The 71,701-nt window shown below is 38.6% G+C and overlaps 1 protein-coding gene, 2 non-coding genes and 2 pseudogenes across 3 annotated transcripts; 1 reads left to right on the top strand and 4 right to left on the bottom strand.

Annotated features, from left to right (window-relative positions):
* Positions 1-867: 867 nt before the first annotated feature.
* Positions 868-1,087, bottom strand: LOC149028699 (small nucleolar RNA U3). The gene has a single exon (XR_016171389.1). It is a non-coding gene; the product is annotated as a small nucleolar RNA U3 (small nucleolar RNA).
* Positions 1,088-15,556: 14,469 nt separating this feature from the next.
* Positions 15,557-20,896, bottom strand: LOC149028697 (putative aspartic proteinase GIP2 pseudogene; annotated as a pseudogene).
* TRNAM-CAU (transfer RNA methionine (anticodon CAU)) lies at positions 18,296-18,380 on the bottom strand. Its single transcript is given in 2 exon segments — positions 18,296-18,331; positions 18,343-18,380. It is a non-coding gene; the product is annotated as a tRNA-Met (tRNA).
* A 7,743-nt stretch (positions 20,897-28,639) lies between the features above and the next one.
* On the bottom strand, positions 28,640-30,177 carry LOC149028696 (putative aspartic proteinase GIP2 pseudogene; annotated as a pseudogene).
* Positions 30,178-62,766: 32,589 nt separating this feature from the next.
* On the top strand, positions 62,767-64,922 carry MUTE (basic helix-loop-helix (bHLH) DNA-binding superfamily protein). The gene is made up of 3 exons (XM_089149031.1): positions 62,767-62,890; positions 62,996-63,394; positions 64,643-64,922. Exons 1-3 carry the CDS (start codon positions 62,795-62,797, stop codon positions 64,727-64,729), a joined length of 582 nt encoding a protein of 193 aa, XP_089005157.1. The 5' UTR covers positions 62,767-62,794; the 3' UTR covers positions 64,730-64,922.
* Positions 64,923-71,701: the final 6,779 nt, after the last annotated feature.

Genomic DNA, 71,701 nt, shown 5'->3' with positions numbered 1-71,701 from the left:
AGTTAGTTTCCATTAGAAATGACTTTTTCAAAAATTTCCCTTAACCGCGTTTATAGAAGGAGAATAAATAGGAAAAAAAGATGTGAGAGAGAAGAGAGGGGAGAATAAATAGGGATTGATGATTTATTTTTTAAATAGATATGATATTTATCCCCATTATTTTACCTTTAAAATTTGTTTTCAAATTTGGAGGGCCAAATAGTGATATTTCACATTTGAGAAGAGAAAAAAGCTGAAAAAAATGAAGGAAATTAATATAAAAAATGAAAAAGCTAAAGAAATAGTAAAAAAAATTTAAAAATCCGGAGGGGGGGGGGGCGGTGGGCGGGGGGGGCACACCCCTTGCTTGGCTACTTCACATAGGCGAATTCGTTGATGTTTAGTGGGCGCGTTTGATAACGTTCTTAAAAAACGTTTTTGTCGTTCTGTTATTTGGGAACGGAAGAACGAGTTAGAGGCGTTTGATAAAACAATTCGTTCTTTTGTTCTTTAAGAACGGACCGTGCAAAGAAAGTATTCTAAAGAACAGAAATGGAAGTAATAAAATTTGTTCAAATTGAACATCAAAAAGATGTTTTTACCAAAGAACATAAACGGAAGTGATAAAATTTGTTCAAATTGAAGCCTTAGGACGAGTTTATCAAACGCCAACTTATTTTTCAAAAAAAAAACACCAACTTATTCTATTAGTGTTCTTGATGTCTTATTGCTTCAATTTTCCTGCTGAAAGAGAGGCTTTAAGCATTCTTAAAGGTCGACTAGTCTTAACAGCAGAGGGCGTGGACCATATCATTGTTGAAAGTGATTGTAAAGATGTGATACACAGATCCAAGTCCCATTGAGTTTGAAAAAAGAATTTTTGGGTAGAGTTTGTCAGACAACCGTGCGACCACCCCAAGGTTGAAGCCAACCGTGGGAACGATCCTCTACGGTTTGATGGGATTCCGAGTGGAACCCAGCAAAGCTGTTAATCACGCTCTGATCACACGGCTATGTCTCATCAACCAGACTTGGGTTCCTGTCTCCTTAGAACTCAAGGATACAGAGGTACGAGCCTATAGAACAGATCCTGTTCAAGTAAGGTCGTGACCATTATTCTCAGATGTGCATATAAAAAGAGTATTTTTCTCATTGTTTTCCTCGGTGTGGGATTAAAGTTTCCAACAAATCTAATCCCTAAGTCCAAAGAAATAATTAAAAATTAAAAGTGACAAAATGGCAGCCGAATATAAAAGTTTTGTGGGATTGGGAACTCCATTATTGGAAAGGTTAGGGTAATGGTGTTTGCTAAAACTGTTTGAGAGTTGGCTTTCAACCTGGTTTAGAAAAACAGAAAATTGTGAGTTATTGGCGCACCATGCTGGCATTGTAGAGGATATCAGCCATCCCACCTCCTATTTTATATCCTGTAATTTTTCTTTTATTTCCAGAGAGTGTACTACTAGCTAGTCTCTACCTCTTGGTTATTGATCTATGTAAATCTGATACCTCACAACCTTCCTCCGCTTTTAAATGAGCTTTGATTACTCTAATAAAGGGAAAATTTTTAGTGTCATCCTTTGAGTTAAACCCTAAAATTAATGTCACTCCTAAGTTATCAATTTATTTGTAAGGTGAAAATATATTAATGAAACTCCTTGCTATAGGATATCGCAATAAAATATTGATATAAGCAAGTTAAACTTTAAAAAAAATACAAGATAACGTTTAAACTTAAATGAAAATCATATACTTGACTTGTTTCTTCATCTTCCTCTACTATTTGTGATTTTTTCCTCTCCTAATTGTAAATCATTATAAAGTTTGGTAGATAGGGTTCATGGGTAGTGTTTTTAAAGTTGTGGGGACAATATTGAAATAGATAAAAGAAATTAACTACCAAAAAGACTGGTGTTAATAATTAGGAGTCCACTTATAAATTGGATAACTTAGGGGGTAGCATTAATATTGAGGGATAGTTCATGAGATGGGAGAAAATTTTCCCAAATAAGAAAAGCAATGCTTTGATGAAAAAAATGTGTTTTGTGGTTTAAAAACACATTGAGCCACTTAGGGGTGTCAATGGTTCAGTTTGGAGTGGTTTCGGTTTGTGCTTAACCTTTTTGTCTATACACCAAGCTCAAATGCAAATCATTTACAAAATAAGGGTTTTAGTTCAGTTTAAGTTTGGTATTGTTTGGATTCGGGTTGACTAATGGTCTAAGTTAATGATTTGGCCTTAGGTTGGGGCGGTTTTGAGACCATTACTAACCCGTTATCAAACTGTTATAGCCCATTTCAAATTAAAATTCATATGGGACTTGGTTCTTATCTCTTTGGCCTAATGTCCAAACAAAGACTTTTTAATTTTTATTTTTTTATTTATATAAGAACAAAAATTAGCATTAATAAAAGTGGGTAATACCCTGATCCATTTTCCATATAAGTTGTACTAGCATATCTCACTCAGTTAAAGGTTGAGTTACTTTTGCAAGAAGTGTATGCCTAAATTGCATAAAAACACTAGAAGCACATGTTGAACTATAGAGATAGAACTAGACAATTCAATCATGGTTTACTACTCATTTCTTTTAATCATGTTTATTATTTTTTAATTAGTTTAGTGAGCAAATATGATAATGGATAACAAGCTTGAGTAGATAAACCCTCTAACATACATAGGAATGAAAGCTTTTGTTTATCTCTTTTTTCTATAAATTTATAATGGGTTGAGAAATTACTACAGTTCAGGCTAATGGGCCATAAACTGATTAGCCTGAACCAGCCCAAATTGTTCGGCTTTTGACCCCTTAGCCCGTAGCCCGCCTATTAAGTTTTGGTTTGGTTTGGTTCAGACAATAATAGTTCTGTTTATTTTGATCGGTCCAGTCTACATATTGACACCCCCAAAGCCATTGAAACAAAAGCCGTTTGAGATCTATCAAATTAAATGATTACTAGAGTTATGTTTTCGAGATTCAATCTTTGGAATCAATATATAATCTTCAGGTCTAATGGATGCATTCCAAATCTAGGATAAGAAAAAGCTCATGATAATATTTTTGAATGACCGACTTTTATTGGCAATCACATTGCAATGTATCAAATTGATTACATATATAAGTGATGTGTATTGAATCTTCCTCAATCAGCAAAGGCCTGCAAAACAAGGTTAGATACGGGCTGACTACAAGAATCGGGAAGCCTCTTCAAACATTCAAGTTAGTACGTGCACCACTCAAAGAACTCTGCTAAGCCACAGAGTTTGAATCAGGAATTACTGAAATGCTCATAATAAGAAAGTTGTGTGACCTAGCTCAATGGTGGGTTTATATAGTTTTTACATGGCCATGTTAGTCGTCCGATCTCAATCGAGTGCCCCTCATGTGAATTGCTAGATCTCAGTGTTTGACTTTACCTGGAACTTTGATTTCCCGAAAGAAACCTAACTCCTTCTCCTGGCAACTCCTTACGTATTCAAATGCCTTTGGCCAGGGGCGGACCCATGATGCAATATTCAGGTTGGGGGGGGGGGAATGAAAGTCAGATAACCTTCCCATTGAAGAAGCACTAATGTTTTTTGGCCCCTTATAAGAGCCATTAGGGTCACACCTCTAAACTATTTTCTTATGTTAAAGAATAAACCCACATATATTTTGTGGGGCCCACACCTTTTTTAAAAAAAAGAAATAAATTATTGATAATGCTATTTTTTTGGACAAAATATAGGTAAAATTAAAGCAACAATATAAAAAAAATATACATATGACTTAAACACTAAAAAATTAGATGCAAGCCAAAATTTTCTTTGGTAAAAGATATAAACAATTTTTTTTTTAGGTAAGAGGTGCAAACCAATGGTAGTTAGTACCTACTAACTATGAACATTTTATTCCCAATACAAAATCAAATAACAAAAATTACAGAAGAAATAAAGGAACATAGTATATAAAAATATAAAAATAAAAAGAGAAAAAGAGAAACGATAAATAAATTGAGAAAGAGAATAAGTACCTATTTGTGGTTTTGTTTTTTTTGTTTTGTACTGGTGCTTTTTTTTAATACTAAAAATGTAACACGGTCCTCAAGGGTCTTACCCAAAAACTCTCCACTGAGAAGCATGAGTTCTTACCATTGAACCAACCTTGGCAATTTTTTATTTTTTTATAGAAATGGAAGAGAATAAATAGGAAGAAAGAAAGAGAAGAGAATAAATAGGAAGAAAAGAGGAGAGATGAGATAGAAGAGAATAAATAGGAATTGAAGAGTTAGTTTCTAATTAGGAATGACATTTTGATTTTTGAATACCTTATAAGATTTTTTTTCAAAAATTTTCTTTAACCCACGTTTATTATAAAAAGAGAAGAGAATAAATAGGAAGAAAAGATGAGAGAGAAGAGGGGAGAATAAATAGGAATTGAAGAATTAGTTTTTAATTAGGAATGACATTTATACCCATCATTTTACCTTTAAAAATTGTCTCACTATTTTTTTTTGGAGGGGGCAAATAGTGACATTTCACATTTGGGAAGAGAAGAGAAAAAACTGGAAAAATTAACGAAATTAAGGGAATTTGTAGAAAATTTTTAAAAATCAGGGCCCCCCGGCCCCTTCATAGGTCTGCCCTGCCTTTGGCTATAGGATGGTGTTTGATCGATTCTCTCAAACCCCTATTCTTTTGTTCTTTCCCCTAGGGGTGCAAGTTCAGCCCTGACCCACCCTGAGCCTGCCCTGAGCCCGAATAGAGCTTGGGCTAAAGATTTTGGCCCTAAGGGCGACCCAACCCATCCCGGCCGGCCCTGATTTTGGCTCTGATCTTGGCCCTGATCTTGGCCCTGATTTTGGCCCTAATTTTGGCCCTAATCTTGGCCCTGATCTTGGCCCTGATTCTGGCCCTAATTTTGGCCCTGATCTTGGCCCTAATTTTGGCCCTGATTCTGACCCTGATCTTGGCCCTGATTTTGACCATAAGCTTGGCCCTGATCCTGACCCTGATCTTGGCCCTGATATTGACCCTAACCTTGGCCTTGATCTAAGCCCATGATTTTGGCGCTGGTTTGAGTCTGGACCCTCCACCCATATGGAGAGGAATTAATTATAATCCACATGGGTGAATATTTGACACGTGTCAAATTTTAAAAATATGATCAAGTTTTGTAAAAAATTAATAAAAATAAATTATATCTTCATTACCAATGTAGTAAGCATCCACCTGATTTTGGCCCGATCTTGACTCTAATTTTGGCTTTAGTCTTAATGTTAATTTGACCCTGATCATGTATTAGATTTTTACCCTAATCTTCACATTAACATTGATATAACTATAAGTCTCGACTTTTACCTTCGGTCATTTTGATCATATTAGACTATGAGTTCACTTTTTTATATTATTTTTAAGATAATTTTTATTTTTCGAACTAAGTCATTTTAAGTTCCAAAAAATCATTGATTTTATTTTTGGGCTAAGGTAAGATTAACATAAGTATATAGAGAATTAATATCTAACAAATCTGCACCTCAACTTCTCATCATGAATATTGACATATTTCTTTTGCCTCCAATGTGATATTTTAGGGAAAAAAAAAATTAAAAACTTATTAAGGATAAATAGCTATGTTTGTAACTAAAATATAATTTTCTTTAACTACGAAAAAAATATCAATACTAAATTATCGTTGATTTACTTGTTAACAAAGTTTTGAATATGATTTTTTTTTTTTTTTGAATAAGGATATCAATGGTAGGGGTTTTCAATTTCCATCACCGAAGTAATATGAGAGGTTTTCAATTTCCATCATTAAAGCAATGAGAGAATTTCAGAGATCAATATAAAATTATGGAGTATGAATTTATTTATGTTTAAAGAAACACTATCAACTTATTGACTATTTTATCATTTTGTATGAGCTTGAATCATCTTATATTTCTTTAAATTTTATTTACTTATGATACTATTATTATTATTATTATTATTATTATTATTATTATTATTATTATTATTATTATTATTATTATTATTATTATTAGGGTAAATATCACTTACCTCCCCTCTTAGCTGAACAAATAGCACTTACACCCCCTCTTAGTTGGATAATATCACTTACCTCCCCTCTTACCTAGCAAATATATCAAATACCTCCCCTCTGTTAACTTTCTTAGTTAAATTTAACTTTTACTGTTAAATATTTTTTTAAAACCCCAAATTACCCTTAACTAAAAATATTTTTTTTATTTTAAATCATAAATTATCGTAATCGCCCTAACACTTAAACTACTAAATTACCCTCAATTAAAATAATTATTAAAACCAAAACACCATAGTTAAATTCCAGATTATATTAAATTACTAAAAGCCCAACATACCCTTTTTTTTTTTTAATTTTTTATATCAAACAATTAAAAAAAACCCAGAATAGTAGTACTTGTTTAATTTTATCAACATACCCTTTTTTTTAAATTGCATTTTTAATTCTACTTGATAGTAGTACGTGTTTTTTTAATTGTTTGATAATTTTTATTTAAAAAAAAAAGGGTATGTTGGGCTTTTAATAATTAAAGATTTAGGTTTTAACTATGGTATTTTGGTTTTTAATAATTATTTTAATTGAGGGTAATTTAGTAGTTTAACTGTTAGAGTGATTACGATAATTTAGGATTTAAAATAAAAAATATATTTTTAGCCAAGGGTAGTTTGGGATTTTAAAAAAATATTTAACGGTAAAAGTTAAATTTAACCGAGAAAGTTAACAGAGGGGAGGTGTTTGATATATTTGCTAGGTAAGAGGGGAGGTAAGCGATATTATCCAACTAAGAGGGGGTGTAAGTGCTATTTGTCAAGCTAAGAGGGGAGGTAAGTGATATTTACCCTTATTATTATTATTATTATTATTATTATTATTATTATTATCATTATTATTATTGTCACGACCCCAGTTGTCACAGGCTTGGTGGGGCCCTCATTATGGACATTTAACTAGGGCACGTGACAGTTCATTCCTTAAAATAAACCTGTTTTTAACTACTAAAACCAGACTAAACATTCTTTAGAACAAACAAACAACCTGTCTGATAATTTGACTCATACACGTATGTACACAGTCTAAAGTCCTGTTATACTTACATTTGACCTTACAACAGTGTTTAGTAAAGTACATACAGTCTCAAAGAAATATATACATTCACAGTTCATTCAAACTAACATTAGTTGCAACAAAAAGAAAATGTTCCCATCTTCAACTTTAAAGGTACTGTCAAGTAGCAACACCCTTGCCCTTATCGCGTGTCCGAGGACCTCATCAACATTTTCAATAATGAGCTTTGCGGCCCAAGTAAGCAATATAGACAACCATGTAAGTAAGTCAGGCAGTTCATCATGCATCAATAATCATATAACATCATACATTCCAATTTTTTCCTTTCGTTTTCCTTTTCCATTATCCTTTTCCTGCTCATTTTTCCTTTTCTTTTTTTTTTTTCCTTTTTCCTTTTTCTTTTACTTGCATTTCAGTTATCTGACATTATAGTCTTGAACCTAGGCAAATCCAGAGGATGCACATATCTCTTCACCACCGAAGTGGTTTTGTCTCTTCACCACCGAAGTGGCTCTGTCTCTTCACCACCGAGTGGCTCCCCCGGTGGCCGTCTCTTCACCACCGAGTGGCTTCGTCTCTTCACCACCGAAGTGGCCTGTCTCTTCACCACCGAGTGGCTTCGTCTCTTCACCACCGAAGTGGCTTCTAGGCACAAGGCCTTGTACACCTCGTGGATTGCCATCGGCACAGACTCAATCTTTTCACTTTTCAGTCTTGCTTCATGCCTTCCCATTTGGGTACATAAGCACCAGGACTTACAGAAGCCATTACATTTTATTCCTTTTTCTTTTACTCTTTTCATCTGCAATTCCAGTATTGCATTACCATACTCTGCCAATTTCAATATACATTTTTCATTTCAATCATCATTCAATCTCATATGAATAAAGCTGGACACAATTCCATACAATTCAATTATTTAAACATGAGAGCATGATATCATTCAATCTCATCTGAACACAGTTCATGTAGTTCCATCATTTAAATATGAGAGCATGATAATTTACATTTAACATGCATAATCATTCTTTCAAATGCATAATTAACAGTTCAAGAATGCTATCAACATTCCATTTCAAGCGATTCAATCAAGTCACCGAGTCATGTCATCCAATCCATGCATTTTCGCACAATACACATAAACATATATCATGCACTTTCCATAAATTGCATCAATGAATACATAAAATAGCTTTTATGTTATCATGTGCATGCTACATATCTATTAAAGGAAAACACCCACTTATCATACATAGGTTGGTCAATATTACTTCCCTGTCCTGGTTCCATGTGTGTGTGATTTGACCCTGATTCTGATAAAACCGCTTTCCCTTCGGTATTCCGAACAATTACTGGCTATTTCGAAAGCGTAGGAACCAACGGTAGATTTTCCCCTTTTATTTTATTTTATTTTCTCTCTCCTCCCCATGGTTTTCCTCTCTTCTTTCTTGTCTTCCTCTTCTCTCCCCACTCCTTCTCTCTCCTCTAGGCTTTCTCCTCTTTCCTTTTCTCTCTCTCTCTCTCTTCTCCACGTTCTCCCCTGTTCCTCAACTTCACCTCACACACAACTCACCTCTCCCAACTCTACCCTCTCTCTCCTTTAATGACCTCACCCACTTTCTCTTTCTCTTTCTTATGCTAGCTCTCTCTCTCACCTTAACTCCTCTTCCACAAGTTTCTGAAATCTAAATCTTCTCTTCTGAATCTTCTTTAATGGCTTCTTCTTCTGTTTCCCTTACTTCTCCACTCTTTCTCTCTCCTTTCTTACTCTTCTTCTCTTGCTTCTCCCCTACGCAACAATCAATCTTTTCCTTTAAGTTTCCTAAGTCGGTCCTCTTAAGTCGGTTAATCTATAATACATATAATATATATAATACATATAGTATACATTTAATTATATGACTAATGGGCTTTGTTATGGGCTTGTGGGCCCGCTGTAATATCTTATGCAGGGCCCACACTGAGGTGCTAATATTAGTACCTCTAGGTTCAGAAGATCATGCCGATCATTTCCTCGTTTTCAGTTTAGTCTAATTCCACTGTTGTGGGATCCACGAGCGATGTCTGACCTCGACCCAATATCAATTGGATCTAGCCTCATTTAAACTATCATTTAACTATACTCAAATCATTTAATTAAACCGTCAAATCAATTATCGAATCCGTTAATAATCTTAAAGACTGACACATTCACACACGATAATAACATAATAATATAAAAAGACACGGGGCATCACAATTATTATTATTATTATTTTTGAATTACATTTTATATTTTAGGTCCAAGGATTGGACCAATTAAGGCTAGGGTCAAGATAGGGCCAGGGACAGGGCCAATCAGGGCTAATCAGGGTCAAGGCCAATCAGGGCTAATCAGAGTCAGGGCTTCGGCCAATTAGGGCCAATCAGGGCCAACCCATCCCAACCCGGCTCAATTAGGGCCAATTAGGGCGGGAATGGGCTTGGCTTGGCCCTGTAGGGCTTAGGGCCAAGGACAATAATCCTTGGCCCTGAACTAGGGTCAGGTCGGGAATGGGCTTAGATTAGAACATATAGGGTTGGGCTTGGGATTGCAAAAGCTCGGCTCAGTTGCAGCCCTACTTTCCCCGACCATATCCGGTTTGCCTCACTGGCTCATCACACATGGTCCAACCGTATTACCTCGTTACTTATCAACAAGTAAAGCCAAACGATGATCACGACTGTATTCATTTTTGTTTATATCAATCATGTGTGGATATTTAATCCATTTCCTTAACATAAACAACATTATAAATTGGGTTGAACAAATTAGTAGCTTAAGTAGTGGAAGTGAAGTTTTTTTTTTGGATAGAAGTGGAAGTGAAGTTGAAGTTGGAGAAAATGGTTTGATAGCCGAGTAGAGAATTAAGGGGTTGTATGGTAATGATTTTGTGTCAAATTTCCCAATTCAGCACATAATCCATTTTTCATGCTTCAGTGCCGAATTAGACAAATTTGGCACAGAATCTCTACCGAAATCTCATATGGTTGGACACAAATGGACACGTTTCTTTGGCAAAATTGACACAAAATATTGTATGGTATGTACAAAATTAGGGTACAAAATGGGCACGCTTTTTTTTTTTTAAATAAAATAATTAAAAAAGGTAACTACACATCAGTTGACAAAATATCCATGTTGCACATAGATATGAAAATTGAACTTGAATTTGTTGTCATACTGGTGTTTTCTTGTAGTGTACTGTGATTATTTTTGCAACAAAACATATGAAAATTGAACGTTACATTGAACTTGAATTTGTGGTCATATCTAGTCTAATCCAAGGTTTTCAAAAATAGATTTAGGTCTGATGAATCAAAGATGAACCCACTTCAATCCACTTCAAATCAGCCTCCATATAGCTTCACAAGGTTCTGCCATATTCTGGGTTTTATAAGAATATCATTTTCCGGCAGTGTGGTCCACTAAACTTGAGCAATCTAAAGTTCAAGGATCATTCAAGTGACCAACCAAAAGACCTAGGTGGAGAAGAACAAGAAAATGGAAAACACAAATCCAAAATGTCAACTTCACAGATTATTTGAACTCTATCGAAGTATATATATGAAAGTGTTCCATCTTTTCACTCATTGAGGCACGTCAATCTCTCTCCTTGATCCTTTGTCTTAACTACAACATTTGTGTCACGGCTTGCATCTGCCTCTATAGGTATACAACATAAAATTAATGAACAAAAAACAGTTTAGAGTGGTGTCCTTTTCTAACTTGCAAAAGTGTTTGGAAACATATATTAAAGTGAATAATGTTTGATAGAGCATACCAACTTCTTTATGTTGACAGCAGGTGACGGTGGGGAGAAAAGAGTAACACAATGAAGCTATTCCATTCCTCATTTTCATACACATTGGTTTGTAATACAGATTTTAAAAAACTTGACTTACAATTATATATAGTTAGGTGAACTTTTACATTTGTTAAACTATCTAGAGCCTAAAGTCAATGTGAAACAGAAATATTAAGTGTTGAATTTGGCAAGAAAGTTGAGGACTCGAATATTTTTCCAGAAAGTTCACAATAGAACATAATTTCCGTTGTACCCTTTCTCCATCTCCAACACCTTCCTCATTAGTCTCTCACCCATCTCCACATTCAATTCCCATGGAAGCTACAAGCACCCAAAAGAGTCCTCCAAAGAGTCACATTAACAATCTCTTTGGGTATCTGCATCACCATTTTCTCTGCATCCTCTAACCATTTTACTGAAAAACTCAAGTCATTCATCAACCAAACCTCCATGGCTACAAACATTCACAAGACCTAAGAAAGTCACCTCGTTAGGACTCAGGTCATTTATCTTCAAAATTTTGTGAAAAAAATAAAAATAAAAATTCAGGTTCTAATCCACAACCATCAACTTAAAGTTAACAAGCATTATGAACTATAAACTTTTAGGGACAGCCATGAAGTACATAAATATTATTCATTAACCTCCAGGTAACTGGGAAACCTCAGAATTGATATTAGAAGAAAATTAACAATAGAATTCACAGAAATAAAGAAAAAAGTTAAAAAGAACAATGGCCCCCAAAGCCTACCATAAAGAACAATAGGAGGGTCCATACCCTATTTAAAAGCATATAATATCATCATGGAATCTCATTCAAGCGACAAGAATTGCATAGAAAGCATGAAAACTACTGATCCCTTCTCACCCAAGTACCTCATTACTCTCTCTCTCAGGAAATTTCAATGTTTGTGATCCCTACATATAACCTGAAGCTTCAGACGGTTTACTAGTTGATATTATATACCTGCACGTTGTACGTAGTACCCATCCATAGATGTCCCTTGCCTTTTGTGGTAATGTTGCAACTTAAACTTCAAAAGTTTATGGATTATAAAGCTAGTTTAAACTAGGACTCAGGTGTTAGCAAAACCAACTTGTTTATATAGTCTTTTGTCATAAACAAGTAAGATTAAATGTATATAAAGGAACCATAATTTATATAGTCAAAAGACAGCTCCAACATAGACAAAATTCTAATAACCAAGGCACGAAACTTAAATATCTTGGCAACTGAAACACAATGATCCAATTATCAATCTGGTAAAATTGGTCCAGATATTAGCTAACTAGTGAAAAATAGTTGTCCCCCCACACTGGAACATATGGATGACTCAGGAAAGTAATGCAGAACAAGAATACATGGGAAAGAACTCAATTCTTGGTCATGGACCACTCAAAAATTGGTGACAACACATGAAAAACCCTTCAACTGGTGGAGATACAAAGCAAGTTAGTAGTTAAAATGAAAATTATATTCTATGCACCAACACCATCAAGCTTTCAATACTAAATCAATATGTTTATCTATGCATATTGGAAGATTCAGATATCCCCAAGGAAAGCATTCTTAGAATTAATATCATCATCCAGGATAAGGACAATTTTAAGACAGCATAGGAAATCAGGAGAACCAAGAATCAGTTACACCCCAGTCCTAACACACTCGTGAACAGTCAATGCTTCCATGGACTCAAAACAGATAATCAATCGAAACCCATAAACCAGCATGAACAAAAAGTTGCCTTTCTCCTTACACCACTCCTAACACACCCATGACCAACCAAGACACAAACTATCGTGATGACCCAGATACAAATAACATTGAGTGCCACAAACTAAACGAAACTGCAAATTTCCTTTATAAAACTTCAAATCCAGAATGATAAACCGAAAATGAAAAGTGATATAGGAAGATATCATCAAATCTAAAAATAAATTGATACCGGTGGTGATGCAGAAAGCCTTGAGCCAAATTTTTCATCAGATCTAAAATGAAATTTTGGCTAAGATGAAGAAGATGGAGAAGAGGAAACAATCAGGTGGAAAATACCTCCACTCGCAGTTGAACGAAGTTGAAGAAGTGGGTTGCAGTCTTCCAGACACATAGCTTCGGTTGAAGAGAGATCCGTTGTAGAGACAGGGCTTCGCTTGCACAAGAGGGCTTTAGCTTCAGTTAGAGAGATTGGTTGCAGAGATGCTTCCAAACAAAGAGATCGATTGCAAAGAGCTGGCTGCCTCGACCTCTTACGTTTGCTTAGGCTTTAAATAGATGAGAGACACGACAAAGACGATAGAGATTAGAGAGATGAGAGAGATTCAAGAGACTAGAGAGAGTTGAGAAAGACTAGGGAGAGATGAGAGAGACTAGAGAGACCAGAGAGACATGAGAGAGATGAAACACGAGAGAGAGTGCAGAGAGAAAGACGAGAGAGAGAGTGCAGAGAGATGCGAGATCTTCGATGTGAAATTACTTTGATGTCCCTGATCACAGTCAACTCCTGTGTCGTGCCCGCGCGTTTTCACCAGAAGCAATTCTATGTCAGAGAAGCTTCTTGTTGGCACATAATTTATGTGCGAAACACTCGATTCAGCACACTTTTGCTGAACCAACACACAAAAGTCGAACCAGTTTACCATACAAACTTCTACTGACTTCTGTGCTTAGGTAGGCAAATTGCACATAATAAGTGTGCCAGAATCGTTACCATACAACCCCTTATTGAAGCCAAGCTTGGAGGTGGCGAGATCAAACTATAGCAAGCTATCCTCAAACTAACATCCACCTATCAATCTAGATGTCCTTGGATTTGAGCTCCATCTAAGAACCAAGACTAATTACATTGTTACCTGAACCATGGATTAGCCCCATATATCCTTCATGAAACAATACCATATCTTTCTTTTCTTTTTATTTTTTTGGGGGTGGGGGTGGGGGTTGGGGGCGGGGAGGGGAAGAAGCCATGGAAGTTGTAAATTCCAAGGCTGCACAATGTACCTCAATATTAAAAGACCTCCTTTTTTGGCTAACAATCATTAGAAGAATTTGATGTAAGATTAAATCTAGCCAAGATCTATCGATTGATCACAAATACCTTAGAATAATAACAATACAAGATGATGAAACATACATTCTTTGGGATCCATTGGAGCCGGATATTAGCGGAATCTCTTTTTACAATCTCCCACCAAGAACGAACCTGTAGTTGATTCTATGATCAACTTGACACTAAAGATCTTCTCCTTTGGATTCCTCCCTATTCACTGGCTCGATGGAACAACCTCTATGAACTAACACTTTATGTGCAGAGAATAATGTGATTCATTAGGGTTTAGAGGACGGACCTGTCATTTCTTTATATAGAGAAACTCATTAGATCATCCATCAAGATCTAACGGTCCCTATTAACCCATACCAACTAGTCTATATTAGAGTTCTGGTAACCGTATATCTTCCCATATTATACTAAATAAAGAAACCAAATCAATATCAAATACAATCAATAAAGCCCACATTATGTGAAATACATATTAATATTCTAACATTATCCCACTTGGGCTGTATTGATTGTAACTAGAGTCGAGTAAAACAAAACTCTCTTTATTTTTAAGAAAATAGTTGAAAAACATGTTAAAAACATTTTGACCTTTATGTACACAACTTTATATTGGTCTGGAGATAATACTAAAACTCAATCCCTTCACATAGAGCCTTAAGTACCAAATCATGACAGTAATTACATCTTTTAAGCGGACCATCCATGATCACAAATACTCTTAAGTTTACTAAAAATGGATGCAATATGGTAGTGTGATAACTAGTGATACTTCATAGAAATCCTTATGTGTCATTCCGTTGTCGGTCCCAATTTCTCACTTTTTTATGTGACTCAATGCCATGAGAGAATATACTTTATCGTTCCCACAAACTTATATGTTATCTTTATCACTTGAGTTTAACTATATGTGTTACATGACATACCTTAAGGCTAATACATAAATGTCTCAACCTTTGCTTAAGGTTGACAAATATCTTAAGAGTTATATAATATGCAATATGATAATAATGTGAACAACCATGCGTCACAAAAGAACTTTATTGGATTCAAACAATATATTATCAGTGCATATACAAATAAAATGTCAATAGACAAGTATAGAAGGAAAACCTTATTATACAATAGAGCAAAATACACAAACTCTCACTAAGCAACCACATCTAAGGATACCCCTAAGCCCATAGTTACTAAATGTCTTTCAAAGACATTAGGGCAAAGAACCTTAGTTTAGGGATCCATAACCATATCATCTATACCAATATGCTCTATTGCGGTGTCACCTTATTTAGCGTTTTCCTTAATAGTCAAATGTTAGACCTTTATGTGTTTAGACCTTGTGATACTCTTATTATTGCTAATAAATAATACAGTATAATTATTATCACAATACAACTTGATGGGTCTATCCACAATGTTAAATAAAAAAGCAAATTGCATTGGCACCCCAAAATGGAGACCTTAAAGCACTGACACCCACTTTATGTTTAAAAAGCACTGAGACCCCAAAATTGAATTTTCATTTGATATATTAATCCAATTGGGTTGAAATCCATTTTTTTAATGTAAACAACATTATTTATTGGGTGAACAAATTAGTAGGTCAAGCTGTGGAAGTGAAGTTGAAGTTGGAACAAGCGGTTTGATAGTTGAGTAGAGAATTATTGAATCCAAGCTTGGAGGTGGCAAGATCGAACTGTAGCAGATTATCCTCAAGCTGATGTCCACCTATCACTATGGATGTCCTTGGATTGGAGCCTCCATCCAAGAACTTTAGACAGATTACATCTTCACTCACCTGAACCATGGAGTTTTTCCCATATATCCTCCAAGAAACCCTGTCGCTCTCCATCACCAACTGGATTGTTTATACCGAAGCTCCTAGTCGGGTACCATGGACGTTCTTGAGGCTGAAACACACCCCAAAAGGTGACACAGCCTCTACCCTGGTGATGTTCTTGGACGCCGCCGCGATGATGAATGCTTCGGTTACGACTTTGTATATGGAAGTCTCCATCACGGTGTAGGGGTTGACGATACTGATCTTGGTGCCACCGTAGCCGGTGCTGCTGTGGATGGACAGCAAAGATGTATTCAACGACACTGCTTTGTCGTCGACTTTGATGGACTTGACTCCAATGCAATATTCCACCGAAGCATCACCTGATGTGTAAGCCGATGCACCACTGGCGGGGTTGATGAAGAGCTTTGTGTAGACAAGACTGGTGGAGACATCAAAACCCGGGAGGAATTTGTAGTGACCGGTGTCGTCAAAGAACAAAGCACCCTTGGCCTTGTTAGAGGTGGAAGTGGAAGACGAAAGACAGATTGCGAATTTCTTGTGGAAGCTAAACGCTGCTGAGAATTGAGAGGGCAATGAGATGCGGGTTCGACCCAGTTCGGCCATTCCCTTGGAGCCACTAGCGAGACCTTTTAAGATGAAGGTAGGGGTACAAACGTAGAGGAAGTGAGATACGGTGACGGGTCGACCAGGGTTGGATCCATCGGTGCATGGATTGGACCGATACCACATCATCACCGAGGTCTCCGGCAGTGGCGGTGCGAGTGACCGCATTGTCTATGGGAAAAAATCGTTTGCTGTGCACATCTCTCTGCTGTGCGCAGCAGTGCACCACTAAATTGTGACATGTGTAAAATGCCAGTTTAATGGCTGAGATTAAAATAGTAATTTTTAAGTGTAAAACCCCTAAAAAAAATTCCATTTAACCTGCACCCGCTACATATGAAAAAACCCGAATGATTAACAACTCTGAAAACCCCAACTTCCCCTTCGTTTCTTAGCGATCATCTTCTTCCTCCTCAATGCTACTCACTCTCAAATCTCAAAACTCCAAGTTGTTCTGTTTCTAACTTCTTTCTTACTTCGTGATCTGAAGAGTCAAGAGACAACAATGAAGAATAGAAGAAGATGGGAGACTCTGAGACAGAGAGAGGATGAGGTGAGACTGAAACTGAAATTGAGAGAGCCCACAGTACCAGTGGACAGTATGATCCATTAACAGAAAACCCAAACCAGAAATTGAGGGGAAAAATTCGTGATGACTTCTTCTCTCTCACTCATCCTTTTACCCATTCATCTCAACAGCATTTCAAGGTTTCTACACTAGATTTTGCAGAGAAAATGATGAGAGACAAAGAAAAAGAAATCAGTTAAATGCAGGGAGTTGTAAAAGCCAAGGGTGGAAAAAGGAAGAAGACAACTTCAGAGATGGGATTTTAAGAGTTTTTAATCATCCGGATTTTCCTTCTTTATTTTTATTAAGCATTCATCTCTCTTAACAAAATCCCCTTCTTTTTTTAATCATAATCGATTCAATTTCTCGTCACCTTCTCCACCATCCGATCTCAACAGATTTATCTTCTCAAACAACAAAAAAAACCCTTCTCTGCAACTTCAGTAAATTACTCACTTGGACCTGATCGCCACCACTGCTGCCCCTGAGGATTCAGATTTTCCCATATTTGGGTGGCAGAAGGATAAAGAAGAGCAAAAGATTAAGGCTTGGTTTTAGCTTTGGGATCTAGATGGTAAACATGAGGTAACCCATGGATGGAAACGATGCTTTCCACTTCATCTCGAAGGATCTCTGCCAGGAAACGGGGCGGGTGAGAGATCTCAACCTGAAAACGAATGAAACAAAAAACACCCAAACGTTAGTAACCATTGGATTTTAAAATGCTACGTGGCACAATATGGCTTATGCACTGTTGTGTACTGCCAGATCCTTGTACGGCAGACGATTTTTTTCCATTGTCGACGATGACATCGCCGTGTTGTTGTAGCAACCAGGTCCAGAAGTAGAGTAGCATCCGGTGCAGGAGGTTGAGTTAGCGAGGGAGCACTGGGAGGAGTAGCAACTTCCGTCTGAGGTGTTGTTGTAGCAACTTTCCTTTTATAGTTTCGTGGCTCTGAAGACGTTGTTTTCAGATTCTTCTGTGCATCAGGATAGCTGCAACTACTGCGTGGCTAGTAACATCTCTTTCTATAATGCTCTTCAGCATCATCACATGAAGAATAAAGACTTCTTTCTCACTGCCTTCCAGCTGTGCTAGAGAATACAATATTGACTTTGAGTATTGGTGATCTAAAGGACACGTGTACACTTACTGAATAATTCTTTTCTTTTGTTTTCTTTTTTGGGCTTTATAAATGGCTGTTAAACTATCAGTGCTGAGATAAGAATTTTCTTTGGGTGTTAAGTTTTAAAAGAACTCAATCAAGAGTGCAAAGTTATAATTCAACCCTGAAAGGCTCTTTCCAGTTTTTACAGGTGAATCCGTGAATGGGACAGAGACAGGACTCAGCACAAAATATAAAACATGGGGTGAGAGAGGCTCGAACTCTCGACCTCAGGATTACTCTACAGCTATGAGACCTACGCGCTAGCCAACTGCGCCACCACCCCATCTTGCATCTAAATTTTTCAACAAATTACACATACCTAGTAGAGATGCCTTCTCGACCCAAATATTTTCATCTCCATCATGGATTGGCTATCATCGTTCACCGAACGTTTTGAAGGGGTACAATAAAGGGGCCTGTGCTATTTCACAGGGATAAAGGAGAAGCTTTAAGTGTCTATGAAGGATTACTATTAGCCTAGAGGGCGTGGACTATATCATTGTTGAAAGTGATTTGTCAAGATGTGATACATAGATCCAAGTCCCATTTAGTATTTTTTTTTTAGTCCAAAAGAAAATTCATATTAGACTCTACAAGAAACGACCTTGGAGGCAACAAAGTTATGGTCCAACAACAAGGGTGGACAATTCCACCAAACCCTAAATAAGTTTACGTTTTTGCCCCACGGGCTATATAGCCTGTATAAATATTACAATCTCTACTAACAAAGCTAAAAAAGACTGAATTAAAGGAGTTCTTAAGTCTTAGAATTTCATTTACCAAGCAATAACATGCCCAGTCCAAAGACTAACAAGTAGCAAGGCATCTCGAACTGCTTCCAACTCCACCATTGCAATTGAGTGGCCCAAATCGTGACATGATTTTGCTGCAAAAAAGTCCCATGGAAATCCCAAATAATACAACCTCGTCATCCCTTTCTACTAGGCTTATCCCGAGCTCCATCTACATAAACCTGAAAATAAAATTCAGTAGGGGAGGGGGTTGCATTAAGTATCTCTCCAGGAGGGTTGGAAGTATATAAAGCCATATCATTATAGAGAGCCAAAAAAAATTCTTAGGGAGCCTTCCAAAGAAGGCAGCTTCCCTTCAAACAGAAAGTCATTCTGAGCTCTCCAAACACTCTAGCAAAGAGTACTCCATATCATGTCAATAGATGATGAATCATCTGTATTTTTATATTTGGCATGTAAGAAAGCTATCCAGTCATGAAGAGATGACGCAGTAAATTCTAAATTGTTAAGTCTATGTTGGGAAGCCTGCCAACAATATTGTGCAAAATCACAGAAAACAAGAGCATGCAATATAGATTCACTAGCTTGACCACACAAAAGACAAAAGGAGAGAGACAATTTTGTCTATGAAATACATTTTCACTAGTGGGAATGGCCTCACTAGCAGCTCTCCATATAAAGAGTTTGATTTTTGGGAGATTGGGAATGTTTCAGATCTCCTTCCAACATGATGATGGAGAAGAAGAGGAGGCCATAGAACTAGTACTAGGAGTCTCTGAAAGGCATAAAAAGTAAGCTGACCTCATTGTGAATTTGCCTTGTACTTGTGTTGTCCAATACCAAGAATCAAGGGTAAATTGTGATAGTTGGAGGTTAGTTGAAACCAGACGGTCGTCAATCTGGTTCAGACAGGACAAAAATTATGTCCGTTTTCTATCCATTGGGGATTGGGTTTAGGCACTCAAAGGTGCTCTATATAAGCCCAATTCACCCCATTTGAAAGGGTTGAACTCCACACTTGATCAACTACTCCCCAAGTGATCTCAAGCTCTCAAATCACAAGAAAGCATTTGTGCTTTGCCTCTCATCCTCACTCAACCTTGAAGAACAATACCAAGGTACTAAGTAAGCTTGTGAAAGTCAAGCTTGTGGTGATTGAAGGCGTCGGTGGTGCATGCATTTCATATATTGAGCATACAACTCTCATAACATCACATTCACACAAAAGGTAAAGTGTCACACCTCTTGTTAAGGTAACATCCTTCTTTTGTAATTGTTCAAGTCTAGTTTATGTAGATTAGAATTGGTTTTGGGTGCTCTTGCCCGTGAACAAAGATTAGTTGGTTGTTCTTGCGTATGAACAAAAATTGTAAAGGGTACTCTTGCCGCATAACAAAAATTGTAACGGTTTGATCTCTACCCATTGTATTGAAAGAGAATCAATAGTGGAAATACTCTCTTGAGGCCAAGAGAGGAGTGGATGTAGACTTGCAAAGTCGAACCACTATAAATTATGTGTTGTGGTTGCTTGTTATTGTTTAAATTTTCAATTTACCTTGCATTTCCGCACAAACCACAAAATTGGGATAATCCACTAGTTGCAACCGATTCACCCCCTCTAGGTTGCACAAACAATAGCCTTCACCCATTTAGGTGAATTCTTAGCTTCAATAAAATTGGTTGGCTCCTTGTGGTCTTCAATGGTCGAAAGATATGCAAAATAATGAGGGGAGATATGATCATGATTTATATGAGATTCGATTGGGAACTTAGTTGTATGATAAGTGGTAAACTCGCACAATCTCACTGAAGGCTAAGAGACCCGAGTGGATCTGCAAATTGGTAATTGTGCTAGAGTTTCAACTATATCATTTCCTACAATAGGTATATTTGTAGTTGGTTCACCATTTCCTGTAATAGGTACATTTGTAGTTGCTTCACCATGTAGATTTATGTCAGTATCTTCAGTGACATCACCTATAACAGCGATATCCTCAATGGTGTTGCCTGAAACATTGTCTTCATTAGCATCACCCCTTATAGACATGTTGTTTGGTATACTTGGTAACGGGACAGGAACAAATTCATTGTAATATAGCTCCCCTTGAGTTTGATTCCTGCTAGAGAAGAACATTTAAGTTTCATCAAAAGACACATCCTGTGAAATAAAAACTTTATCAGTAGATGGGTCAAAGCACTTGTAACCCTTTTTAGTAGACGAGTATCCCAAAAACACATATTTGCGAGTACGAAGATCAAGTTTATCACCACTCTGGGTATTAACATAAACGATGCAACCAAAAACTTGAAGATGAGATATCACAATGGGACGATCATATAGAACCTCTAAGGGTATCCTAAAGTTCAAAATTGTACTAGGGAGACAGTTGATCAAGTAACAACTCGTGCTGATAGCATCTGATCAATAAGTCTTGGGAAGATTTTCATGAAATAATAAAGATCGAGTCACCTCAAGTATATATCTGTTTTTGCATTCAACGATCCCATTTTGTTGGAGAGTGCCTGCGCATGAAGTTTGATGTTAGATTCCCAAACTTTTGAGATATGATTAAAAGGACCTATTGGTGTATTCTGTCCCATTATCTGTTCGCAAAACTTTAATGCGAGTTTGATACCGAGTCAAAATCATCTGGCAAAATTCCTGAAACATCTGTAGCACTTCATTCTTGGAAGACAATAAATACAACCATGTAGCCCAAGATTTATCATCTACAAATGAAACAAAATATCTAAATCCATCTCTAGTGTCTATATAATGCATTTGAAACATGAGTACTATGTGGAAACGGTAATCTATGTTGCTTGAAAAAATGGCAGGCATCACAACCAGTAGAACTAAAAGATAAACAAGGATTTAAATATCGTAAAATCCTCTCAGAAGGGTGATCCATACGCCAATGCCAAAATTGAGATTTCTCATGATTACTCATAGAAGTCAAGGCGTTATTTGTAGGATCTAACATATAGAGTCCATTCTGTAGTCTACCTTCACCTATCATTGTCCTTGTTAAACTGTCTTGGAACATTATCTTGTCCTTTGAAAATATCACATTACAATCTAAACTCTGAGTAATTTTACTAACTGATAACAAATTCACAGATAATGATAGCACAAATAATGCATCAGTCTTAGTTGAAAAGAGATTCAATTTCCCTTGACCTTGGATTGGGATAGTAGTACCATTAGCAACAGTAATAGGAGAACAAGATTGTAACTTATCAGTGCTCAAATCAGATACAAAGATTAGTAGATCGACACATATTGTCGGTTGCACCCGAATCCACTATAAATGAATTCTGAAAAGTAGAGAGAGCAAGAGTAGACCATGAGACTGAATGAAGTTCTGCAGTAAAGATATAATTTTTCCAAACGAGTGTTGCATTGCTAAAGAACTTGCCATGGGAATGTCAACTTAAAGAACTTGATTGTTGGTTTTCGTAAGAACCCACAATATTAAATACCAACAGAGTAAAATCTTCTCAATCCGTTACTTCCACTGAGTCTAGAACGCCAAAAACCTTAAAACCACTTAACCCTGTACAAAATATCTTCACACGAAATCCTGTGGAAACAACTTATACGGGACCGCTTTCAACAAGACAAATTTTTTCCTCTGTCCACGCTTCCTCCACTCACATAAAATAAATTCTCAATAAGAAGTAATCATTACAGAATCCTTGAATGAAAAAAAAATAAAATAAAATAAAATTCAAACCACTTTCATCTCCGTTTCTTCTTCTTTTCCTTTTCCTTTTTTTTTTTCCTCAACAAAAAATAGACCGTTCTCCTTTTTTTTTTTTTTTTTTTTTTTTTTTTCCTTCATCGATCCGATATAGCAAGCACAAGAAAAAAAAGAAATCCACAATTCTTGATATGGAATCGTACCTTTGATCAATCAATCAAAGCCTCCCTATTCTCTTGGCAACAATCATTTCCTTTTTAAATCTTTGCACACCTCCGGCGACGATGATCCACCAAACTTTGCTCTGATACCATGTTAAATTTATCATGAACATTTACACACAAAAATTAACGTGGTTCGACATTCATTATGAAGCCTACATCCACGATAAGAAAACCCCAATCAACTTATTTCTGGGGTGATGTTTCATTATCTTTAAATAGAAAAGAGTAAACAAGAAGTTAAATTCTAATATGACTCACCTCTCTACTAGTCTCCTTATAGAGTTGGGAGACTAATAAGTTACATTCATAACACCATGGATACGCTCTCGCTCTAAACACCTCCCTTTTTTTCTTTTGGGTGTTAAAGAATCCATGGAGGTTGTGGATTCCAGATCCATACAACCTCAATATTAAAAGAATTCTTTTATTGGCTAACAATCTTTAAAAGAATTTGAATCATCCTTTAAGGCGTTCTGATCCTCGTCTAGTTAGCTCGGACTTGTTAGAATCAAGAGTGAAGGAGTTATTACTCAACCTTGCAAAACTGTTTCTACCGGTGCATTTGATCAGTCATAATGTTTAGCACCAAAAAAGATGATGGGGTGAGAGAGGCTCAAGCTCTCGACCTCAGGATCACTCTTCAACTATGAGACCTACGCGCTAGCTAACGGCTGCGCCACCGCCCCCCATTGCCTATGTGTATCTTTGCCGGTTAACTGTTAAATAATGATGTATTTTAACTCAAATATTGTAAGAGAAAATTTCTATCACTTCCCTATATGTAGACTTCATTTACTAAAACTTTCTCACTCAAACTCTCACATCTGATTCTCTCAAATTAAAAATCAAATTCTTACCTCTCTTTTGTCCCCGATGTTTTTAAATACTCAAGCTACCCCTCTCTCTTTTTTAACCCAGTTGGTTTTTCTCTTCTGAATTGAGTTAGTTCACATTACTTGGTTTAAACTCATTCCTTGAAACACCAAACTATTATGTCTCTTCTAAAACATGAAATCAACCTTTTTGTCTACCTTTTCTTCCAATCTCCTCAAAGATGGCCAGAAATTTTACCGTTCAATCAAAAGTATGACTTCTTTCTCAATCATTTTACTACAACATCTCAGAACGCGTTGATAAAAAAAAAAAAATTAATAATAATAAAATAAAACAAGGAAGAAAAATACAACATTTCATTGGAATTCTAACGAAAAAGGTGCTTGCGAAGGAAGATCATAAAGTATTTTTTGGGGGAAACATACACAAATAGTTAATAGTGATGACTAAGAAGAAAGACGCAATAGCAATGACTAAGAAGAAAGACGCATTAGCAATGACTAAGAAGAAAGACATTCCCCAGTGTCGGTTTTCCATTCTAATTTCATCGCTAGCGACTTTCTTATTCCATGTTTTATTAAGATTTGAATAAGATATTTTGTTTCCAGTACTTGAACTTGATTGTTCACCCCGTTGTCGGTTTTCCATATTTAATTTCGTTGTCAGGTACTTTCTTAATCTGTGTTTCGGATCTAAATAGGATTTCCCCCTTGATGTGTCCAAAATCTGCTCAGCCCTTAGATCTCCTGTGGATGACCTGCAAAAACGAACGTCAGATGTGGCCCGATTGCTGGGATCGGGAGTTCACCTCCGAAGGCTAAGTCAGTTGATGAACTTAATCACACACGGCTCTGCTTGAGCACAGAGCTAAGGAATGAATAACGAGAATACGATTAAGATTGTATCTGTCCTTCTACCTTGTGAGTAGGTGATGTCTTATATAGAGTGTACCTTCGAATCTCCTTCGTTGGATGTATTTGAGCCTTCTTCGGATAGTCGTTAGATCTTAACGGATAGATCCGTTGAGTGATAGATCCCTACTAGGTTGGACTAGTAGATGACTCCTTTGATAATACGATCGTTATATGATAGTTATCTATGTAATAGCGATAAGAAACAGCCGCAAATGCCGCTACCCGTCTCTTTGACGATTAGTTCATTCCGATCGTAGCGGATTAGGGTGTGCTTGTGACTGAGTTAGTTTTCTTCCTCAGCAAGCTATCTCTTGGACCCGGCTCGCTCGGAAGCGAGTCGATTCCTTTCGTCCCAACCGGGGTTGAGAATCGAACCAAGGTTGAACCAAGTTCGGTTATATTTTCTCTATATCACCCCCATTCCTGGAACTTGATTATTTGTAGAATTATTAAATAGAGGAAGGAGAGGAAGCAACAGACATAGCTTCTTCCACACAAAGGTTTGTCTTTAGTTGGCTCTTCATTATTTTTTCTGGTAATTTGAAGGGAAGATCACATTAGAACTTAAAATATTCATTCCAACAACTTTACAAAGTTGTTACAACTTACCTTTGATATTATTTTTTAACTAAGAAGTTGATTTCAGTGGTTGATGGAATGCACCATAGTTTGGTGCTTCAAGTAATAAGTTTGAACCAATTAATGTGAACCGACTCAACGTAAAAGAAAAAAACTGATTAGGTTGAAAAATAGAGGGGTAACTTGAGTATTTAAAAACATCAGGGGAGAAGGAGAAGGGAGAGTTTGGTTTTTCTAGGGGAATCAGATGTAAAAGTTTGAGGAAGGTAATTTTAGTTTTTTTAGTCTGAAGTATAGGATTGATAGAAATTTGTTCATATTTTAATTTCTATTATGCATCGTCTACCTTGGGTTTTGCATAAAGTATGATAATACATGTGAATGCATTTGAGCCATTTCCGTCAAAAGCTTGGTTTTAATAATGGGTTAGGTAGAATACAAATAAAATGAACACCAAGAAATTGATCATGAACAAAAATGGAAACAAAACAAAGGAACACCGAATTTAGTGTGATTTACGCTAGGGATGGAGCAAGGATTGAACATTTAGGGGCCAGAATAATGAATCTTGATCACCTCTCCATCAGGCGAGCACTAACACCTTTTCACCATACATATTATGTGGTCCCACTTCTAAATTAACTTATTATATTCTGACGTGGGGTTTACATTAAAAAATTAGGTAAATTAATAGAAGATTAAAATTTAGATAACATAAGGGTAAATATCACTTACCTCCCCTCTTAGATGGACAAATAGCACTTACACTCCCTCTTAGTTGGATAATATCACTTACCTCCCTTCTTACCTAGCAAATATATCAAACACCTCCCCTCTGTTAACTTTCTCGGTTAAATTTAACTTTTACCGTTAAATATTTTTCTAAAACCCAAACTATCCTTGGCTAAAGATATATTTTTTTTATTTTAAACCCTAAATTACCGTAATCACCCTAACAGTAATTAAAATACTAAATTACCCTCAATTAAAATAATTATTAAAAATCAATACACTATAGTTAAAACCTAAATTATCTTTAATTATTAAAAGCCCAACATACCCTTTTTTTTAAAAAATTTTTTTATCAAACAATTAAAAAAACCCAAAATAGTAGTATGGGTTTAATTTTATCAACATACCCTCTCTTTTTTAATTGCAATTTTAATTTTACTTGATTGTATATTTTTGTTGAATAGGAGCTTTCTATATACTGGGTGGGAATGGGAATGGGAATATTAGTGCCGCCAAATGGGTGCGAATCCAAGACCTCCCTGTGGGAGGTTGGGCTTTTAACCGCTTTACCAACCTACCGGCGGCATATGTAATATCCTTATCCCTTATATAAAAAGCGCCTTTGTACAAAAAAAAAAAAAAAAAAAGATAAAGAAGAAAGGATTATGATTAGATCTGATAAAGCAATGGCTAAAATTGTGAACACGATTTAAATTGCTCTTAATAGCAATTGAAATTTTAGGAGAAAGTTTAGAGATTAAAAGAAAATTCAATGATTATGATTAGATCTGATAAAATTAATGGCTGAATTTTAACGAGATTTAAATTGCTATTAGTAGAATCATATTTTAGGAGAAAGTTTAGGGATTCTTGGAAGGGGGAAATAGTGGAACCAAACTCTATTCCAAACATACAAAGAAAATCAAGGGAAAAATCAAAGGAATATGGATATATTTTAAAAAATCGAAGGGGACCATCGCCCCCTCCACCCCTTAGTAGCTCTGCCTTCACGATAAACGCGATGTTTGCGGGAGAAGAACTTTAATTATATAACAAGAAGATTATGGTCGAGGTATCTCAATCAATTGCCAAAATGATATTACAAAACTTCCACCAAAAGTCCCTATACTAGAACCTTCAAATCTCATAATGCACCATAAGAAAACATAAGGTACAGATGTATAGAGTATCAATCGTGTAATCAAGATTTCTGGATCGTTGTAAAATCTCTTCCGGAAGAACCCTATCGCAGCTTTGCAGCAACAACACCTTGCCACCGCTCTTTGAGGTGGAGAGACTCTCTCTGTCTCTCCACCTCCACCCCTTCACCGTCAGGGTCCCTCACCTCCTCTCTTCCTCTCTCCATTTTTCTCTGATTTTTATTTTTATTTTTTCCTTCCGACTTTGCTCCCTCACCTCCTCTCTAGTCTCTCCCTCGCTTCCGCCTCTTTGCGTTTTCTCCCTCTCCACCCCTCTTTTCCACCTCTCTGTGCGCCTCCTCCACCAGCACCCCTCTTCTCCGCCTCTCTTCCGTGCAGTAAAATCTCTTGATGCTCCCTCTGTTTTCTTTCTCCTTTTCTTCCCTCTGAGTCAGCGTTTCCCTACTCACCTCCCTCCTATTCTTTCCACCTTCTTCTCCTTCCTCATCTGCTAGGAAAACATATTTGAGTTTTTTTGCTTCGATCTGTTGTTTTGCTTCTTCTCATCTTTTTTGTTTTCTAGTCTCATCGCCTCTAGCATAGTTTTCTCTCCCATCTCTCTTTCTCTATCTTTTCATCACCCACTTCATTCGGATAAAAAAATAAAAAAAAAAAAAAATAGTAATATCTCTGGTTGTAGCGACCTTTGGTGCATACCGTCGCCGATCTTCAATCTGTTTGCTTTTCTGGCCGCTCCCTCTCCTTGGTTGCAGCACTTCCTTTTCCCTTTCTTCATTTTTAAATAACAAATAATTTCTTTGGTTGCAGCGATCGTCGGTGCACATCGCCGAGAAACTCCAAATCGGGATACAAGTTTTTCTGCGGCAAGCTTGAACGCCTTTACGACAACGCTGGATGGCAGGTCTAACCCTCCTCCGCACTTTTGATGTTACCACTGCAACAACCAAACGACTTTTGTGTCCGCCCTTGAGGCGTGTTGTCTATCAGCCCTGGAGGCGTGTTATGTGTCCGCCTTTGAGGCGTGTATTTTGTTCCCCTATTTGGGTGCCGGTGCTTATTTGGTGCTGTATTTGTTGCAGTTTTATTTCTAAGGGTATATTGGGGTTGACCCATCCCTTACTTTGGATGACCCTGTCTATGCATGTATGACAGTTTGGTCGCTTTCCGCTCCTTGGTTCGGTGTGAACCTTGTGTTTTCATGCAGCTGTGTGTCTGTACTTTTATTTCTTTAATGAATGAAGTACTGTTTACCAAAAAAAAAAAAAAAAAATCGTGTAATCACACATGTCTCACTAAATTGGTCATTCAGATTACCCAGCCACTAAAATATGTTAACACAGATCCATCTTCAAAGTGATACAAGAATTTGAATAATTCTTAACAAATACTTTGCATCCATTCACGTAAGCGATGATTCACTAGAATCGGATTTTCATGGGTAAAGTATTTGGTTCTTTTTAAGACATTATGTTACTTGCAATGCATTGAATAAAAACACGTGTTTTGTGCTCTGAAAACACATTGAAGCCACTGGAACGAAAGCCCTTAGGCATCTATCAAATAAAATGATTATTAGAGTTTTGTTTTTGGTATTCAATCTTCTGAATCAATATATAAATTTCAATGCATAGAAAATGCTCATGATAATATTTTTGAATGACAGAATTTTATTAGCAATCACAGCACTATATCAAATTGATTACATATATAAGTAAAGACTATAGGTGATCACGACCGTTTATTCATTTTTGTTTAAATTAACCATGCATGGATATTTAATCCATTTTCTCAACGTAGACAACATCTTATTGGGTTGAACAAATTAGTAGCAGGTTAAGCAGTGGAAGTGAAGTTGAAGTTGGCGCAAGTGGTTCGATAGCCAGGTAGATAACCACTGAACCCCAGCTTGGAGGTTGCGAGATCGAACTGTAACAGAATATCCTCAAGTTGATATCCTCCTATCACTATAGATGTCCTTGGATTGGAGCCTCCGTCAAGGAACCCAAGACAAATCACATCGTTGCTCACCTGAACCATGGAGTTAGACCCAAAAATGCTCCATGAAACGCTCTCGCTCTCCATCACCAGCTCGATAGTTGGCACTGAAAATCCTAGTCGGGTCGAATAGACGTTCTTGGTGCTGAAGCACACACCAAAAGGTGACACAGCCCCTACCCTGCTAATGTTCCTAGACGCGGCTGCCTTGATGAATGCTTTGGTTACGGCCTTGTATATAGATGACTCCATCACGGTGTAGGGGTTGACGGTACTGATCTTGGTGCCACCGTAGCCGGTGCTGCTGTGGATAGACAGCAAGGATGTATTCAACGACACTGCTTTGTCGTCGACTTTGATGGACTTGACTCCAATGAAATACTCGGCTGAAGCCTCACCTGATGTGTAAGCCGCTGCAGTGCTGATGGGGTTGATGAATAGCTTCGTGTAGAAAAGTTCGGTGGAGAAATCGATGCCTGGTAGGAATTTGTAAGGCCCATCACCGAAGAACAAGACACCATTATATGAGGGAGAAGTGGAAGTCGAGAGACAGATTGCGAATTTCTTGGGGAAGCTAAAAGCTGAGGAGAACTGAGAGGGCAATGAGATTCGGGTGCGACCCAGTCCGGCCATTCCCTTGGTGCCACCAGCGAGACCTTCAAGAATGAAGGTAGGAGCGCAGGCAAAGAGGAAGTGAGACACGGTGACGGTTCGACCAGGGTTAGATCCATCGGTGGATTGGACAGATACCACATCAGCACCGAGGTCTCCGGTGGTGGCGGTGTGAGTGACGGTGTTGTCTACGATGACACCGCATGTGTTGTTGTTGCAGCCGGGCTTAGGAGTGGAGTAGCATTCGCTGCAAGCGGTGGATTTAGCGAGGGAGCACTGGGCAGAGTGGCAACGGGCAGGGCGGTAGGTGGATGAGGTGTAGCCTTGTTCGCAATCAACCCAAAGTGATTGACCTCCCAGATCAAGGACCACATTGACGGACACCAGTGGAGTTCTCTGCTTGATGGTGGTAAAGTACTGAAGTGTAGAAGCATCTTTGGAGATCGGAAGGACCAGTGCCTTGGGGCGGAAGCTCTGTTCTGCGTGGGAGAGGGAAGCCAAGAGCAGCAGCAGAGTAGAAAAGAGCAGGAATCGAAGAGAGAAAGACATGATTGATTTATTAGTGATCGCTTACAGAGTTGAAGTAAATGGTTTGAGGAAGTTATGCCGCAGCTCCTTCTATTTATAGCATTCATGGTTCTCTGCATGAGGAGAGGCGGCGATCCGCAGAAGAAAACGTCAACGATGCCAACTGCATACTCAGCTGCTAGTTTTTTACTGAAAAAGGCAGAGAAATGAAAAGATAACGCCCAGGAGCTCAGCTGACAGCTAGCTGTGGCTGCGGCAGGTAGAGGACGAAAAGCTTGACTTTGACCATCAGCTTTTCATATTCTGTTATAATGATTTAACTGGATAGTGTTGATCACGTCGCTCTCTTTTACTTTTTGTAAAACGTGTGTTCCTCTTGAAACGTAGTTGCTGGCGGATGCCATTTTTTATTGACAGTTGACGATTGACTACGAGGTTTTCTTTTTTTAGTAGTAGACGACCACAAAAGTAGGTATGCAGCTGATAAGGATAAAATAATACCAACTGGGTTCGACCATGGTCGGGTTGGTTCAAAAGATGAACTACTAAGTAGCGTAAGCAAAGTTCGACATGTCGCCTGGTGTCGCCCGACTTCTTTTCCAAATCGTACCTCAAATCCTCAATGAATAATTAAAATACTCTTGCTCCTTCTCTTGTTCATCTCTCTCTTCCATTAAAATTATTCAAATTTCACTTCTAATTAAATAGTTGATGCCCTCCCCGTCCTCCCTCACTTGATTGACAGCGAGGAGAGACATACTATCTCACTCACACTCCACGATGCTTGCATTGCCGTCTTCCCCCCCCCCCCCTCTCTCGTGCACTCTTCTTCTCGGTGGGTGTTCGGCAGGAAGATGAGAGAGCCAGCGGTGGGTTTTTGTGTTGTGTTTGCCTTCTTGCCTCTTCTTTCCTTTGCTCCTTCCCGCATGCGGCGAGCTTCGCGCCGCTGTGGTTGGTCGGCTGTCGGATCTGGGACATGCTGTCGTTGCTCGTCATCACGCGGTTGCGGCATCGTGAGCTCCCACGGCAACCGATCCCGCTGGCCGGTTCGTTCCGGCATCTCCGGTTCTCACCTTGCGCCCTTTCTCCCGCCATTGAAGGGGATGTGCGGCGCTCTCACAGTCCGTGTGTCGCTTTCTCGCCGTCGGCGTATTCGCCGATTTTCGGTTCGCCGATTTTCGGCGTTCGTCGTTGCATTTTCGTGTCGCCGGGGTTTCGTGTCGCCCCCCCTCGTTCGCCGTGTGTCGGCGTTCGCCGCCCGGTCCTGGCGTAAGAAAGAAGAAACCGAACGAAAGAAATGTGTTCCCGTGAAATTCAGGATACACGATCATACCACACAAGGAAACTATAACCGACTCCGAAAGATGAGGAAAAACCCTATGATTGGATGGCCACCAAGAAGAAGTATAAACTAATCCAACATTCAAGAATAGCAGGTAAACCCTATATAAACTAAGAGATTGCACACAGTGAAGGTATTTGAATTGTTTCCCTCCATTATCGTTAATCAATTAAGGTCTGCAACTAGCCGAGTTCCTGTGGTGATCTATTGCTAATTTAACCTTCGAAGGTGGCTTCCTAACTGTGGTGTCGGCTCACGTCTAACTTGGTTTTGCAGGCAAGCACTAAGGAATCTGAGGGCTAAACAGTTTTTTGATGCATCATTTAGTGCCGTCTGTGGGAAAAGCTTCAAAAAAGTCATGATAGATACTAGATCTACAGAGTTAGAATTTCCAACCTCTTCAAGAGGAAGGCATTCCTCCTCCAGAGGGAAATCGTGTTCATGAAGGCAAACTTCGTGAGGAAGAAGAAATAACCAAAGAAGTTCTCCTGAACGATCCTAATGGTGATGTTCAAATGGTTCTTGTCATTTTGGAATAGATGAAACAGATGTAGATTCAATTTCTGGAGATGCAAGCAAGCTTTGAACGATGGCCAGACGTCTAGGAGCCCCAAGAAGCTCGAACCTCCACGATCATGAGGAAGCAAGAAGGCAGACTCGAAGAATTGAAAGAAGAAATTCTCCAGTAAGGGGACACTCTCCCCGAACAGAAAGAAACTTGACCAAGGGCTAGAATTTCCGTCAAGAAAGAAAGCAAGGTCCACAAGAGGCACAAGAATAGCGATCAAGAATAAGGAGGACAGGTGAGTTACCAAGGAGAGATAGTCTGGAGGTTCGGGATCGTGCACAAGGAAGTCGAACTGGGACTTTCACCAAGATCGAACATGGGGTGCAAATGCACACAGTGACATCCCAACACTTAGACTGAGATAGCGTTCCAATGACAGGCACTCGGGTAGTACAAATCGATCAGGAATTGGTAGACATAAATAAGAAATCTAGACAACTCATGAGAGGCAAAAGGACAGATAACATATACTCGATCATCAGAAAGACCCCATTCGTGGAGGCAATAGCCATGTGCGAATCCCCCCAACAATTTCAGGTTTTTAACCCTCTCTCTGTTCGATGGATTTGGAGATTCAATAGCCCATATGAGTTACTACCAGCAGACGATGGCAGTTGCTTGCAACTCATATGAGATTTTGTGTAGAGTGTTTGGGTCTTCACTCACAGAAGCAACTCAAAAGTGGTTCTTGAACCAACCATCAGGAAGGATTATTAATTTTGATGAACTTGCCTGAAAGTTTGTTGGTCGGTTCCAGAGTGGGATTTAGACTAAGAAGACTGAAGAGACTATGTTCACTGTCAAACAAACAAAGAATGAGTCTATTCGAGATTATCTACAGAGGTTCAACAATGCTACCATGTATATCGAGAACCTTGATGAATAGGTGGCCAAGACATCACTTTTTACAGGCCTTTCCAACATGCGACTCTTGGAGTTGTTGTTGTAGGATATGCCAACCACCTACCCTGAACTTGTTCAAGAGATGCCGAAGCAGGTAGAAGTGACAGAAATCATTGATGCTCGACAAGGAGAAATGATGACAGTGAATAAGGAGCAAAAAAGCTTCAAAAAAAGGCTAAGACTCTAGAGCGCATAAAAACTATCGGGGAAACAAAGGGCGATCAAGATGGAGACAACGTTCACCTGACTATGTTAAATATACTCTGTTGAATGCTCAACAATTAGAGATCCTAATGCAGTTTAAGGATTAAGATATCTTGAGATGATCACCTAAGATGGTAGCCAAGCCTGGAGAGAAAAATATGGACAAATATTGTCGTTACCATAGGGATTATGGACACTACACCAATAAGTATAGACACTTGAAGGCTGATATTTAAATATTGATATCCTAGGGGCATCTTGCCAATTATATAAAGTGTTGGGATGACGATTGGGAGAGAAGAACTATTGGAGAAAAGAAAAGAGAGTGATCGGGTAGCGAGACCCGACAACCTTAAGCCTCCCACTCCAAGAAAGGGAAGGAGATGGCAAGGACCAGTCGGTCCCCAATCCTCACAATATTCGGGGGATTAGAACTCGAATCCTTTAGAAATCTAAAAGTAAAATCAAAGTTCGTGGGATCGGGAGAAGCGGTCAAAAGAAAAAGGCTGAGTGTTGAGGAAAGCATTATATTCAATGAGGACGAAAATGCTCACAATGATGCGATTGTGATCAAGGTTGAGATTGGCCGTCGGGAGGTACACAAGGTGTTGGTAGACACAGGATCATCAACAGATGTTTTGTCTTACAAAGCATATCAAAAGTTAAAGATGGAAGAAGACTTGTTGAAGACAACCTCCACTCACTTGTATGGTTTCACTGGATCTTCAATAGTGGTAGAAGGATTAGTACATTTGGATTTAACAGTTGGAAAATTCCCAAAAGAGACCCCCATTTGAGTAAACTTTCTAGTCGTTCGTGAACTCCCTGCATATAATGTCATACTCGGGAGGCCATCCTTCACTAAGCTAGGTGTGAAATCCAGCCTTTTCCTAACCCTGACCCTGACCGGATCCATTGGTGTTTGTAGGTCCGAAGACCCGGAGTAGTGGAAGAAGAGACTTGTGGGCCCTCATAGTCGAAGATTCGGTGTATGACTCAGAGCCTATGGATATTGACAGTGATGCCCCTTACTTAGATACACTGTCAGTGTTCAGTGAGAAACTGAACTTAGAAGGGGGGAAGCGTAGTTGAAGTACGTGATGCACTTCCGATCTCCTTCCGAAGGTATTTATCTATTCTAGACTTGTTGATTGACTTGTAGGAGAAAACCCAACTCAATTTGGATAAGTCTGGCCTTCCATTTCCCTGACTGAAGTTGTTGTTCAGGCTTGGTCGATTGCTTGGTCTACTGGCCAGTCGACTAGCATATTAATAAATCTAAAAATCACAAAATTCTCTATTATTTTAACCCTACTTTATGGGAACTCGTGAATAGAAGCCTAACCTAATCATTGGCACTCCAGAGTTCGAGGAGTGAGCTTCCCAAAGCCCTCTCTTGAAGTTGGTGAAGATTCTTGGTCTCAATCATTGCATTCCCTCTTCATTCACTTCCTCAAGGTATGATTTCTCTCTCTCATTCTCTAATCTACTCTTTCCTCCACTCTTTCTCACTATTGAGACTATGGCTAAAGTGCTGCAACCTTGCAAACACTTAGCCATGTGTTTCCCCTTTTATCTCCATTAATTTCTTTTCATTCTTGCTATGCTATGCATTCAATACAATCAATAGCATTGCATTTCTATGATTCTTGTCATTCCAACTTGTCTTATTGATCTAAATTGATGTGTAGATGCATGCAAGGTCTGATTTACTATTGGCATATGATTCTAGTATAGTTCTTATCACTTTCTTAGCTGATTCCCCATCATTCCTTGCCATTGCAACAAATTTCATTTCAATTCTTGATGTTTAGCATATAGAACATAGGGTTTCAATTTGGGTATTCCTAATTGGACCGTTGGATCATGATAATTTTCATTGTATAGTGTCCTTATATTGCTATGATCATTCCCTCCAAGTTTTAGATCGATCCGAGACTCGGAAGATCGGTTTCGAGCCCAATTTCCCTATGCTGCCCATTACTGATCCTCTTGGTCGACTGCTCAGTTGACCAGTCAGTCGACTAAAGGAAAACAACAAAACAACATTTTCTCGTTTTGCTCCGTTTGATCTCCGATTTGATTGTTTCCTTCTCTAATGTTGCATATATGTTGTCTAGGGTTCAAGTACTAAGTTGGGGACTATTCTAAGTGGTATTTGCTATTATTCCCGATTCGATTAAGATAAGGATAGTTATACCCATATGACATGGACTATGTGTTTATTCAATGATGATTGGCACCTTGATATGCTTTGCTTATCAATTCTATTTAGATATCATATAACTACAATAGTTGTCTTTTAACAGTAGTAACATGTCTAATTACTCTTGTATATCATGTCTAGTTAATTATTGTTATTTACATTACATTTGAATTATGCAATGTTATGATATGACTTTCAATATGATGATGTATCATGTATGTGTGATATGATGAATTGAGAATGTGATTGGATAAGTATAATTTGGGATTGAGGAATGTCCTATTGACATTTCTGTCCTTTGACATCAGAGGGAATAGTATGGGATGTTCTCCGAAGGTGTCCATCGACACTTTCCCGAATTATTGGATGACATATATAGGACTTGTCTAGGTGTATGGCTAGGATGTCCTTGTCATATTAGACCTGAATTGGAAGGGTATTGAGACCGTACGACCCGTGATAGTAGTATGGTTTGATGGGCGCTCAAGACCGTTAACCAACCCGTGAGAGGACATAGATCATATTACGGATACCCGAAAGGGGCCATTGTTGGTAGGGTTGCAAATAGTCAGATTTGGGCTCACGAGCGCTCGAAGATCGGTGAGTCATATCCGTGAGGGGACATGAGAGCTTCTTGTCTACTATTTGTGGATAACCAATGGGGTTGATGAGTCCGGTGAGTAATATCCGTGACTCTAGTGTGAAGGATACTGGAAATGATCGCCCGGGGCGAGGAATGGACGTATCTGGATCTGACATGGTATGACTGAGTAAATGACTTGCATTGGGCTAGGCTTTACCGTGACATGCGCCAATACTTATACCAATGGTGATGTGAGAGAGTGGAGACCTAAACCCCAGCCATGGAATTGTCCGAGATGGATGCAGGACCCAATTCACACCGGAGAACCCAAGATACCTGATGGTTGAGGGAAGAGCGATTTAAGACCTACCCAAGGAAATATGGTGCTTTGACTTAAAGCATGTCTACCATAGAGACTAGCATATGTAGAGTTAGAATCATATTTGCATCATCTGTCTCATATCATTTGCATCATGTTATGACTTGTATCATATGGTTTATGTATTATGGATTAACTGCCTTGTTGTGTTCCTTTGAACTCATTCATTTCTGTGCATTTGTTTTGTTAGACTATCCCACAGGTTTTGAAGAGTCCGATGGCACATCCTTCGAAGCACCCTTTGATGAGCCACACTACCCTCAGGGTAGTGGCTACTATGAAGATTATTGTGAGGGTACCAAAGAGGACTATGCTGCACACCATGATTAGCCCGACACTGGTGTTGGAGCAGCTATATTGGACTTCGGATATTTACACTTATGAGGATGTGTTTTATGTGACCGAAGAAACATTTATTTAATGTTGTATTTGGAGTTCTTATTAAGACCGGATCTGTAACTTCAATTTCTTGATATACTCCTTAGATTTTGGTTTTGTAAACTTAACTTAGATTTGACTACTTTCCGCTGCTATGTGAGGAAGTGACTTTTGATCACTCTCTCTTTTTCCTTTTTGGATTATATATATCTTAGTATCACCTTTATTCCGCACTCTGATTATCTGTTTTATCTTATGCATGATTCTTTATTACATGCTTAAACCGTGATTATTATCATTCATGATTGTGTTATCGTGTATGTGGGAGGCATGGTTGCTCGATACTTGATCTTCGGACTTGTGGATCACATACTCGGGTATGCTCAACAGGGTACTAGTTGGGTGGATGTGACACTAGGAGCAGTCGTATCAACCAAGCACATGAAGATCAAATTCTAGAGTAGCAAAGGGATAGGAGAGGTGACTTCTGATCAGAAAACCTCCAGGAAATGCTATGTTTCTTATTTAAAGGATAAGGCTGGATCGAGAAAAGCTACGGCTTTACCAATCAAGGTTCCTGATGATTGGGACAAAGACATAATGCAGAGACCTAAACCCGTTGAAGAACTAGAGCGAATCCAATTGGGTTTTGCTAACGAAGGGAAAACCACCTTTATTGGGTCTAAGCAATCTGCAGACTTCAAAGAGGAGTTGAAAAAGTTCCTTCGGGAAAATGTAGAAGTGTTTGCCTGGTCAGCCGCAGACATGTTGGGAATAGACCGAAGCATTGCAAAACACAAATTGTGGATAGACCCGAAGGCCAAACCCGTAATCTAAAGAAGAAAGAACTTCTCGATCAAGAAGCATGAAGCAATCAGAGCCGAAGTAGAAAGTTAAAGGTGTCAAGATTCAATGAGCCGATCGAATGCCCAACATGGCTGGCCAATGTTGTGATGGTGAAGAAAGCAAACGGGAAATGGAGGATGTATACCAACTACACATACCTCGATAAAGCATGCCCGAAAGATTGCTACCTTTTGCCTATAATAGACCTCCTAATTGATGCAACAACTGGCTATGAGACTTTGAGTTTCATGGACGTATATTCGGGGTACAATCAAATCCTAATGAACAAAGAAGATTAGAAGTTCACTGCGTTCATGACCGATCGTGAAAGCTTTTATTACAAGGTAATGCCGTTCGGACTAAAGAATGCTGGAGCAACCTACCAAAGGGCCGTGAATAAAATTTTCAAATATTTGATCCAAAGAAATATGGAGGCTTATGTAGATGACATGCTTGTGAAAAGCCTTTGGCATTCAAGTTATATTGTAGATTTGGCGGAAGTATTCTCTGTACTTAGAAAATATCATATGAATCTCAACCTAGAGAAAATGCGCCTTCAGGGTATCCTCGGGAAAATTCTTGGGATTTATGGTGTCCCAAAGAGGAATTGGGGCAAACCCAATCAAGATTCAAGCTTTGATTGACATGGAACCTCCAAAGACTATTCAACATGTGCAATGCCTAACAGCAGAAGTAGCAGCTCTGAACAAATTCATAGCACAGTCGAGAGAAAGATGCTTACCTTTCTTCAAGGCTCTAAAAGATTTGAGAGGCAGCAAAGAGGCATGCTGGACAAAAGAATGTTAAAAAGCATTTGAGAACCTAAAAGAAATGTTGGGGAGGCCACCTTTACTATCTCGACCAGAAAAAGGTGAAACTCTACAAATATATTTGGCATCTTCGGCCTCGGCAGTAAGTGTATTTCTCGTTCGGGAAAATGATAAGAAGCAGTGATCAATCTAGTATATCAGCCACGTGCTCCTACATGCTAAAACCAGATACACAAAGATCAAGAAGCAAGCTTTGGCTCTCATGATGGTAGCAAGGAAGCTGAGACCCTTTTTTCAAGCTCATCCGATCAAGGTATTAATTACTTTTCCTTCAAAGGAAGTACTCTATAAGCTAGATCTTTCAAGAAGGATGGTGTCATGGTCGGTAAAGCTTGGTGAATACCAAGTAGATTTCAAGCCCCAAACAGCCATTAATGCACAGGCTTTGGCTAACTTTGTGGTAGAACCCACGGCTCCTGTTGAAGAAGTGGCTAAACAAACGACCCCGATTATGTGGGACATCTATGTGGATGGCTCTAGAAAAAAAATAGCGCAGGAGCTGGAGTCTTGTTGAAGAGCCCAGGAGGGTTTATTATCCAATATGCACTAAGATTTGGGTTTGAGGCAAGTAATAACAAGGTCAAATATGAAGCATTCTTAGCTGGTCTTTAGTTAGCAAAAGCACTTGCCACACCTGAGATATTTGTTTACAGTGACTCTCAACTTATTGTTAATCAAGTACAGGGAGAGTTCGGGATCAAGGAGCCCCGATTACAAAAGTATAAAGACATGATACAAGCTCTGAAAAAGGAATTCCAAGAAGTGCGAGTCTTTTAAGATCCTGAGGAAGGAGAATGCCATGGCAGATGAATTGTCAAGGTTAGTAATTGCGAAGGAGAAAACCGTTGAACCCTCGGTTTTTATTGAGGAACAAAGCTTCCCCAGTACCAAAGGTGAAGAGGTGGCATAAGTGGAGAACGAACAATGCTGCCCGAGGACCCAAAAGAAGCCAAACTCATTAGGGTTCAAGCAACAAGATTCACTATCCATAATGGGATATTTACCATAGATCTTATGTTGGGCCCCTACTAAAATGCTTGGGGCCTGAAGGATTGAAGAGCATGTTAGCAGAAGTGCACGAAGGTATATGTGGAGCTCATATGGGTGTATTGGCACACAAGATACTCAGGCTTGGGATATACTGGCCAAAGATACAGGAGGATGCTTTAGAGTACACGCATCACTGTAGGAACTACCAAATACATTCCTCGATGTCAAAAAGGCCAACCTATGCGGGGATTGACATTATTGGAAAATTCACTAAGGCAACTGGCAATCGGGAGTACTTAGTCGTGGCGATCGATTAATTCACCAAATGGGTTGAAGTAGCCCCACTTTTCATAATAACTGAGAAGAGGATCGAGAAATTCATACTGGAGTTCATCATACACAGATTCGGTATCCCGAAGGTCCTTGTTACCAATCATTGTATACAGTTTGATAACCCACAATTCACCCAGTTTTGTGGAACTTACATGATCGAGCACCGAATATCTTCGGTAACATACCCTCAAAGTCATGGTCAAGTAGAAGTCACCAACCGAACCTTGCTAAATGGAATAAAAAGAGGTTGGAGTCGAATAAAGCCTTGTGGGTTGAAGAACTCCTAATGTGCTATGGGCTTGCAGAACAATAGTTTGAATGCCAATGGAAGAAATACCATTTAAGTTGGCCTACGGATCATAAGCCTTGGCTCTAGTGGAAGTAATGGCCGAGACCCTCAGAGAACGAAAATTTGAAAAAAAAAAAAAAAAAAAACTAATGAACAAGGTCTGCTGAATAGCTTGGATCTATTGGATGAAGTTCGAACAAAAGCTATAGCTTGAATTCAACACTCTCACATGAGACTCTTATCACACTACAATGCCTAAGTAAAGCGTCGACAATAGCGTTCGGGAGATCTAGTTCTAAGGAATAAAGTAGCTTAAGACCCTCGGCACCAAAAGAAGTTTGATCCTTCCTGGGGAGGACCATACATGATCGTGAAGCCAGTAGGATTGGGCACTTACAGACTAAAAAAATCCTATAACTGATGAACCTACCATGGAATGCATGGCACTTGAATTTTTTTTCCCTTAGCTGTTTTTTGTACTCCCGAATGAGATTTTTTGGTGTGACAAACAAATTTCAATGAAATTCAAGTTTCAGAAAAACCAAACCTCTTTTGAATGGGGGGCAATGCGGTTATAGAGTTCGAATGAAATTCAAAAGGCTTCGGTTACGACTGAATGAGACCTTCTAATACTTAGAAAAATTCTCAAGAATTTTCCAAGTATAGGCATCGATTACGCCTGAATGAGTCCTCCTAACACTTAGAGAAATTCTCAGGAATTTTCTAAGCAGAGGCTTCAGTTACGACCAAATGAGTCTTCCTAACACTTTAGAAATTCTCAGGAATTTTCTAAAGAGGCTTCAATTACGCCTGAATGAGTCCTCCTAACACTTAGAGAAATTCTCAGGAATTTTCTAAGCAGAGGCTTCGGTAACGCCCGAATAAGACCTCCAACACTTAGAGGATTTTTAGAAAATTCTTGAGTAAAGGCCTTGGTTATGCCCAACTAAGACCTCTCAGTACTAAGAAAAAATTTCAATTATCTTAAGTACGCCCGAGTAAGGATCTACTGATTATAGTGTCAAAGACAAAAACTTAATACAATTAAGTAAGTGTTATTTTGAGAAAGAATAAGGTGAGGAATGAGGGAGAGGAGAGGATGGAAGCCACGATTTAGTTGTGGAGGCTCATCTTTTTTATGAGCACTCCTCAAAGTAACTTTTCTATTTATAGGCTAATTTACAAGTCTATTCTATGTAGGAAAACATAAACCTATTTCAATTGGTATAAAACTCATAATTCCTACCACTCTTTCCTATCGAGAGTTAGCACAAAGTACTCACTCTCGATGGATCAATCCCTTCCTAAATTGCCCTTTTCTAACACTCCCCCTCAAGCTGGAGCATTTATATTACTCATGCCCAGCTTGTTACAAATATAGGTAACCCTTGTATTCCCTAGAGCTTTGGTGAACAAATTTGCAAGTTGTTCTCCAGTCCTCACATGCTTGGGGGATATTATGCCTTGCAATAACTTCTCACGAACAAAGTGGCAATCTACTTCAATATGCTTGGTACGTTCATGAAAGACTAGATTTGATGCTATATGAACCGCAGCTTGATTATCACACCATAACTTCATTGGTGTGTCATCAATAATTCCTAATTCCTGGAGTAATTGTTTTATCCATACCATCTCGCATGTTACCTGTGCCATAGCACAATACTCAGATTCTGCGCTTGATCTTGCTACCATGTTTGTTTCTTACTCTTCCATGATACAAGATTTCCTCCAATGAATGTGCGTAGCCTTGTAGTCGATCTTCTATCAATAGGTGATCTAGCCCAATCAGCATCACATAATTCTTCTACATTTCTATGTCCATGATTAGTGTAAAGAAGCCCGTGTCCTGGTGCTTTCTTAAGATACCTCAAGATTCGTATAACTGCATCCTAGTGTGATGTTCGTGGGGCAGACAAAAATTGACTCACAACACTGACAGGAAAGGCAATGTCAGGTCTAGTCACAGTCAGATAATTCAGCTTCCCAACAAGCCTTCTGTACTTCTCTGGATCATCAAGAATGGTTCCATCTTCTAGCATTAACTTTAAGTTACATTCCATGGGAGTGTCTATGGGTTTTGATCCCAACATTTCTGTTTCAGAAAGCAAATCCAGTACATACTTTCGTTGAGATAAGAAGATGCCCTTGTTGATTGGGCAACTTCAACTCCTAGAAAATACTTTAACTTGCCCAAGTCTTTCGTCTGAAATTTCTCTTGTAAGTAGGTCTTTAACCTATCAATTCCTGAAGTGTCATCTCCTGTAATGACAATATCATCAACATAAACTACAAGAAAGATCTTGCCTGCATCAGAGTTTTTAAAGAATACAAAGTGATCACTTTCACAACGAATCATCCCAAATTCTATTACAACAGTAGTGAATCGTCCAAACCATGGTCGAGGTGACTGCTTGAGACCATATAATGATTTGCAGAGGCGACAAACCTTATTCTTCTCCCCCTGAGCAACAAACCCAGGTGGTTGCTCCATATACACTTCTTCATGTAGATCTCCATGAAGGAAGGCATTCTTCACATCCAACTGAAACAAGGGCCACTTGTATGTAGCGGCAAGAGAGATTAAAATATGGATGGAAGTAAGCTTGGCAACAGGTGAAAAAGTATCAACATAATCTATGCCATAAACTTGAGCATAGCCCTTGGCAATGAGACGAGCTTTCAGGCGAGCTAACAAACCATCAAGATTAACTTTCACAGTGAGTATCCACCTACAACCAATAGCTGTCTTTCCTGAGGGTAAAGGCACAAGATCCCAAGTTTGATTGTTTTATAAGGCTTGTAATTCTTCGTTCATTGCACTGACCCACTCAGGATTAGACAAGGCTTCAAGAACATTCTTAGGAATAGGATAATTCTCGATAGTAGATAAAGCAGTAGAGAACCCAGGTGATAAATTAGAATATGAAATAAAGTTAGAGATGGGATACTGAACACAAGAACGAGTACCCTTCCGAAGAGCAATGGGAATATCAAGGTCAGATTCGGCAGGAATGTCCGCAGGATCAACAGACGAAGTGGGCACAGAGGGGGGAGCTGATGGTTTTTGCCGGCGCACGTACACTTTGGTGATGTGTGGCACAGGTAGAGGGGAAGGAACTGTACCCTGTGGAGACACACTTTGAAAAATACATAGATCATCATTTTGGTCAGTTAAACTATGAGATTTAGTGGGAAAAGGAGTTGACTCAAAAAATGACACATCTGCAGTAACAAAATATCTTCGTAAGTCAGAAAATAACAACGATATCCCTTTTGAGTGTGAGAGTACCCCATAAAAATACACTTAAGTGCACGAAGATCAAGTTTAGAAATCCCTGGGCGATGATTATGAATGTAACACACACAACCAAATACACGAGGAGGCAAAGTAAATAAGGGAGATGAAGGAAATAAGAGAGAATGAGGAATGCCACCTTTTAAGACAGATGAAGGCATCCTGTTAATAAGATAACAAGCAAATTGAAACTGCATCAGCCCAAAAGGATCTAGGAACCTTCATCTCAAATAAGAGAGAACGGGTGACCTCCAATAAGTGTCTATTTTTTCTTTCTGCAACCCCATTTTGTTGAGGAGTATCGACACAGGAGGATTGGTGAAGAATCCCATTAGAAGCCATAAGTTTACAAAACGGATCAGAGAAATATTCTTTGGCATTATCACCACGAAAAGTACGAATAGGAACACCAAATTAAGTACGAATTTCAATAACAAAATTGCAAAATATGTCAAATAATTCTAAACGATTTTTCATTAAATAAAGCCAAGTAACTCTTGAAAAATCATCCACAAATGTAACAAAGTATCTGTAACTTGAAGTAGAACTAATAGCCCACACATCAGAATGAACTAGAGAGAAAGGGTGGTCTGATCTGGTGTTTATATGAGGAGGAAAACTCACACGATGAAGTTTTCCAAATTGACAAGACTCACAATCCAACTTTGAAAGAGAATGAAAACTTTTATCTACCAATTTTAGGGTTTCAGAGAGGGATGCCCCAACCGACAATGTATTTGATGGGGGATGGAAATACTAGAACAAGCAGTAGAGGATATCTCCTCGAATAGATACAACCCCCCAGACATACGGCCTCTACCAAGCATCTTCTTCGTCGTAAGATCTCGAAATAAACAATATCCGAGAAAGAATTTCACCAAACAGTTATTAGTGGAAGTAAATTTATGAACAGATAATGAGTTAAATGGAAAATTAGGTATGTAAAGAACTGAGGGTAGGGTAATGGATGGAGTGAGTTGAATTGTACCCACTCCTTTAACATTGATATGAGAGCCATCAGCAATGTAACCAAAGAGGATGATGGAACAAAAGAGGAAAATATACCTATAGCCCCGGTCATATGATTAGAAGCTCCTGAATCAATAATCCATGGGTGAGATGTGGTTGAAAGGCAAGCAGTAGCATTACTTGTTTGAACAACAATGGCAGTAGCTGATTGTGGTTGAGTGGCCTGAAACTGAGTGAAACGAATATAATCTTCCTCAGTCATCTTTACAGTCTTACCCTCAGGATGAACTTTAGTAGTTGTAGACGCTAATTCAGAAGTGATAATTGCATTCGCCATGTGTGGGGGCTTTCCATGAAGCTTCCAACAGTATCGTTGAATATGTCCTGGACGACCACAATGATGACAAGTGTTAACTTGTCCTGGACTATCAGTAGAGTTGTGTGACCCTGGATATTTTCCAGTATTATTTCCTCGAGTTCGTCCTATATTCTGTCCACCATAAGTGCCTCGAGAAACTGTTGCGAAAGCTGAATTTTCTGTAGAGTTATTGGTACTCTCCCTTGCAACACGAAGAACTCTTGAAAATGTGTCAGCTAATGTGGGTACATAATCACTACCAAGATTCTGTGCTCTAACTGCCTCAAACTCCTTTCCAAGACCTCCCAAGAAACCCATAACAGCTAATTGCTCTCTTTGATTTTGCATAGTTTTGACATCAGAGGAGATAGGCAGAATAGAGTTAAGTTCTTCATACATTCTTTTAAAATCTGCAAAATATTGGGTAATATCTCTACCTTTTCTATCTACTCGATAAAATTCCTGGGACAATTCGTAGATTCTAGCCAGATTATTCTGACCAGAATACAATACATTCAAATAATCCCATAATTCCTTCACAGTTTGTAAGTGAGTCACCAAATCTATAATATTATCGGCCAAGGACTTAAACATCTGCCCAAGTATTTGTGCATCAACAATTGCCCAAGTATCATCATCTATGGGTACAGTCTTAGTCAAATGATTTATCTGTCCCTGTCCAGTAAGAACAATTTTAACTATAGCCCTCCATTGGTGGAAATTTGATCCACCCTCCAATTTCTTCTCAGTTAACCGATGAGAGGATGAAGAAATAATTTCAGTCATAGTATATTTACTTGAAGTTTCTCCCATATCAAACAATTTTAAAATCAAATCCCAGAAATCAGAATCAGAAATTAGAAATCAAAATCAAAATCAGAATTATTCCCAGATTAATCCCAGATTTAGATTAATCTTATAACATAAATAAACCAACTTGGACCACTTGAACCAACTTAAAACCAAACCAAAGCAGAAAACTTATCTCAGGTCTTTCAACGATCGATCTCTCCTTAAAACCACCGAAACTCAAGACCAAACCTGAAAGTTGATCGTAGGTCTTCTCCTAAGAAGCAGAACTGAAAGGAACCGCGATCGATCTCTCTCACTCTTTCTCGAAGTCTCAACACCATCGATTGCTTCTTCTCCTATGCAGCAGAACCGATAGCAGCCACACCAGACAGATTCAAAACTGAATAAAAAAAAAATATAAAAAAAAAAACCAGAAACGATTGCTGCTTCTCGATTGCTTCTTCTCCAGGTACAGTTTCTTTCCTTTCTATAGAATCAAAAGAAATAAGAGGACCTACAGCCCTGATACCATGTTATTTTGAGAAAGAATAAGGTGAGGAATGAGGGAGAGGAGAGGATGGAAGCCACGATTTAGTTGTGGAGGCTCATCTTTTGTATGAGCACTCCTCAAAGTAACTTTTCTATTTATAGGCTAATTTACAAGTCTATTCTATATAGGAAAGCATAAACCTATTTCAATTGGTGTAAAACTCTTAATTCCTACCACTCTTTCCTATCAAGAGTTAGCGCAAAGTACTAACTCTCGATGGATCAATCCCTTCCTAAATTGCCCTTTTCTAACAGTAAGAAACACTAAGAATGAAGAGAAACACTCTATTTATATTCACAAAGGCCAGAGGGGGCCAACCCTTACAAAAGAAAAAGTACAAAGAGAAGAATACTGAATGCAGTTGGTAAAAGTTAAAAAAATAAAAAAATAAAAAGAAGAAGAAGAAGGAGAAGGGATCAGTTTTCTGGAGCAAGAGTTTCTTTGTTCGGAGCTTGATCTTGTGAGGGAGCTAGAGGATTGGGGAGATTATTTTCTTGAACAACTTCAACCTCAAGGGAAAGAGGGGGAGAATCACTAAGGTAGCCTTCAATGTTTGGGTCCACAACTAGAGGGTCTACCTTTTGGAGGGCCCAATTGGGAATGGGTAGCTGGAGATCTTCAAACACCTTCGAGTGGCACACCTCTTGATGGAAGCTGGTGTCGAATGAGGGATTCAGCCTTAGGATCAACTTCCATACTTCATTATGGCCATCCTGAGAAGCCATCCTGTTGTAAGGAACCAACAGATCATTGAAGGGCTTGCTGTTTAGATATTTTCAAATGTAGGCCCTTCCTCACATCCACAGAGATATGTTCGGGCTCCGAAGGTGCTGCCCGATCTTGGAGAGCTTCCTTCTCCTTTACCAGGCCCTCAATTTTGGCCTCAAACTCCTTTAGAATATCTTGAAGCTTCTTTACCTCTTGATTGTGGTCATTGATTCTCCTTGTGACCACCTCCAGCTCCTTAGTGGCCTTCCCCAATTTTTGGTTTTCCTCCTTGAGCCGAAAAATATCAACTACCTTTGCCTTTATCTCATCCTCCATCTGCTTCGATCAGACGTTGAGACTACCAACCAGAAGACCAGCCTCCATTTGCCGGTGGAAGTTGTTTGCAATCACCCTACAAAAAGAAATGAGGATTAGCAATCGGGTTCGGGAATTAAAGAATACTTGTAAAAAATAACATAAAGTATAAGTAAAGAGCTTACTTGATTGAGGAGTTCATGAACTCCTCATCGGGGGCAGCACCAAGGGTCTTGCACTAGATAGGAATCTTGGCAAAGGTGCCCCACTCTAGAGCCTTATTGTATCTCTAGTGACGTGATCGGTCACCTTCAGCTTCCAAGGGGGAATGTAGATGTCCCCCTCCTCAACGGCCGAACGTCTCTTCTTTGAAGCAGCATCGCCCTACAAATCATGCCTCCTCTTGGTGAGGATAACATCATCATGTGTGGACTACTCCATGTCAACAGGTGTTTTACCCTTCCTCGAAGGCTCTTGATGAATTTTAAGAACGCCTTTGGGGCTTGGGTGGTGGCTTTTGGGGTGGCAGCCTCAGACTCTTTTCTCTTCGTCCTAGTTGCCTGATCCTCTGTTGCTTCCAATCCCTTGGAAGCCATAGCTTTCACCACCTTCGGGTTGTAGTGTGGAGGCACTACAAGAAGAAACCACAAAGATCAACAAAATATAATAAGGCATAAATAAAAATAAAAAAATAAAAAGCTAAGGAAAAACAAGGAAGATGGGGGTCGGGAGCTTACCAGGGGCTAGACCATGGATCTCCTAACATGCTTGAATATATTTAATCTTCTTTACAAGGCTTTCTTCGTCGAGAGACAGAGCTAAGGGACGATTAGGCTGAGTATGAGAATTGAGGCTTCCCAAGGTGATCAAGAAGCTAAGATCCGACGGTGGCACTCAGCAGAACAGATATCGATGGGGCAACCCTTTGTGATTTGAAGGGCAAGTACCCTTAGTAAAGATACTACCGACCACCCCATTTTGTTCTTAGGACATTTGGAGAAGAAAAACCAATCGGGAGGGTTGGATTTGCTCAAATAGTAAAAGTGAGAAAATAGGGAAGAGAAGGGGTAATCTCTAGTTTAAGACAGGGCCCAAAAGGCCAATAATGTGATGCCAATTGTTCGGGAGAAGCATGCCTGGGCATATCTCCTAGTGATTGAGGATTTCAGAAAATAAAAGAGAGAAAAAAGGGAATCGAACCCCACTCTTTGGGGTATAGGTATAGATGGAGAATTCTTCAAGAGGATTGGAGTTAACCCTCTCATTTGAATTCGGGACTCGAAGTAACTAAGGGATTGCGAACTGGCTAGAGAGGATATCTATCTCCTCGGGATGAACATAAGATACAAAAAAAATGGGTCCATGAGAAGGTCTCTTGGATGGTCGGGAGCTTCCAATGACAGCTTGCATGGAGGCTTTTTTCTTTTGGGAACCTGGAGGAGAAGCAATTCTACTACCTTCTACGATATTCCATGGTTGCTTGCTAGGGACGAAAAACTGAGGCCAACCAGCGGTCGGCGATCCTTCATTCCTATCACCCGACAGTTCAACTGAAACTGAGGGGCTTGCCTAGTTTGCAGATTCATCTCCTTCAATCATACGATCAATGGAGTCATCGTTAGTGGTCCTACCGCTAACCATTGAAAAGAGAAGGATTGACTCAGGGCATTTCTTGCGAAAAGGGAGGAAGGACTGAGACCCTAAGCAGACTAAGGCTTAAGTCTCTAACTTGAAACAGAAAAAGAAGAGAGGAAGAAAGAAAAGGAGAAAGAACATCAGGAGAAAATTAGGAAACTTGTTTGGAAGTTGAAAAAACGAAGTAGGAAGTCTAGAAGCTGTAGGCACTTTGTTGAAAGCTTCAAGCACAATCGAATTTGCAAAGTTTAGAAGTAAAATTTGAAGCTGATGAGTAAAAGGGTTTAAATAGGACAAAAGACAAGATCTTGTACGGATGAGATGCCTTCAGATCAACGGTCGAGCTAGAGCGACATTTCGAAGCCTGGTCCAACGAACAAGATTAATCCCAATCAACGGTTTAGGATCGCTGACGGTTTGAGCATGAGAACAATGATGGCAGCGGCTGCCATGGGCCATTGGAGTGAGCAGCAAAGGTTAAGAGAAGTGCATGTGGCTCGAGGAGCTTACTGTTGTGTAGATAGAGTATTAAATGCAACATGGAAGAATGAGAAGATGTTTGGCTTTCTGCCTACCAAATTCTGTGATCGTGATCAAGGAAAAGCAAACCAAACCATCGGTCGTTTCATCCCGATCTCTTGGCCTGAGGAGCTCATGATAAGGATAAATAACACCAAACCGGGTGACCACGTTCGGGTTAGTGACCCCGGTTGGGTTGGTTCAAAAGATGAACCACCAAGTAGCGTAAGGAAGAAGGAACTCGATGGTTATGGAAAGAAATGTGTTCCCGTGAAATTCAGGACACACGATCATGCCATACAAGGAAACTATAACCGACTTCAAAAGATGAGGAAAAACCCTATGATTAGATGGCCACCAAGAGGAAGTACGAACAAATCCAATGGTCGAGAATAGCAGGTAAACCCTATATAAACTAAGAGATCGCACACAGTGAAGGTATCTGAATCATTTCCCTCCATTAACATTATTCAATTAAGCTCTGCAGCTAGCCAGAGCTCTGTGGTGATCCATTGCTAACTTAACCTTCGGAGATGGCTTCCCGACGCGGAGTTAGCCCATCTAACCTGGTTTTGCAGGCAAGCACTAAGGAATCCGATGGCTAAACATTTTTTGAACGTATTACCAACCATGATAATGACGTGGCAAAAGTGGCCAGTTCAAACATTTAGGCCAGGCTCACGTGAAAAGTCCGATTCTTCTATCCTCGAATGGAAAAGATTATTAAATCTTGATTTAGGCAGTCATATGATTCAGACAATCATAGATTTAGTAAAGTATAGCTGTCAGTGTTTAGAAGTGAATCCTTCTCCTAAATATGTGATTAATAAATACTATAATAGATCATTTTCTCACTTTGAGAGTAGAGCATCTTAGTTTCTGCATGAAGCCCTTAGTAGCTTCTCTTCTCTTAATACTAGAATTTCTATTCTTGGTAGGGTTTTCTGCATGATCTTAAAGTGTTTAGAAGTGAATCCTTCTCCTAAATATGTGATTAATAAATAGTATAAAAGATTATTTTTCTCACCTTGAGAGTAGAGCATCTTAGTTTCCACATGAAGCCCTTAGCAGCTTCTCTTCTCTTAACACTAGAATTTCAATTCTTAGAAGGGTTTTTTGCATGATCTTAATGTTGAGGTATTTGAGTCATACTCAATTTATGGTTGAGATATTGAGTTGTACTCAACTTGTATTCTGATATAGGTCTTCGGATTGGTTACGATCCAACAGTGTAATAGGCCTTATAGGAGATCCCAATTAACTGTTAAACATAATGTTGTCAATATAAATACTAGTTGGAAGCAACGGTCTGGACATTCCAAACTAGATACTCAGAGTGTAATGCTTTAAGCAACATGTACTTAACCCTAGCTATAACAATTTTAAAAGCATTACTTTTCTTTTAGGTTTTTCATTTGGATGGAATTCAATTCTTCTTGAAACCACTGTATTGGAAGAACTTCTGTGTTTGACCGAGTGTTGTCTATAGCAAGTCATTGGTTTCCAGAAATCCGGTTTGGCCATCTAAGTCACTAAAACCGTCCAACATTTTTGGCCAGAATTGATCACTGGCTGCCAAATAAAGAGTTGGCTTTTGCAAATTTTCCAAGTCATTCAAATGTTGCGATAGAACTTAACTTGGAACAAGGTAAAGGGATTTTATGAAACTGAAGGAAGCTTGCCGAAGCTGTAATTTTTTCAAGAAGGTGTTGATGCAAAGATTCCTATCAGGAAGAATGGACAATTTCATTTCCGGGATATGAACATGCACAGGTGGATGAGGAAAGGACAAGGATCCTTTAATTAAATTTCTTTAACCCTTGGAAAAGCTTGGAAACTTCCCCAATTTTTATGGCTGGTTGATATCCACTCAGCTTCCCAATTCCTTTTTAGAGCCTTAGAGGTCCCTTTTTCGTTCTTAAGAAGCAAGGAGCCAAAAAGATGCTATGGCGGAAATTTATTATAACCTTAATCGAGGTGTATCTCTAATCATAAGTTCATAGAGATTGATCACGTGGCAATAGGTACCCTTTTCGATTGATGTTAATCGTGATGGTCCACAGAAAAGGCATCATAACAAAGACGAGGGCTCATGCATGGGACATAGTCAAGGCATGCAATTGTTCCTCTCTATTTGTCTTTGGTTTCCTTTAGATTTTTTATTTATTTTTATTTTTTTGTTATGAAATATGGAATTTGGTTTCCTCTCAAGTGGCTGAGTTTGGTAGTTGACCAAAGCTCCTCTTGTGTTTTATATGCATGGCGTATTAGATGGGTAACATTTGACTGAAACCTTGAAAGAATGCAAAGAAAACTCTAATTTTGATAAGTAGATTGCTTACCTTGATGGGAAAGTTTTATGTATTTATAAATAAACATGGCTGTTGTACAAGATTCGTTTACAATATTCAAATTTGAAGTCAAATTTAAAAACTTGAATTCAAAAATCAAATTTAAACCATAACAGATCCGTTATGGTTTTTTATCCCCCCCCCCCACAAACTTTGCATTGGCAAGTGCAAGAGTTTGTCTTTATGCTTGAAGAAAGCTTGTGATGTTAAACCCTTAGTAAACACATCTGCAATTGGATCATCTGACTGAACAAAGTGCACTTTATGGTGTTGTTCTGAACCAAGTCTCGAACAAAATGATAGTCCACGTTGTTGTTGGTAGTGTTGTTGCTGTAGAGAAGATTGCGGATGTTGTTGTTGTAGCTAGTGGTGCTGTGGTTTTGGCTTCATAATTGGTTGTGGTTGTGGCTGCAAAGTTTGTTATTGTTGTGGCTGCATAATCGGTTGTGGTTGTGGCTGCAAAGTCTGTTATTGTTGTGGCTGCATAATCGGTTGTGGTTGTGGCTGCAGAGTATGTAGTGGTTGTGGCTGCATTGTTTGTTGTGGTTGTGGCTGCTATAGAGTCTATTGCATAAACCAGTTGTGCTCTGTTACGGTTGTGGTTATCACAATATTGTAAAGCTCAAACTAGAAGAAGAATTAAAATTGCATAAACGAGAAGAAGAATTAAACCAGGTGGCTCATACTATGCAGAACTTGAGAATTGGGCCCAGACTGTGGCTGACATGGATAACCTTGATTTATAATGATATGAGGCTGCATTGCAGTTGGTTGGATCTGTTGCTGTGGGGAGGCATGCCTATTATTGAGGCTGCTGAAGTTGTGGATGCCCGTGGAAACCATAATTGGCATCTCAAGTAGATTGTCTAGCTTTGTTTATACGACGCCATTATAGTTTCCACGAGAAAACTACTGCCATTGAAAAGTTTGAAAGGGAAGGGGGGAAAAAAATCTCAAAACCTTAGTTCTAATACCATGAAAGAATGCAAAGAAAACTCTAATTTTGATAGATTGCTTACCTTGATTGGTAAGTTTTATGTATTTATAAATAAACATGACTGTTGTACAAGATTCGTTTACAATATTCAAATTTAAAAACTTGAATTCAAAAATCAAATTCAAATCATAACAGATCCGTTATGGTCTTTCAAACCTCAAATTGAACCCTAAAGCCATGAAATTTGAAAAAAGAAAAATAACATATTTGTGTAACCATAGAATGGAGGAGGCATGGTTGTTCGTTGTTACTTCAATTCATTGAAGTTAAAACTAGAAAATAAAATAACCCAATTCCTAATGGATTGGTGGTTATTTTCTTTCAACATTACAAACATTAAAATACAAAAGAAAGGACTTTTTTTTTATTTTTTTTATAGCATTTGTTGTGAAAAAAAAGAGAGAGAGAGAACACCTGAATGGAGATATGTATCCAAATTAACCAAACCAAATTTGAGACCTTCGTTGGATCTAAAATCAATGCAAGGAAAAGAAAACAAAATTTGGATGAAAGAGTCTAAATTTATTCTTTAGAAGACTGATGTGATTTTGATTCAATCTTATGAATTTTGTGTCATTGATTCCTGGTCTTACAAATAGAAAGGACATGTCTCCCACTTTTTGTTTCATATCAAGTGATTCATATTGGTTTTAAATTTTGTGGATTCTGATAGACTGAATGATATGGACAAAGAGTATATTAATTATAAAATCTATATAAACAAACCTGAAATATATATCATGAAAGGTTTTGAACATAAAGACTACAAAATAAGCTAGTCTTTTTATGATCTTAAACAAGTACCTAAATTATGGCATCAAAATTTGACAAAATAGTAAAGAGCTTTATGTTTCAAACTAGTATCTTTGATAATTACCTTTACTATAAATCTGTGTCAAATAAGGTCATGATTATTTGTTTATATGAAAACGACATGTTGATTCTTGGTTATGATCATTTTGTAGTGAGTGACATTAAAGAAACATGAACTAAAAATTTGAAATGACGGATCTCGGGTGATGTAGACACCATTCTTAGCATGAAAGTAAGTTTTTCTTGGCAATGAATTACCTTTAAAATATCTAGCTATATTGAAAAACTACTCTTTATATGGGGATTTAGTGAATGCAAATCAGTAGAAATACCATATAATTATAACAAAAAGTTTGTACTGAATGATGGTAAAGCTGTGAATCAGTCAAAATATTCAAAATTGATGAAGTCTCATGTATGTAATGAGTTGCACTAGGCTAGACATAACCTATATAGGAGACATGCTGAGTCGCCTCACTAATAATCATAGTAAAGAGCACTGGGTTGTCCTCAAAAGGCTAATGAGATACTTTAAGGGTACTAGAAACTACGCCCTTTACTATACTAGACAACCTCCAATTTTGAAAGGATATTTTGATGCATCTTGATGCTCAGATATAAGAAACAACAAATCCACTAATGGTTATAAGTTTACACTTGGTAGAGTAGTTGTTTTGTGAAAATCTAAGAGACAGCCTTGAATTGATTTGAGCTCTATAGAATTAGAATTATATGTTCTAGCCTCAGCAGGAGATGAGACAATGTGGGTAAGCGATTTGATCCTAGATATTCAATTGGTTAACTTGACGATAACCTCTTTGAGTTTGTTCCGTGATAATCAAGCAACGACAATTATAGACTATAAAGGATAAGCCTCTAAATTCAAATTCAAATTCAAATCCACTATAACTAACTCTATCCTCGATTGATCTTATCTCCAACTCTTTGTCGATCCAACATCTCTAGACATGTAGTTTTTAATGAAACCAAGTTTCCCTTTGCAACTCAACCTCTTAACCACCCTTCCCGCTCTCACTCCACTCTCGCCATAGTTACAGCTAATAATCTCTTTTCAAATTCAAATTTTGAAATCTTTCATCCCACCCGAAATTCAAATTCAAAATTTGAGTTTTCCCACCCCACCCGAACTTCAAATTCAAATTCAAATTTTGAAATTTTGTAAATTCTATCTCAACCTCTCACTGCACCCAAAACCCTAGCCTGTAACCCACCTGAAAACCTAGCCTGAAACCCTAGCCCGAAACCCTAGCCCGAAACCCACCTGCATCATCCCAACCAACTCAACCTCAACCTTACCATGTGCAAACGCGATCCAAAACGGGTCATCCCAAACCCATCTCTAAACTGAACCTCCTAGCCACCTCTTTTGTTGATAATCCTGAAATAGAACCCACCGCATATAGCATTGCCAGTAAAGACCCCAAATGGAGGTTTGCTATGAGCGATGAATTTTATGCTCTCTTACTTAATGGTACTTGGAGTCTAGTTCCTTATTAGCCCCCACATGAATTTGATTGGAAATAATTGGGTTACATAGTCAAACGAAACAGTGATGGCTCTGTTTCACGTTATAAGGCTCGTTTGGTTGCCAAGGGACTTCATCAGCGTGAAGGAATTGATTATTTTGACACTTTTAGTGTCGTTGTCAAACCTACTACCATACACTTGATTCTATCGCTAGCAGTTGCCCAAGGATGGACTCTTCGCCAATTGGATGTTCAAAATGCCTTTTTAAATGGTGAATTATTTGAAGAGGTTTACATGGTTCAACCACAGGGTTTCATCGATCCAGAGAGCCCTACTTATGTATGTCACCTTTAGAAAGCTTTATATGGTTTAAAACAGGCCCCTAGCGCTTGGTCTCATTAGCTTGGCAGTTATTTACTCACTCTGGGATTCTCACAGTCCTCATCTGATACGGCACTATATTTTCGTACTTCAGAACATCAAATAATCTATCTTCTTGTATATGTGAACAACATTGTCCTCACTGGATCTAGTTCTTCCAAGGTTAATTTTGTCATTAAAGCCATTGGGAAGGAATTCACCATCAAAGATCTAGGTGACCTAAACTACTTTTTAGGGGTCGAGGTCACTCGCTCATCTCATGGTTTACATCTTTGCCAGTCAAAATATTTTTCAGATCTTTTGCGAAGGACAAATATACATGAAGCAAAATCAGTAGCAACCCCGACCTCCCTCACCAAAGCAACCTCTGAGGAACCTCCCCTCTATAATGATCCGTCCCAATACAGAAGAACAATGGGTGCCCTACAATATTTGACTCTTACACACCCTGATATAGCATTTTATGTCAATAGGGTTTGTCAATATATGCATCGCCCTACAATTGATGATTGAGCTGTGGTTAAGCGAATTCTTCGTTATCTAAAAGAGACCCCATCCCATGGGATTCTATTTCGGCCAACAACTAATCTTTCTCTCATTGCCTTTAACGATGCGGACTGGACCGGTTCAACTATTGATTGACAATCTACAAGTGGTTATTGTGTCTACTTGAGCCCGACCTTGATCTCTTGGAGTTCCAAGAAACAACCCACTGTGGCCCGCTCTTCTACAGAATCTGAGTACAAAGGGTTTGCTAATGCTACTAATGAGTTGATATGGTTACGTCAACTACTGCTTGAACTTGGGGTTGTCACTTCTGCACCAACTCTATACTGCGATAATATTGGAGCTACTTACCTTGCTGCTTATCCGGTCTTTCATGCACGAACCAAACACATCGAGATTGACTATCATTTTGTTCGTGAACAAGTCGTCACAAAAAATCTTTCAATTCGATTCGTTCCCATAGGAGACCAAATTGCAGACATTCTCACCAAAGGCTTATCTACTCCAAGATTCAAAATTTTAAAATCTAAGCTCACTGTTTATTCTCAACCAATGACCTTGTGGGTGAGTGTAAATGATAAGCCTCTGAATTCAAATTCAAATTCAAATCCACTGTAACTAACTCTATCCTCGATTGATCTTATCTCCAACCGATCAAGAAGAGTTTGAGTTATAGTTAAAGTATCAACAAGTTGTAGAGTTTGATTGTAAACAAGTTGTAACTCAAATTCAAATAATATTAATATACATCTCCCACTAACTAATTTGAGTGTGGAAGAATTTTATCTCAAACGAAATTCTAACTTAGACAATAATTCACTTTTTAATAATAAGAGGAGACAAACAAGGAATATTAAAATTATGATTCCAAGCAAGGAATATAGAAATTGTTGATATGTTTTGATGATATTATTGTTATTTTTATCATTCCATATCTGATGATATGTTTTCCATAGAAAGGTTCATCATTCCAAATTTGATGATATAACCGATAACTATGTTGAACATAATAATTATAACATTCTAAATAGAAACATGGAATGGTTCTTTGTAAAAGTAACCAATTAGAACTTGTTTTTGTATAGAAACTTGATGAAAATGTGAATAATTTTTTAGCCATCATGTGGATCGTACTAAGTTCATGTGGTTGAATTAGATACCTATGCAAACGATTGAATTCATATTTGGTAAATTTGCAATAGATGGAAAAATGGAGGAGCAAATCCAATCCTAGGATTTGATGGAAAGATTTACTTAACAAGTAAAATCAATCAAAGCTGTAAGGATAGATTTCGACGAGAATGATTCACTTTATGAGTAAAATCGTTCAAGGATGCGAGAAACAATTGTATTGTTGTGAGGATAAGTAATTCACGTCCAAGAAGAACTTCAAATTAGATTGGGTTTAGATTTGTTCTAAAAACTCATGTTTTGATTCGAAGTGTTCATTTGGATTTAATTGGATACTATTCTTTTTAGAAAGTTATGAATAAATCTATATTGAGTTTGAAAATTACATTTCTGGGACTAATGCTGAAGCCATATGTAGAACATAGGAAGATATTGTTGAAGTATTAAGTCATACTTAACTTATGGTTGAAGTATTTGAATTACACCAAACTTATGTTCTAATACAGGCCATTGGATTAGTAACAATCCAACAGTGTAATGGGCCTTATAGGAGAGTCGAATTATCCGTAAAATCTAGTGCTTTCAATATAAATATTAGTTGAAAGCAACGATCTGTGTATTCCAAGCTAGATACTTAGAGTGTAATGCCTTAAGCAACCTTGTGCTTAAACCCTGGCTAGAACACTTAATTTTGTGATCACTTCATTTCCTTTGTTTTTTTTTTTTTTTTTAAGATAAGAAAGATTATTAAGTTAAAAATTAAAGACTAACATCTAAGGGTTCTTATCGAGTCAAATTCTGACAAGGTTCATTTCCTGGGGTTTTTGCTTAAGGGATGAGTAATATATACCATCAGCAATAGTCTAAACCTTCAGCCTCTTCACTAAGAGCCGTTGGTCATTACCAAAACATCCAATTGTTGTTAGATTATCATGTCAAACTCGAGTGCTTGACTTGGTTGAATGACTTAAATCGTTACAACATAGACCATTTGTTGTTAAACTTCCATTGGCACTTGTATTATGATACTTCTGATTGTAACTTTCCTCGTGGCTTTTCCTTTAAATAAATACCTTTTAATACCAAAAAAAAATTTGTTAAACTTCGATTTCTTGTCAGATTGTCATTTTCCTCGTTACTTCTTCAAGCTATATGACCCACATATGCTTTTCTGGGTGGAAGTTCAACGAACCAGTTGACTCCTTTAGGATATTCAATCTTTTAATTATTAATTTTAATAATTATATACGTTATTATTTTATCAAAAGAAAATATGCGATCGGGTAGTTTTAGATTTGACTTCTTTTTCTTTTCCTGATATTATTTAAAAAAATTTGTAACCCACTCATGGACTAGAATACTAACTCAAGTTAAAATGAGATATACGTAAAACTCAAGCCTTGATTGTCCGTACAGAACATGCCATTTTAATGGATTATCGTTTTTTTCCCGCTCCGCCGTGGAAGTTGTCGGAGCTGCCGCGGGCTCAATGCAGGATTGTTTTTTCCAGCAGAAGAAGTATACTTGCTCCTTATAAGAGCAGCTACAATTGGCGGCGGTGGCAGCAGCGGCGGTGGTGGTGGTCGTTGTACGAGGTTCCCTTGAATTGTCAGACTCTACGGTGGCATTCTGCCGTTGGGATCTTCGTCTGCACCAGAGAACATGGAAGATGCAAATACCCTTCACTCTTTTGATTTTCACTGTTGGATTTAACTGTGAAGCCGTGATGCAAATCTTCGGGTAGAATAGACGTGAAGGTATTTTCGTCACAAAAATCACAATTTGTCCTTAGTTTATCTTATTGGATACCTCAGGGGAGGCAGATGCAAAGTATCTATTTATTTGGACTAAAAATAACATAAACCAAACCTCGGGGTCCAGATGAAAATTACCCCTAATTTAATAAATATATATGTGATGTTATGTGTTTCCTAGTCGTGTAGTTGTATATGTCAACGATTGTTATTTTATTTGACCACCGATCCGTTTTCTTTATCAATTCTATTTGTTTCCAAGATTTCACATATTATGCTTGGGAAACCCAAATCAAGATAAGAAATACCTTAGATTAATCAAATTTATTATTTTCATTATTTTCAATTTCAGTTTAGGCTTGAACAATTAAATAATTATCTTCCATCTCCTTTCTATAACAATATAAAAATCACCATTTGCGTGGGCCCAGCCAGATTTTGTGGTCGAAAAAATTGCGCTCAATTATCTTGGCCTAACGTTGAATATTGGTGAATATGCTTCTAACATAATGGTGGCAGCCTCAATTTATTTATTTATTTTTTAACAACAAAATCAGTTTTTCTTGTCTTCATTTTTTCTGGGTGCTGGAATCATGAATGTTTTCAGTGGGAAGTGGGGGAACGAATGAAACAGGGAAGAAATTAAGTTTTTTAGGCTTTCAAATTAGAAGACTATGCTTTTATGGAAAAAAAATACGAACGCTCATTTGGTTTTTTCAAGAGAAGTGTTTTTTTTTTTTTTTTTTGTGAGATAATGTTTCTCAAAGTGAGGTCAAAAATGAAAAAACAAGAAACAAGAAACAAGAAACAGGAACATTACCATACAACCCTTAAAAAACATATTACAAAGTGGGACAATTTCTTATAATCATTAGATAAATAAATCAATTAAAAGATAAGTAGGCTTAGAGTTTATGTTACTCTATCTTAGGCTCGGTTTGTTTCATGTAAAATTGTATCCGAAGGTTTAATCCTTTTAGTAAATTTCACCTCATAATTACAAGAGCTTTACGTGCTGAAAAGTTTTATCAGTGATTTTCCACAAAGAAGAGGAAGAAAAAAAAAATTATATTCGACCCACGACTTCTCTCTCTGATTCTTTTCTTCTACCAAGCATAAGGCTACACACCATTTGGCCGTTGCAACCCTGTAACTCCTTATTCATCTGAAACACCCCCTTCATTTCCTGTTCTCAATCTCATCCCCTGCGATCCCTACCTCCTTCATTGATCTCCACTTTCACCATTAAAGGGTCTGGGCAGCTGGTGCTTTTGGTTTGAGATCCTACATTTAATATCCTTGACAAGGGAGGACTTCGCAATCAAATATTGTTTCGTTTCTCCTTTCCAAACTCTTTTTTTCTTCGACCTAACATATTTGGATTAAACATATATTTGACTTGAGTTAGTTTCTTCATTAAGCATTACCTATAATACCCTCTCCCTAAGAATTTGGTTGCATTCTTGTTCTTTCTGCCCACTTAGTATCCACCAGCATGAAATAATCTCATTCTCCTTTGGGTTCCTATAGAGCCTTTAAGGTTTTTGATATTTTCCAAACTAGCTCGTTTGGGTTAAAGTGTGTGCTTATAACTAGGATTTCAAACATTTGGTAGCAGGAAGAAAATTCTAATACGAAACTTTCTATTGCTATCCTAAAAATGTCTCTTGCAAAATTGGTTAAAAATCAAGTATACCCCTCAATTTTGTCTTGTTTTAGCTCTTAATTGTTTCAATCCAAGCTCTTACTTTAATACTTAACTTGAACTTAATTTTTTTTCACTAAAAGGTCATTTATATTGAAACATAAAATATATTATATCTAACATATATAATTACACCATGTTATACTAGGAACCAAACACGCTCAACCTACAACACCAGTTGCATCCAATAACCCCAACCTCACTGGTTACTTAAGTCAATAAAGTAACGAAGCTAGGGAGGAAACAAGCTCTACTAAAACACATCATACAATCAAGCTTGTAAGGTTTTAAAACCGAAAAATATGCCTACTAGAGGCGCCCAGGTCTAGTTATCTTAACATCGAATTAGTCCTACTGTGTATCAACCTCTAAGGATGCATGAAAATTTGCTGATACCTTGCCAAAATAATCAGCAACCATGTTAGGTTCCCTGTAGCAATGAGAGATCTTCCATTGTATAATATCCAAATAGACTTCTAACCCTCTCCAATGCTGTAGTATATATCCACCAACGGATTTTATTTTTATTTTTTTGCTTAAAAGTAACCACAATAGCCACTGAATCTGTTTTAATAGTTAACCTTTGAAGGCCCAATAGTCTAGACCACTCTAGACCAAGGATAATCGACACAATCTCTGCTTATAAACTTGTTTGCACCCCCAAGAATAACGACCTGCATGTTTTGATGACCATGGCTCTGTCATTGCGAAACACACCAACAACCCTGCATTTCCTAGGTTTCCAAGTGAACTACCATCTATATTGAGTTTCCTCTAGCCCTAACTTGGAATAGTCTGAAAACTTTTAGAAGGGGGTATAGAAGCTATAATTTTCAGATTTAATCCCAAGGGCTCTTGCTTGCATAAAAGTATTGTGGTTTAACTTCCTTCCCTTAATCTTGTACTCATAAGTATCAAGGTCAAACATTACTTGGTGTACCACCTAAATAGAGAAGCAACTTAGTCCTTCGTAACTTTTTTTTTTATTTCACACCAACCAAAGATAGAAAAAGGATAAGAATGCACCCATTCAATCAAGCCAGCCCAAGGGACGATCTTTCTCTTGTCTTTTCCACTCCATCAATGACTCAAGTAAAGTGAGCTTCATCCTCAAATCCAGCCCAAAACGTATTGCCAAGTTTTCCCCACATACTTGTGTGAATGGACAATGCAACATACAATGATGTAAACTTTTTGTTGCTCGAAAGCAAACATCATAGCGACAAGCAAAGTGAGACACCTCTATGGTGAATTGTGTCATCCACAAGTATTTTTCATGCATCATTCTCTGACAATTTTGGTGCTGTCTAGGCAATGTGTCCTCCACAGAGTTATCGTCCACCGGCCTTAATTAGGATGTTGCTGCCTACATGATTCCCAAGCTAATTTTATTGAAAAACATCCATTAACTTCAACTTGATCATAGTTAAATCTCACATTAATCTTCAAAAATATATATTTATCTTTTCTTTTTGGGTGTAATCAAAACCACAAGTAACCACCAAACACAGCATAAGTAGTTTGCTTGTAAGTTTTGACAAACACCCATCCCATAGTAGAACACAATTGTCTGTAATAGTTCAAATGGACATGATATGGAGCACTAGTCTCTCAAAAGCATTTCTAATTCAGCTTTTCATGTCCACCTTCCTAGCTGACTCCAGACATTCCAAAAAAAACCCTAAAAGAGTAAAAGTCACAATCAAAACTCACCATTTGCTCGGTTTCAGTGAAGATGAGGGGGTGTTCGTCCTCTGAGAATCCTATATTATTCACTAGAGTATTCATTCCCTCACGAGGATTACCATGGTTGGCTTTACAGTTTTACCATGCTTCTAGTAATCCGGATCACTTATTATTACCTGCGAATTCATTTCCTCACAATAAATAAACAAAACCAATAAAAAATCAGCATAAATCTTCATGTTCATCTCCAATTGTGTGTATCACACCTCCACAATGTTGTGTGTGAATCCAAAGTGTGGGAGATGGAGAATTTTCTCTTTCTGGGTTTGTTGAGGAGAGGATCATTCACGATATGCGATAACGCAGAGATAATATTTGTATTTAAGTGTATTTTGATGTATCTCTGCATGGGATCCGATGAAAAGAAGTGAGAAGGGACAGTGCAGGATAAATGCAGAAAGAATCCAACTCGGAAATTGGAGTTGAGAATGACATGCACGGAGCATGATGGTGACAATGTATTAAAGAAGAGTGGATGCACATGTGCACGAGAGAGATGATATAAAATTGCATCTCACGCGGCCACGTAGTGTATCCATAATAATAAGCGCGAGACGTAAATGTATATATACGAGAGAGTAAATGTAATATATACGCGAGAGAGAGAGAGAGAAAGAGATGATCAGTGGGGTCCTCAGTAGGGTCCTCACGGGACTGCAACATAAGCATTTATTGTGACAAGAGATTACCTGCACCGTTTTTTTATCCTGTTTTTGTATATAAATGGATACAACCGCGTTTTAGGGTTAGAGACGAAGCCAGCAAAAGAAACTTGAGGAATTTTGACACCAGAAAATGGCTCATATAGCTGTTGAGAGGAAAAGGAGGAGGCAGATGAACGAACATCTTGGAGTTTTACGCTCTTTAACTCCATGCTTCTATATTAAGAGGGTATTTCTCTCTCTCTCTCTCTCTCTCTCTCTCTCTCTCTCTCTCTCTCGTTGTGTTGTTGTGTGTGCATGAAACCCTAAAATGTTTCTTCCTGTGTTACTGAAGGGCGACCAAGCATCCGTCATAGGAGGAGTAATAGACTTTATCAAGGAATTGCACATGGTTCTTCAATCTTTGGAATCCAAGAAGAGAAGAAAGAGCCTAAGCCCGAGCCCTAGTCCAAGCCCAAGACAACTGAAACTTACTCCTCCACCTCTTACTACTCCTCCTGATAGTCCTTTTGGGCGTGAAAATGTTAAGGAGCTCAGCGCTTACTGCAATTCTCAAGTTGCAGATGTCGAGGCCAAGATCTCAGGCTCCAACGTTATACTTAGAACATTATCTAAACGAATTCCTGGACAACGAGTGAAGATAATCATTCTCCTGGAGAAGCTTGGATTCGAGATCCTTCATATCAGCATCAGTAGCATGGAAGACACTGTCTTGTACTCCTTCGTTATTAAGGTATGTTACATTACTCTTACAAGGTTATTTAAATAGGCATGTAGTATCATGCAGAGCTATACTACCTCTTCCAATTCTTTCCTGCTGTTTTACATTTTCGAGTTTTGGTCATAGAAGAGATATAAAACTGGAAGTAGCAGTTACATATCTTTTTTTTTTGGGTACAACAGCAGTTACATATCTGCAAATTCTAAGTTGGCTGAGTGCCAGAGTCTTCGCAACTATTCATTACTAATGATTCTAATCTGGTTTATTCAATGGAACTGTAGGTGGAGATGTCTTATTTACTCTTTCTATACTGTTGTTACCCATGTTTCAGTTCTATCTTTGGCCGTAGTGTAGTGACAAGTACTTTCAGAGGTCTTGATAGACATCAGACACCTCATCTTGCAAGTGTTTCATTTGAAGTTCCCACTTTCGCTCTTCAATGAGCACTATCATCAATCGGGTTTCTCACCCAGAAACCAACTTATCGAGTCTGGGAAATTAAGTTTGTCCAACTCTTGAAATCAAGTTGAAGTCTAATTTATGTATTGGAAGTGAAGAATCCCTAGAAATATGTAGGTATACATGAGAGGTGTCAAATAATCTATAAACTACATTTTTTTTTTCCGCCTTTGTGTATACCATATAATTTGTATATCACTTCACATACCCTAATGTTGAAAACCGGTTGAAAATAAGACAACCGATAATTACAAGTAAGTGTAGAATTTTAAAAATCCATCTGGGAGTATCATTTTGGCACTCTCGGAGTAAAATGATCACAAAGAATTTATGTTCATAAGAACATCAAACATGATTGTTTGATCTTTGGATATTCATGCACGATACTAAGGTTTAAATAATATGAAGAATTAGCACTCAAAATATTTCATCTTGCCCTTTTTCCTTTATGTGTTGTTGGTGGAGGGGGGAGGGGGAATTGGAAAGCTCAACCTGCGAGGGTAGAGGACTGTCACCTCATAACTGTCCACCACATGTTTAAGAGGGGAAGGTCCATCAATGGAGGGGTGTGAGGAGAGCACTGTTCTCTAACACTGCGTGTGGGTTTGAAGATTGACGGACTCTTCTTTTTTTTTTGGTGGTGGGGGGGGGGGGGAGTTGTATATGGATCAAGATGGTATGTTCGGAACATCATTTCCTTCTTTAATGTTCAAGGGCTCTAGAGTAACACGTTAGACGATATATTTAATGGCAAGAAGTAGCTATTTGGATCTCATGATAATTTCCCTTTTCTTTTCACAGATTGGGCTCGAATGCCAGCTTAGTGTGGAGGATCTTGCCGCTGAAGTTCAACAGAGTTTCTGCAAAGATGTTACATGCATGAACTAGAGATCTTTATAAGATTAATCAAGCGTTAGTGGTAGAAAGTTCAATTTTATGTTGATAGATATCCAAAGCCAAGCATGGTTGGTTCATAAGGATTTTAAGCAACAGATGAGCAATGCAGATCGGTCCTGGCTGTTGTACTCTTATTTCATGTCTTCCTAATTGGTAGGACTACACAAAACCTACTTCAAGGAATCCGCAAGAATGAATATTTGAGAACATAATCAATGGACCCATGTTGTCTTGGCACAAACTGTTCTCCTTTATTGGGAGACCTACAGTACAGAACATTGGCTGAGTTAAACTGATACTCTTCTATCACTGACATTAATAATGTTCATTTATAATCAACTGCTACTAAATTCAGAAAGGAGAAACCCCAGTACGAAGGTGAGCATGTGCCTAGGTGAATCACTAGTCTAGGTTCTCGGGAGGACTTCGGATCTTTATTCAAATGCGACCTGCCAAGGTCCTAGGTTGAAACCCAAACCAAAGCTTCATCTTCACGTCGAGTTAGCTTCTGAGTTTGTACAGGGATTCAGGGAAAGAAGAAAGATCCCAGTTACCTCGAACATTGTGGGCTGGTTGGGAACAGCTTGGTTTGACCACTGGTTTGGGATCGAACATCAGTTTCGTGCAAATTGGCAAAGCACAAGCCCCAAATCCACCAGTTTGCCAACTATTTAATGGTCAAGTAAGTGGAGTGCCCCGAGTGGTGCGAGCATCTAGTGCCTACTAAGCTACCCATTGTGACACTGGGAGATGGGTGTTTGTCATAAATGCAGCTGCTTGGTTGAGGCACCGAAATTCCAACAGTTGCCATTAATGTAGTGTGGGTGTAAGTGAACGTCAGATACCAAAATAATGGAGACAATAAGACATCCATGTGTAGATGGACAACGAAATTGAGATGGGAAGGAATACTTTTCAAGATCGCTGGCAACAACTCTTCAATCCTAGCTATTGTGGTACGGGTTCTCCAAGACCTATAATAGAAGAACTTTTCTAGGTTATGAATTGACGAAGTGACTAAAAAGATGCAACTGTGTATCTGCTTTATTTTTCTTTTCTAAGTCCAAAACATGATTAGATTAAACTCTCCAAGCAAAGCATCGTGGACGTTAGAAAACTATTGTCTACAATAAGGAGAGGTGCGTAATCTGCTTCATTGAAACAAGAACTATATATTTTTTTTTTAATCTGCTTCATTGAAACAAGAACTAATTTTTTTTCTTTGGCCAAAAGAGAATTCATTGAGAAGAACTATTGCAAGCAATGGCATCTAACTTACATAAGTTACAAATCCAAGTGTTAAAATATTGTCGAAATTTTGGAAATTTGACCGAAAGAGCAATCCTAGACAAGGAATCTCCCACCAGACTGGAGTCCCTTGAAACAAATAAAAAACTACACGTATCAAAGGTTTGCTTAACATAGTTGATATCCCACAAAATGGTGTTTACTATCATCGCTGAATCATTCTTGTAAAAACCAACTAAATGTGAAACCCCCCCCCCCCCGGGGGGGGGGGGGGGGGGGGGGGGGGGGGGGGGGGGGGGCCCCCCCGCCGGGGGGGGGGGGGGGGGGGGGGGGGGGGGGGGGGGGGGGGGGGGGGGGGGGGGGGGGGGGGGGGGGGGGGGGAGGGGGGGGGGGGGGCGGACGGGGGGGGGGGGGGGGAACGGAGGCGGCGGGGGGGGGGCGGAAACCCCCACCCACCCGAGGGAGGGGGGGGGCGGGGGGGGGGGGGGGGGGGGGGGGGGGGGGGGGGGGGGGGGGGGGGGGGGGGCCCCCCCCCCCCCCCCCCCCCCGGCGGCGTTTGGTTTCTAATCGAATCAAATCAAGAAACTTAAGAAACAAACTAAAACTCAGAACCAACTCTACTAAATTGAAAAATTTATCAAACTAGAATTGATATTGTATCAGATCCCAAATACACCCCCCCCCCCCCAACCAAAAAAAACTCAGCCTCCAGAAAAATTAGGCTAGGGCAACACCTTAAAATAATTAGTTTGTGTAGTTCAAAGGTAGATGACATATTAAATTTCGAAATTATATCAGCAAAAGGAGGTTTACTAGGCTGCTTTGAGTGTTATTAATAGGTGCAAGGCGTCAGTGGGTGATGGTAAGTCCCTTTTGTTCTAGTTAGACAATTGGGTTAAATCTAATTTGATCCTTGCTTCAGTTGTGATAGCCCCTTTGCCGAATGGAATGGGATGAAACAGGAAAGGTTGTTTGAGTATGTTGACGGAGAAGGCAATTGGAGGTGGGATCGGGTAGACAGATAAGACCACGTTTCTGTTGAGTTCAGAGACAAAGATCGCTCGGAAACCAGCTCTGCCAATCAAGGAAATATCAACAGCTCCCAGAGGCACCCAGAGCTCCACCAATCTTCTGCAAATTTCCGAGATGTGCTTGACACGATCTCCAATAACCTGTCCATAAAGAGTCTTCGAAGCAAGACATTGAGTAGAGAAGTTAGAAGAACCCCCTTCACTCCATCCCACATTATTTGATTGCCTCTTGAAATTTTCCCTGGAACTTGAACGAGACCTTGTTGAAAAGTCATGGTTGTTTGTGAAGTTACCCTCTGCATAGCTTCTAGACGTAGGGTTATGAGAACTTCCCATAGTCAGCTGTCTTCCCATTGCTTTATCACCTAGACACCCCTTCTTTCAGCAACCAGAACAGTAGCTAGTACGTACTACCAAGGCAGCTCACGAATGAAACAAAGGATGCACAAAATAGTCCACACAAAGGTTATTACCTGCAAGAGAAAGGAAAAACACATAAGCAGAAAGAAGGGCAAAGAAAGTGACAGCAGTTCGAACAGCCGTTCAGCTCTGTTTGTCCTCAAAATAAACACAAAAGAGGAAATAAGAGGATAAAGGTCTTGTTTTGTGTAAAGACCCATTGTCACCGACACTGAAGGAGAAAGAGCTTGGTTAGTACATCATTAAGGAAGTTGGTATTAGTTACTGTAGCTGAAGGTATAATAAAGGCACTCTGCAAAAAACCAATAACTTCAATGCCTATAATCTTCAAGCTCCTTAGTTCATTCCATCACATTATTGTTTCACCGAGTTAGCATCCCCCAGAGAATATTTACTCAGCAGGAAGGAGGGGGCACACAAGGGAAAGAAAAAGAGACATCATCGGAAGGCAGAGAGGGGATGGGAGATGGTTAATGGAAGTCATCGTGTAGGGAGAGAGAATGTTTTCAAAGTCTTCAAAGGCTTTGTCCCCTAATGGAATCATGATTTGCTTCATGAGAAGTAGGCAAGAAGATGGTTTCTCTTTAATTTACTCTGAGATGAGAAGGCGGTGGGGTTAATTGATAATAGCAATGGCCTTTTGTCTTTCAGTAATACAAAACACTGAGTGAGTTAAACTAATTCTCCTCTGTTGGTGCAACCTAGAGGGGGGATGAATCGGTTGCAACTAGTGGATTGTCCCAATTTTTCAGTTTGATTCGAAATACAAAGTAAATTGAAAATTCAAATGAATTAAATAACAACAATCAACCACAAGACAAGTATTTTATAGTGGTTCGATTTTGCAAGTCTACATCCACTCCTCTCTTGGCCTCAAGAGAGTATTCCACTAGTGATTCTCTTTCAATACAATGGGTAGAGATCAAACCCTTTACAATCTTTCTTAAGGGGCAAGAGCACCCTTTACAATCTTTGTTTATCCCTGAGCAAGAGCACACTCTTCAATCTTTGTTCACGAGCAAGAGCACCCAAACAATCTTTGTTCACGTGCAAGAGCACCCAAAACCAATTCTAGTCTACCTGGACTTAGAATCGAAGACAAACAATTACAATGGATGCTTACAAATTACCTAACAAGGGGTGTGACACTTTACCCCTTGTGTGAGTGTAATGCAATGAGAGTTGTATGCCCAAATGATATGATTTGCACCACTAACGCCTTCAATCACCTTAAGCTTGGTTTCCACAAGCTTGCTTAATACATTGGTATGTTCTTCAAGGTTAAGTGAGGATGAGAGACAAAACCCAATTGATTTCTTGTAATTTGAGAGCTTGAGAGTATTTAGGAAGTAGTTGATCAATTGACAAGGTTCAAGGTCTAAAATGAGGGAAATTTGGCTTATATAAATGGTCTTTGAGTGCCTTAGCCCAACCCCCAACGGATAGAAAACAAATAGATTTTACTCCAATTTCAGTCCAAACAGACATCCATCTGACTCAGACAAACATCCGTCTAAAAATATAGCCGTTTGAAAAATATAGTTGATGTAGACTTTTTTACCGAAGGATGTCCGTCTCAGACGACATCCGTTTGACCAGACGAATGTTCATCTCAAAAGGATGTCCATCTTATCAGACGAAAAATCCGTCTGAGCTTCTTGGACCAGACGGACAACCATTTGGATCAGACGAACGTCCTTTTGAGGCACAGAATGCACATTTAGGTGCATACAGGGACTTGATTAGGTTTTTGGTATTTCTAACCAACCCTAAGCCTCATACACTCTCATAACATGTCCTAGGTTAGTCTAATGACATGCTATGTGTATAATTGAGTGCAATTACATATGAATATACATGAAGTGACTTAAGTTCTAATTTGCTAAGTCTTCTTGCTTGAGCTTGAGTTGATGATCATTGATGTTCTTAAGGCTTGTACTCCATTCTCATGCTCATCTTGACTTAGACCTCATGTCCATCTTGGCTTGGTCTTGGCCTTGACTTGGGCTTAGGCATTTGGCATTGAGTTGGAGTTGGTCCACTTGCTCTCATATGGAACTAAGCAAGACAACTCAATATAGCCATTAGTAATTCATGTTTGTTATCATCAAAACCAATGCAGGCTGATGTGGCAATGCTGACATGGCATTTCCCAACAATCTCCCCCTTTTTGATGATGACAAATACATGAATGATGGAAAATATGAATGGTCATTAATAACAATAAATCATCATTCCTATGCATGTTATTACATGTTTTCCATGAGTGACCTAATGAATTACCTAATTCTAATTCACACAATTCTCTCCCCCTTTGTCATTAACAAAAAATGAGAAAAGCATGCTCCCCCTCAAATAACTCTCCCTCTTAACATATGCTCCCCCTAAGTTAATGCATAAGATAACAATTTCTCTCCCTCACATATGCACTCTCCCCCTTCATGAATGCATAAAGAAAAGATGACACCACACTCTCCCTTAATAGCCTTTTTTAGGGTCCTTAATTATTTTGGACAAGACTCCAATTAAGTTGTCCCTATCCATGTCATTTGTTTCATTTAAGCCCCTATCATTATTGTTAATGGAATTAAGACTATAGGATGAATTTACCTTAAGGGCTTCTTGTTCTTCCTTGGACTTTGCCATTAGAGCCAAGTTTATTCTTTATTCATCGTTCTCCTCCTTTTCTTCTTCATTGTTATTTGTGATGTAGGATATTTCGGATTTTTATTTGTGGCAACAACTACCTACTGCTGTCGACGGCTTAGATTTAGCCATGTAATCAAAATTACATCAAACAGTTGTAAAAGAGAAAGCAGGAGTATATATGTGAAATCCAGCCCTTTCCTAACCCTGACCCGACCCGGATCCCTTGTTGTTTGTATGTCCGAAGACCCGGAGTAGTGGAAGAAGAGACTTGTGGGCCCTTATAGTTGAAGATTCGGTGTATGACCCGGAGCCTATGGATATTGACAGTGATGCCCCTTACTTGGATGCACTGTTAGTGTTCAGTGAGAAACTGCACCTAGAAAGGGGAAAACTTAATTGAAGTGCGTGATATGTTTCTGATCTTGTTCCGAAGGTAATTCTATAATCTAGACTTGTTGATTGACTTGTAAGAAAAAACCCAACTCAATTTGGATTTGTCTGGCCTTCCAATTCCCTAGCTGAAGTTGTTGTTCAGGCTTAGTCGACTGACGAGTCGACCAGCAAATTAATAAATATGAAAAATCACAAAATTCTTTATTATTTTAAGCCTACTTATTGGGACCTCGTGAATAGAACCCTATTCTAATCATTGGGACTTCAAAGAACGAGGAGTGACATTCCCAAAGCCCTTTCTTGAAGTTGATGAAGATTCTTGGTCTCAATCATTGCATTCCATCTCCATTGCTTACTCAAGATATGATTTCTCTCTCTCATCCTCTATTCTACTCATTCCTTTACTCTTTCTTGCTATTGGAACCATGACTAAAGTGCTGCAACCTTGCAAACACTTGGTCATGTGTTTCCCCTTTCATTTCCATTGTTTTCTCCTCATTCTTGCTATGCTATGCTTCCATTACAATGACTAGCATTGCGTTTCCTTGATTCCTTTCATTTCAACTTAATCTTTGATATAAACTGATGTGTAGATGTATGCTAGGTCTGATTTACTATTGGTTCATGATTCTAATCTAGTTCTTATCATTTCCTTAACTAATTCCCCATCATTCCTTGCCATTGCAACAATCCCCAATTCAATTCTTGATGTTTAGCATATAGAGCATAGGGTTTCAATTTGGGTATTCCTCATTGGACCATTGGATCATGATAATACTTTTTGTATAGTGTCCTTATACTGTTACCATCATCCCCACCAAATTAGGATCGATCCGAGCTCCGGAAGATCGGTTTCGGGCCAAATTCACTATTCAGCGCATTACTGCTAATCTTGGTCGATTGCTTGATCAACTGAGTCAGTCAACCATATGAGGACAACAACTTTATACTTGCTCGTTTTGCTCTGTTTGGTCTCCGACTTGATTGTTTCCTTCTCTAATGTTGCATATATGATGTCTAGGGTTCAAGCACTAAGTTGGGGACTATTCTAAGTGGTACTTGCTATTATTTTCAATTCGATTAAGGTAAAGACAGGTTATGGTCATAATTACATGAATTATGTGAATATCGCTGCTATATTTGAAATGTGGTAGATTTACTCTCCTAGTAATATGTTAGACATCATATGATTGGTGTATACCTTTCGTAACAGTAGTACCAT

Source organism: Hakea prostrata, chromosome 1, assembly GCF_041222555.1.
Source record: "Hakea prostrata isolate BN-2017 chromosome 1, UWA_Hpros_2, whole genome shotgun sequence".
In the NCBI taxonomy this organism is placed as follows: Eukaryota; Viridiplantae; Streptophyta; class Magnoliopsida; order Proteales; family Proteaceae; genus Hakea; species Hakea prostrata.
This window is presented reverse-complemented; position numbering and strand designations above follow the sequence as displayed.

Bases quoted from the DNA above. Each gene is read 5' to 3' on its own strand.
- MUTE (XM_089149031.1), top strand. From the start codon at position 62,795: ATGGCTCATATAGCTGTTGAGAGGAAAAGGAGGAGGCAGATGAACGAA. The intron at 62,891-62,995 runs GTATTTCTCTCT...GTGTTACTGAAG, and splicing joins CATGCTTCTATATTAAGAGG to GGCGACCAAGCATCCGTCAT. The intron at 63,395-64,642 runs GTATGTTACATT...TTCTTTTCACAG, and splicing joins TGTACTCCTTCGTTATTAAG to ATTGGGCTCGAATGCCAGCT.